Source organism: Trifolium pratense, linkage group LG7 (genome assembly GCF_020283565.1).
Source record: "Trifolium pratense cultivar HEN17-A07 linkage group LG7, ARS_RC_1.1, whole genome shotgun sequence".
In the NCBI taxonomy this organism is placed as follows: domain Eukaryota; kingdom Viridiplantae; phylum Streptophyta; class Magnoliopsida; order Fabales; family Fabaceae; genus Trifolium; species Trifolium pratense.
This window is the reverse complement of record NC_060065.1, coordinates 14,079,489-14,140,436: the sequence shown is the minus strand read 5'-3', so window position 1 is coordinate 14,140,436 and position 60,948 is coordinate 14,079,489. Positions and strand designations below refer to the sequence as shown.

Sequence of the window (60,948 nt, the reverse complement as noted above, 5' to 3'; positions counted from 1 at the left end):
TGCGTTTTTCAGAGGTTGGTGAGTCTTGTAGATAATCTTCAACTGATGGCTCTATATATAGGTTGATAGAATTAGATCCGTCGAAGATGACCGTTGAGAAGCTTGTTGGAACTTGCAATTTCTGAATAGCTTAATGAGGAGAACTAATGTCTTTACATTCATGACAAACAGACAACTGTTATGACAGTGACGTTGTACTTTCTTCCTTCCTCTTTGTCAACTTTGATGTGAACATTTGAGACTCTAAAGTGTGATCTTCCAAAGACAGACTTACTTAGAGTCTATTGTTCACAACCTCTGAAGCTTTTCAACTTCCGAAGCTTAGCAGCCTCTGAACGTCTTCAGAGTCTACCACTCAGAGTTGACTTTCAGCTTTTGTTTTTCACGTTCAAGTGGATGTAAACTATATCTTTCACTCCTGCACACTTGAACAAATATCAGTAACACCAATTGTTCTTTTATAATTTGTTATCATCAAAATCATTAGAGAGAGATTTAACAAAACCAATTTCGTTTTAACAATCTTGTTGTTGTCTGAATGCAGACTTTGCTCGACGTGACACTTAGATTTTCTAGTCTTAGGATCTTAGTTCCTATTGTGCGAGCAATTGATGGGACTATCGACCTCGTTTTCACGCCCTTTCACTTGATTGGTGGTGGAAGGGTTGGATTTGATGTTCTTCGAATTCACTTTTCCATCATATGCTTTTTATGATTATGACCGAGGAGCAGCCGTCGACGTCATCCTCGCAAATCGATCTACATGAGTAGGTTACTCAAAATGAGCAAACAAGTGACAATTACATATCTTAAGTTAAATACTACCAAAAAAGTACATAAGTAGTACTATCCAAAAAAACATCATTAATACTAACGATGTTTTTGGAGTATCAGGGTTAGTATCGGATATGCGTGGACACAATACCTTACCATTTTTAGAGTATCGGGACATCACGGATGAGCGAGACATCACAAGTGAGATAAATGTATATAGCCCCGACATTGGGCCAATACCCTTTATAATTTTTATTTTTTTTTTAAAAAAAACTATAAAATACTTATAATTAATTTTGGCTTAACTTGGTTTGATTAAAGCCCCTTAATTTTTAACTTGATTCGTCAATTTGATCGGTTGCACTCCACCTTTGCCCGTTAATTAAAGCCTGAGAGACCGTTGAATTGGTTGGATGCTGCGAGTGAAAGAACGGAAGTGAGTAATGACGAGGCGATCGTACAAGAAGGAGTTAGGATCCATAGCCTGCAAAGAATTGGGTGAACTCGGAGCCGGAAAACCCGGTTGGGTGGTCGATAACCCCAACCTTCTCTCCGCAATCGACACTCACTCTATCCTCCTTGCTAACCGTTCCACCATCCTCCTCCTCTCATGGTCCGACGATTCCCACCAATCTCCCCTCAGGATCCGACCTGAATTGTCCCCCATCGATGACGAGTTCATCTCCGCCGTTGAATGGTTGGTCTTTGACGACGTTCGAGTTATCGTCGCTGGTACCTCCTCTGGCTACTTGCTTATTTACTCCTTGCGCGCCGAATTGATTCATAAGCAGGTAATAAATCAAATATTATTTTCTTCCAAACATTCTGGGGCTGGATGCCTGCATTATGTTCCTGTTACTCCACATGATTATCACCATTAGGCAGAAAGAACATGCATGTTCTATAAGTTCAGATAATACCTATTTCTCGTTAAGAAAACCAGTTTCGAAATTAAACTTATATTCATCGAACACAGCATGTCTAGATATATAGAACCCTCCCTACTTAATTCATGCATTTCTACCCCTTGTGAGCAGTAATGTAACCCATGAAAATAGACTTTGTGGTGTGAAACCACAGAGAAACTCATTTTGTAAATCCCTTCTGCCGTAGTTTCGGTCAAAATGGTACAAGCAATTGGTAGAGACATGATATTTTTACATATTTGACTGATTGGCTTGCCTCATGACCTTCCTCCTCTACCTCTGAAATGTCCACCTCGTGTACGCCATCCACTATGATTGTTGTCTTTAGATTCACTTTTACAACCAAATTTGCAGAGGACTGTCCGATGCTCAAATTATTGAAGGAACTGAGCTCCTCCAACCTACTTTCAAATGTTAACAGACAGAATGGTCTGCAATTCTACACAAGTTGATTCTCCTTTTCAGATAATTGAACAACAGGATTATATTCAGTATCAAGTAAAGTAGAACATGAGTGGTAAGATTAAAAAATGAGAGGTTACTACCTACGAGATTTTAGTTATCAGCAATACTCTTCATTTTACTGAGGCATCCCCCCATCTTTATTTCACCTTGTATTTATAGCAGATGGTTCTTTTTATGTGGTCCAAAGGTCTTGATAACTCTTGCAGTGGATTAGTTGTGATACAACACCTATAGTCATGGAATTAATCAACCAACTAATGAGTAGTTGGTCATTGGCACTCCAGTTATCAAATTATTGATTAATCTACTTGTCTTATCGTAAAATAAAAACTCTTTGGGGAATACCTTTACACTAGTGATGAACCTTTTTAGTCTGTGATCTCAAATTGTACGAAGAATGAGACGGTCATAGAGGGGAAGTTGGTTCTGTCCAGCTTGACAGTAACTTGATTCAAGTCATTCAAGGCTGATGACGCAGAATCTTTTTTATTCTCCATGGTGTTAGCCTAACAGCTTTGTGATGCCAGGAAAGAAATATAGGTTTAAAGAATCAATCCAAAGGGGCTCAGTCATGCTTAATTTGATTGATTACAACAAATGTATATATACAAGATACATGTACTGGGGCTCCTATAGTCAAGGGATAATAAATCAAATATTTAAGCCTAACAGATTCTTGAATAGCAGGAAAATCAGCTATTTGATTTTTTAATCAAAGTCAAAGATATTATCTATGATATTTCTTATATCATGTAGAATACTATGCTTTAACGAATTAACGCCTTATATCAATTTGATTCCTCTTAGATGATTTATCCTGGTCGAGTTTTGAAGTTAAGAGTTCGTGGAACAAAGAAAGATTTGATTCAAGATAGTTCCTCAGAAGAGTTTTGTCTTATTATGCCAGGTGTGATTGCCCGTTTTGATGGATCTGTTGTTCAGGTAACTGTGTGATCAGTATTGAGGCAATCAGAGATAGACTGAAATATAAGGGCATGTTTAGTTTGACAAATATTTTGCTTTAATTTTTAATAATTAAAAAAGTATCCATTATTTTCAATGTTTCCTATTTTCTGCTCAAAATTTTTAAAACGGAAACAGAGTAAAACATCTGACAATTTTATGATTAGAAGTATGAACAAAAACAAAAAAAACGTTTTCTCCAACCGAATTCATAATAATCCCTGGCATGAAATTGTAAACATATTGATTACTATATTATTCAGTTAAATATGATCTGAAACTTACAGTCTGCAGGTTGGATACGGGTAGTTGATTGAGTCTAATAGTAGGCTTTGCAATGTCTGAATGCAGAATATGCTGCAGAAATGGTTTGAAGAATCGCATGTTCAAATTTGGAATCAAAAGCAAAAGGGCCAAGATTCAGAGGATTTTGAAAATTCTCAAGTAAAATTACCTTTCCAGTTGTGGAATATTGGTAAGTATGGTACATGTGCTGATGCAGCCGTTACTGGCATCATGCCTCCACCGCTTATGGAACAACAGGTACAATATTTTAAATAGTCATGTTATGTCTGCTATGTTAATCACATTTGTTTATATATCTTTTCATATATTGTTAAAAATAGAAAATAAAATAAGTGATTAGAGGAAAATATAACATTTTTTCTATACATGTAAGATTACTCATGTTACTAATAAAATATTCTTGTTACTAAGGAGATATTATTGGAGAATATATTTACTAAGATAAGAATATATTATTCAGAGAATATCTTTATATAATACTAATAAAATAGTCTTATTACTTACACACCCTACTAGTTACTTAAACACCTTGTCATATTGGGGTCGTAACATTGCCACCCTCTTGCAAAACAAACTTGTCCTCAAGTCTGAGGACAGTAACCATGAAGCTACTTATCAAGCCTTCCCTTTCCATTCAATTAAAAACTGACCAACAACAATGCTTCTGAAAACTCTCATTGTACAATTGTTGTTGAAGACCAAGTTCCTTCTTCCACGGTCCAACTGCTGAGAGTTTGACGAGTCAACTTCAAACATTTGACTCCTCCACACAGTTTCAACCCTAATGCATATAGGAGGCCGACCGTGCTTACTTTCTATTACATGATGCGGAACTAATTTGTCATCAATCACCACTTTTGCTAAGAAAACTAACTCTTTTGAAGCATCCAATATATCTAGTACCACATATTCCACAATGTTCAAAACTGAAATTGTTGGAAACTCCTCTATCCACCAAATCCAGCATTGAAACCCCATTTAGCTTCACTTTCAATCCCATAGTCGTTCTGTCGTCATAATGACTAGCTTCCTTATGTCCGACCAAGGAGGCATCAATGCATGTTGCGCAACATCAGATGAAGAAACCTTTTGAGAAGTAATACAAGCATCCTAGTAGGCCTCGGGCTCAAGGTAAATCCAGCAAATCGCAAGGGAAAAACATTAGAAACAGCCGAATGGAATTATCACTTTCGTAATACTCAAAAAACTCTTCTAGCGTATGTATCCAGACCACAAATCGAAGTAGAAAATAGCTACCCACATGATCATTAAAATATAGTGAAAGCAACAATTTGAAAGCCTCAAGTCTAAAGTATATGGATGACAACTACACCTATAGAGATTTGTGATGTGAATGAAAAGAGCTATGAGTGTATAGGTTTGTTTGTACCTTGGCCATATTCCAATTGGCAATTTTTTTTTTTGAAACGGCGGATGTTAGTTGTTAGTTTGTTAGATTAATATTTATTTCTCCTTTGCCTGAAGTTGAACACGAGACCTCCAACTCCTTTTAACTCCTTGCTCAAACCAATTTTCTCTAACTACTTCTAATTGTTTCATCATAACCTCTCAAACCCTAGAACATATAATTATAGAATACTAAGGAGATATTATTGAAAAATATCTTCACTGAGAAGATATTATTCAGACTCTCCAACCTTTTCAACAACATCATCAATCATCTTGAAAATTTTGTCTGCCTGTTGATCAATATCCTTACAAGCATCTTCTCTAATATCCTTCTTAAAGGCACCGTTGACCGTGGTTTGTTCAACTCTTATCAGCCCTCTTTTGAACAAATCCTTAGTTGGTAGCTCCCGTTGACTTTTTCTTTTTCCCTTTGCACCATCACCAACCTTAAGATCAGCATCATCACCACCACGATTGTCACCTTCAATGTCAAGGTCAACATGTATCTTTTTCAGCAACTTTACTTGTAAGCCATTAACAATATCCAACATTGTTTTCCTGAGATCCGGAGGACAGTTTGTACAAGGCTTAACATTTGACATTTCTATTAGTTCCAGCCAAATGATGCTTAATTCTGTAAGCACTTCATTTAAATGGAAGGTTACATAATTTACACTGCACATACGTATATCAATCGACGTAGCATATTCCCATGCTGGATCAGTCTTGTTTCCAGCTTCATTTTTAGCAACCCTAGCAGGGGCAACAGAAGGTGAAGCTCCATTAACAGTAGGGTTAGAAGGAGCTCCAACATTTGAAGTTGAAGCCATTACAGTCACAGAGTTTTGAAAAGAAAAAACAGAGAGTGAGAAAAGAAAATAGAGTCACAGAGTTGAAGACATTACTGTTTGAAAAGAAAAAAAAGTGAAGTGAACGAAAAGGAAAAAAAAAAAAAAAACTGAAGTTGAAGTCACAGTCACAGAGTTTGCTTTGAAGGTGCAAATACAGAGAGTGCGATGAAGGTGAAAGTGAAAAACGGTGCCAGAATAGCAGAACGACGGGGACAGCGCCAGAAAATGAACATTGCTTAGGGCTTTTACTTTTCGGTGAATGTGAGAGTGAAAAACGAAATGAGGGTTGAAAGTGAAAGCAAAACGCGCGTTTTGTGTTTTAGGGTTAAAAGGAATTGCGGGTAATGATATAACCCGACCCAATTCGCAAAGCCCAACCCGTTTGAAGAACAATTTGGCCCAGCACATTATTTTCCTACGATCCTGCAACAGGAACTCATTCCTGACCACGACGAAGCACAAAAACGATCCCTAACAGAGTCTAAGCACAAGTGGCCGGCTGGAGCACATAAAGTCGTGCGATCCTACGCTCCGGGGCGCGACCCTGACTACATTGATTCAGAGAATATCTATTATATATTACTGATAAAATATTCATATTACTCAAACACCTTACTATTTACTTAAACACCTCATATTGGGTCCTAATATACTATGAGTTTTGTCTGCGATAATAATTGTGGGCATTTGAACTTTAGATTTTGGAAGATTTCTGATATTATTTCTGGTATTTGAGTTCAGCTGCTTTTATTATTGGGCAGTCGAGTCAACGTTATTATTGTGCTGTGGCTGTTGGAGACGATGCTGTGATTTCAGCATACAGGTACTTGGAGCATTATTTGGCTTAACTTGTCCTTTCTCATTGATATATGCTCAAAAATCTTATTATTGTCACTGTGTTTATATTTGTTAGAATGTTATGGAATATCTTAGGTCAAATGCATTCAGGGATCCTTTAAGTTTCGCGTTTGTAACAGTTCGGTCCTTTAAGTTTTTTATGTAACAAATAAGTCCTTTAAGTTTCTAACTTGTTACACGGTTACACGTCCAGTTATCCTATGATGACAAAAATGCTAACGTGGCTGTTAATTCCGATGTTAAACATGATAAATTTGAGGCCCAAACTGGTGTGAACTATGAGGCCCAAACAGTTGAGGCCAAACTAGACGAGAGGATAGCTGGAAAAAGGGTAACAGTGCAACAAGTTAAAAACGTAAAGGACCTATTTGTTAGCTAAAATCTTTAAGGACCTATTTGTTACCTAAAAAACTTAAGGGTCTTGCTAACGAGTGCCCCCGGGGCACTCTTTAAGCATTCTATTTAAAGAAACTTTTTATTCAAAAAGTTAAACACTACAATTTCCAATGCGTTGACTTTACGCATTCCGATAAAAATTCTATAAAAAGTTTACTATTTATGGGCTTAAAGAGTGCCCCGGGGGCACTATTTAGCATTTGCCAAAACTTAAATGGACCTAATTGGTACAAACGCAAAACTTAAAAACCCCTGGATGCATTTGACCAATATCTTATAATATGTTTTATATTAATTTAGAGTATCTCTTAGGATCATAATTTATATTAGTTGTTCAAAAAAAAAAAAAATTTATATTAGTTATTACTATCATGATGATTTGTTCTTGATTTGTTCAAAAAAAAATAAAAAATACCAAACAACTTCAACTTTAACTTAAAATTTCTTATTTTCAACTTTAAGTTTAAAGTGACTTTTAAACCAAAAAAAAGTAGGGCCAAACGCACCCTTAGTATTGAATCTATGATAAGAGGAGTGCTAGGAACACTCTCTTTTTAACACCCACTCTAACACTCACTCTCTTATTGGTTGAAATCAATGTTGGTCACTCTCTTTGGAAATAGATCCTACATAAAGTGGTGAGACCCACATGAGTTTCACCTGATTAGGGAGTGAGTGTTAATAGAGTCCTGTAAAGAGAGTGTTGCTAGCACTCCTCTTCCCTATAAATAGGGATTAGTATCGAGTCTTTTGTATCATGCTACTATTCAGTCATTATCAAAAATATTCAGAACTCTTATTATTCACAACTTAAACAATATTGATTGAGTTTTGTTTGATCCTTTCGAAGACTTTCTGAGGACAAAGGCAGATCTTTAGTAGGAGCTATCTTGTCTAAAGTTGTACCTGCAACTTTTTCCACTATAGCTTCATTTTCTAAATTGATTTGGCGGAGTGAACCTAGTTCTCCAGTGAAATCCCCAAAGAAATCGGAGTACAAGCCTCAACCATTTGCTCGAGGTATGAGTAACACTCATCAGTGTTGGCTTTGCTATTATAAGTACTTAGACACCTACAGATAATTGTGCATATAATCAAGAATCAGAGATGTTCAGGCCAAGGAAAGTAAACAGAAGTTATAGTGTCATGCTAAGTAGGATCATTTTATACTATTTGAAAGGTGGTGGTATCTTGATATAACTTTATTATTAGAATAATAAAACTACTGCAGTACTTTGGTCGTGTACGTACATGGTTGCAAGTTCCATACCTGTATGCTACTTTTTCAGCCTTTTGTGTCAAAAAAAAAAAAAAAAACTACTGCAAATTCAGTCTTTGCAAAAGTCATGATGATAGACTGCATTTCACTAGCTTAAATTGAGTGGAATTTTTTTCATGTTTGTTAGAAAATATGATTTTTACGAGCAGCGCCTCCTTCAGCATATATCAATGCTTCAAGTGATTCTAAGTAGCTCATGTTGAGTGTCTTTGAAAAGGAAGAACATGAGTACTTACCTAAAAATCATCAGTTAATCTGTGCGATAAAAAGATATAGTAGGACCAATGGGCTTCTGCATTTCTGCTTGATGAAAACTATCAACTGATAAAATGAAGAGCTATGTGCATCATTTTTGCTGCATAATTTCTATATTTAAATCCAAATCATCTGACTTTTGTGTTCATGTTTCAATGCAGCTTCACCTCTGACCTGTATAAAGGATCATCCTAGGAAAGGTGAAAAGCTTACCTTATCACCAAGTGGTACATTGGCTGCTATAACAGATTCACTTGGTCGCATATTGCTGCTTGATACTCAAGCACTTGTGGTGGTGCGCTTGTGGAAGGTTTTCTTTTGAACTTTTAGGCCCTGAGTTCCAGATCTTCCCTCCCCCCAAAAATCTCAAAATCAGAAAACTATTGTATTCCCTTAACATGGAATTTAGTATTTTGCAGGGATATAGGGATGCCAGCTGTTTATTCATGGAGATGTTGGTGAATAAAGATATAGCATCATCAAGCTCCACGTATTATGAACCAATGAAGAGTGATTACTGCTTGTGTTTGGCTATTCATGCACCTAGAAAAGGAATTATTGAGGTATGGCTTTTATCTAACTTTATATTTCTACCTCAAAAGTCATCAAAAGCCTTCACTGCAATTTTGCAATTAAAAATATGCAACTATAGAATGATATGAAAGTTAGTTCTCATATTTACTGTTAGCATTAACCCATTTGAACATTCATGACTGACTTACTGTGCACAATAGAACAAGCCTTCTGGTAGTAGGGTCTTGCCTTGTAGTTGTAGTTTTTTAATTTGTTTTGTTGATTGATAATGTCTTTTCAGATATGGCAAATGAGAACTGGACCACGTCTTAGAACGATTGCATGTGCAAAAGGTAGCAAAATGTTGCAACCATCCTATAGGTTTGGTGCATCAATGTCCTCTCCTTATGTCCCTCTAGAAGTTTTCTTGTTAAACGGGGACTCGGGTCAGATATCAGTTTTAAATCGTACATTGGATTCTTGATAGGTTTTGATATATTTTTCTCTGCTAGACCAGAAACTATGTATTTCTTAGAAAAAAAGTTTGATCAATGATCTACACACGTTGCATAGAATGTTATAAAGCTTTCATTATGTTGGAAGGATGACATCAATTGTGTGGCTTTATTTGAACCTATAACCTTTAAACTAAAGGTCCCCCATGTTAAAAATTCAAACCTTATATCATCCTAAATTTTATGTGTAAACTATAATTGAGATGGTGATTCTATTTAATTTTGTCCTATAATATAAATTTGTTGGATCTCGAGACAAACTTCAAAAACAGACTCCTCATTTTGGATGAGGTAACTGGATATTTGTACCTCTCCACAAATTACATGTTTTTATCACCATAGAAATCTCGAAGTTACTTTCAATTCTGTTATGTTAAAATTGTGTTTCTCCAACAATCATACGTTTATGTCTGTGCGCGTTTCCGTATGAGTTTAATTGTTGTGCACTGTCGGTGTAATTTTTTTTTTACACATACATCCAATGAGGTGTTGCCACATCATTTAATGAATGTGACACATAATGTGTTTTTAATTACCATACATGATGTGTCAGTATATTATTGGACGCACGTGCAAAATAATTTTACACCGACGGTGCATATAAATTAAATTTTTTGCTGCGTATTGTTTTTATGTTCACAATCTTTTTAAATTTCCTTTTTACATTAAAATTGTTCCATATTATTGTTCCATATTATTGTAATATTATAGTTTTCTTTAGGTATTTTAATAATTCCGTAAAAAAAAAGGTATTTTAATAATTTACATGAATTGATAATTCATATTTCTTTTACTTTGTCGAGTATTTTAATTCATGGGTATTTTATTTTAATTTTGTTATAAATATTAGTGGATGTCCATATAGGTTATTGACTCGTGTTATTGATCCATTACATTTGCCTATAAATAGAACTTATTTGTCATGTAAAGTAAAGATAACAAACATCCTTAATTAAATTTTAATTTGATTCTAATCATTTTTTGATCTAACAAGTGCTTTTGAGTGATTTAATATAAAGAAAGATGCAATGAATTAATATCATTATGTTTCACTCATAGAAAAGAATTGGCAAAATTACACTGCATGTCATTTATCTTATTTTTTTATAACATTTTGGTCTTTTATCTTTTATTTGTAACATTTTGGTCTTTATCTTTTTTATTTGTAACACTTTAGTCCTTTTTTTTGTAACACTTTGGTCCTTATCTTATTTATTTATAAAAAATAAAGAACCTAAATGTTACAAATAAAAAATAATAAAAGACCATAGTGTTACAAAAAAAAATAAAGGACCAAAGTGTTACATAAAAAAGATAAAAGACTAAAGTATTACAAAAAAATAAGATAAAAGATCTGCGGTGTAATTTTGCCAAAAGAATTAAACAAATTTTATGGAAAACTGCTCAGTAGAATGGTCTCAGACCATAGCAGAATGGTCTCCCAAGCTTGCATGTTCAAAGGAAAATCATTTATTTAAGTCAATTCGGAAAAAGACAAGAATGAACTTTACATGAGACTTACTTAAAGGATCACAATTCACAACAGTATAAATAAGTCATTTAAGGCAAGGAATCAATTTTGAGAATGAAACTTACTCTATGAAGTGCCTTTAAGGAATATTAACTTCACATCTCATGGCAAAGATTTTATGTTCTCCAAGAACATTATTAAGATTTTAATCTAGACCAATAAGATTGCAACAACAAGTACATACAACCAGCTGATCGAGTACAATTTCTATGACAACGGTTGCTACATTCTCCCATGCAAGTGTCTTTGTTTTACTATTCATTCGTACTTACAAGGACTTGATGAACATTAATTACTCTATGCTTCTCTTAAGAGTTTTACCGCTGCAAGACAACTTGCAACAATTCATTAACCACGTTGGTTTCTTATGGTAAACCTTGTTACTTCAATTGGTATTAGAGATTTGCCTCTAAGGTTGACCATCTAACAAGTGCTTGAAGAAAAGATTCAGGAAGTAAATAATGTCTAAAGCTTGATAAAAGGAGGCTCGTCAAACAGGCCACCTCTTTTTGAAGGAGATGACTACTACTACTACTACTGAAAAGACAAAATGGAATTGTTTCTAAGAGTACAAGTTAACAACATGTTGGTTGTTGTTGAAGTTGGAGAATACACTCCACTAGTCAAAGACTCATTCACACCAAAACCTTACCTTGAGTGGACAACACAAGAATTTGATAGGGTACTTTTAAATACTAAAGCTAAACTATTTATTAAAAGTACTTTGTGCAGGGAAGAATATGACAGGATCATGAAATGCAAAACTGCTAAAGAAATGAGGAACAATCTTCAAACTCATCATGAAGGAACCAGTTGTGCAAAAGAACACAAGAATTGACATAAGAGTAAGAAAATTTGAACTATTCGAAATGAATGAAGATGAAACCGTAGATCAAATGTATGCAAGATTTATAGAAGCAAATGTCTGCCTAATAACCAGAACAGACAATGAAGAGGTAAATTTTGATGATCTCTTATATGATTCTCAAATTAATCAAAGAAAGAGATGAGACTGGGGAAAACAAAGCTAACCTTTCATTTCATGATCGCATTTCAAACTAACATATTCACCCTATTCGCTTAGCCCGATATTCCCGCAGCGGAGGGTATTCTCATTTACCACTCTATCGATTGTTATTATCTTAGTTAGCTATTTGTGGGGAAGCCTAGATTGTATATAGTTATTTTTTTATGGACTTCACTCGAGACCTCACTCGCCTAGTCGTTAGCGCAATAGTAGTCTCAAGTCTTTCCATTAGCCAGCCCTGCACGAAATATACCCAGCTCCGCCCCTGGATATAGACTAATTTGACCGTAAGTTGAAAATGTCATAGATTATCTTGATAAAAGTAAATGAAAATAGTGACTTAATTTTATAGTAAGTGAAATATTTTACAAAAGACATACCTAATTTGAAATATCGTAAGAGTCGAAAACTTATTTAAGAATCTATACTTATTTAATATATATCTTCTATCTTATGTTAATATCTTAATAACTTCTTCTCTTGAACAAATGATTCACATTTTTTAACACATTTTTATTTTTATAAAATAGGACATACAAGACAAGACGGACACGGAATGACCAGTAGTAAGTTATAGAGACAAGAATCAATTTAGTAATTTATGGTAAAATTGGATCAAGGTATAAAATCCTAAAAACCGTATGACTATGTCTCCAAAATCAATTTGGTGGTTTATTTCATAAGATACTATCAATCAACACAGCAGGGGTATAAAAGTAACCTCAAAGCTACCGAAAGCGACAACTCAACATCTATATACTTGACACAGGGTATACGTTTTTTTGCAACTGTAGATTGATTTTAGATATGCCACGTAGGATTGTGGTTGGTGGGCCAAGGTGGTTAAGTTTATAGGGTGTATAAGTAGAATTTCAAGGGTGTATGAATAGAATAAAATATATGGCGTGGATATTTTCTGTTTTTTTTTTTTTATTAAATTTTTTTTTGCTGGAAAAGGCTGCGTAGGCGTAGGTCTGCGGTAATAGGGTTGCCAGTGAGAATTTTGGATTGGGATCGAGTGCATTCATTTTCCTATGCATTCATGCATTCAACTTAATATCAACCACACATAATCAATATTCATAAATAATTCAAAATCCAAGCCACATGTTAAGTTGAATGCATGAAAATTGAATGTACTCCATCCAAATCCGAGAATTTTCGATGAATCTGGTCGTCTTCCGTGTATTTGTTCGTGGTTCGTCGAGTAGGTTCGTCTGGGTTGGGTTTATTTGGTGGAGGTGGAGTTGTTTACTCGTCGAGAAGGTTCATCTGGGCCGGTTAATTTGGGGGAGGTGGAATTGGATGCTCTTCTTTTCCCCCCAAAGATGATTTCGTTGTTTTGAATTTTGAATTCTAGGGTATTTTCCCTCCTAATTGGATTCGGTTGCCTATAAATTGGGGATTGAGGAGAGTTGTGTTGTATGTACTAAGTACTAAAGGGTATAGTTAAGATTGAGGATATGGTGTTTGGCGAAAACATGAAGTTGGATGGTAAGTTTGAAGATGTTGCTGGTTTATTACCTGGCAAAGAAATTGGTGCTATTAAGGTTAGGGTTCTTTGTTTGTGGAAAGTACCTGCTTTTATGAATCCAATGAAGTTCAATTCACTTGAGATGGTTTTGTGTGATGAGAAGGTATGAATGTGTTGTCTATTTAATTTTGTTGTATTTGATTTGTTGTTCTTGCGTGTTGTTTGTTGACAATGAGTTGTTGGTTTATCTATTGATAGGGGGGAAAAATACATGCTTTTGTTAGAAAGCAACTTATTAATATGTTTGATTCGAAGCTTGAAGAGGGCGGAGTGTATGAGATCTCCTCTCTGTCTATTTTTCCCGAGAGTGGTTTGTATCCAACTACTCTTCATCGATACAAGCTTGGTTTTCAAAGTAAGACAGTGGTCAAGCCTTCTCAGAGTTCTGATATATCGCAATATGGTTTTAGCTTCACAAACATTGCTGAAATTTGTTCATTTACTCATGATTATGAGTTTCTGGTTGGTAAGTGGTGGTGGAGGTAGAATTGCATCTTATTATTTCCCCCCTAAAAAGCTTAGAGTGATTTGAATTTCGAATTCTCTATAATTTTCCCTCCTAATTGAATTTCTTCTGCTCCACTTGTCTATAAATTGAGGATGGGGAAGATTTGCGATGCACAGATTGAGAGCAACAGGGTGTAGTTAGGGTTTGACGGGATGGTGTATAACGATAAGTTGAAGGTGGATGGTAAATTTGATGATGTTGCGGCTATATTGCCCGGTAAAGAAATTGGTCGTATTAAGGTATGATGCTTCGTCTGTGAAAAGTACCTGCTTTCCTTATTCCAATTGAATCCAACTTACTTGAGATGGTTTTGGGTGATGAGAAGGTAAGTGTATTTTGTTTACTGGATTTGATTTGTGTTGATGGTGTGTTTATTTATAGATTATGACTTATTGGTTGATTAATTTTTAGGGTGGAAAAAATTCATACCACTGTTAGGAAACAGCTTATTTATATGTTTGATTGGAAGCTTGAAGAGGGCCAGGTATATGAGATGTCGTGTTTCGCTGTTCTTCCTGAGAGTGGTTTATACCGTACGACCCTTCATCCATATAAACTTGCGTTTCAAAGTAAGGCAAAGGTCAGGCTGTCTAAAATTTGTTCTATATCCCAGTTTGGGTTAAGTTTAACTTATATTGCCGAAATTTGTTCTCACACTTATGATTATGAGTTTTTGGTTGGTAAGTAACTGTGTATGCGGTGGATATTGTATGTTGTATTCGAGTTTTGCAAAATTTAATTCATCAGTTGATTGATAGATGTGATTTAAAGATTTTGATTTTTGTTGTTGTTGTTGTTGTTGTTGAATTCAAATGATTTTATATTGAATTTGAATATTGAATGAGTAAATGAATTTAGGGTGTTGAGGCTTCAAAAGAGACACGAATACTGCTTGCTTGGTTAATTGTCCTCAGAGGTTGGATGGAACTACTATGACACCATTAAGGTGGGTTTTTATTGTTTTGTTTGAAGTTTTTTGCTTTGTATTTGATATAAATTTAGCTAATAAATTGAATTATAGATGTTATTAGTATTATGACTGCAATTCCTGCTGAACGAGAGTATGTTCGTGATGGCAAGGTAGTTAAATGGTCATTGTTAAGCTAACTGATGATAGGTATATGTAATGCTTATTTATGACTGAATCATTACTAATTTTATTTTCAGTCTTTGAGATATTAGTGTCTTCATTTTCATCACTATTTCTGTTGTAAACTGAATGAACTAAAAACCAATTCCAAACATGGCACAACAAGTGAGGAACAAGCAAGTGATTCTGAGGGACTATGTGTCTGGTTTTCCTAAAGAATCGGACATGATCATTATTGACAGTACCATAACTCTAAAGCTTCCAGAAAGTTCCAATGATGTTCTGCTAAAAAATCTCTACTTGGCTTGTGATCCATACATGAGGAATCTCATGAACAAAACACAAGGAATTCCTAATCCTCTTTCATATACCCCTCAATCTGTAAGTTAATAATTTTGTGAATAACCCTTTTGAGTATATAAATCAAAAACCCTTTTGAGTATATGTCAAATTTGATCCTTAAAGTAGCTTTTTTTATATGTAAATTTTGTCTTTGAATGGATCAATTTGTTAGTTAAGTTTACAACTTTGATATGATAAATTTCTTAGCAAATTAAAAATTTTGGATTTTTGTTTTTGTTTTAACCCTCCGTTGGTCTAACGAAGGGCCATGATAATTCAGAGTTCGGCCCAGGTAAGTAAAGTCTGGTCAATGACTATTTCATTAGAATTTTAACTCGGTTTTCTCGAACGATTCTTCCTTAATTGGAGTAGTAGAGATCAATTGCTTGATATTAGCAAGTGGTCATGTAATTTGTAAGATTGGAGTTTAAGTTTTATTCTTTAATCAAGATTGAAACTAATCAAAGAATAATGTACAACATTGAAACAAGTTTTTGTTTATGTAGCTTCTGATGATTTTTGAGTAAATGCAGGTAATAGCAGGTTTTGGGGTGTCTAAAGTCCTTGAATCAGGACACCGTGATTATAAGGAAGGTGATTTCGGGTTTCTGCCATTTTGTTGCACCTTTTGACATATGTTATGTTTTTCTTTGATAGCAGGTACGCGTTTTAAACAAGTGAAGATTGAGAAGGAGTGATTTTTGTATTTGTTTTCTAATAATGGTGTGATGCATATTGTGATGTGAATTTAGTTAGCTGTTGTGTGAACTCTCCATGTTGTAATCGTTGTATTTAAGTTCTAAGTGATGGGGATTTAAATAAAATTTTTTGTTGTTATCTACTGGAAGTGTTCTAAGTGTGTTGTGTTATGTATCATCGTCTGTTGAGTGTCCTAAGTGTCCTAAGTCTGTTGTTATCGTCTGTAGGAAAATATTGAAGTTGTGCAAGTTACCACAATTAGCCCCAATGCGCACGACTAACTGAAAAAAGGAAAAATACACAAGACACTCAGAACATAGTTATCAGTTTTCCTGGCAACTATTATTAGATCGAATCCCGACCAAGAATAATTTATGTAGGTGGAGGATTATGCAGCAACAGTTATCAGTTTGTGTTTTGTGTGAGCTGACGGCGGAAACGGGGCCTCATTTATTCCTTCACTGTAACTGTACTTCGAAGGTGTGGCATCAAGTAATGCAGTGGTTAGGGCTGGTAATAATTCTTCCACAAAATCTGTTTATGTCTTTTGGGTTGTTAATCGACAGTGGTTTATAGATGGTGCAGCAAAAGATCCTTGCTTACTTTATGAATGGAGATGGAGTCCTTTTGATTGCTTCTATCGGTGAGGAGGTGTAGATCTGGTGTGTGCTCTGTGTGGTGGGAGTTGTTAGGGGTGTTGCTGTGCTGGGTTGTCGCTTTTGGTCCTCTGCGTGAAGTTGTTTTGTGTTGGTTTTTGTGTGTCTCTAGGTTTTGTTCCTGGTTTGAGTGGATGTAGGAGTTTGTTTAGTTTGTTGCTTTTTTCTAGCCTTTCCTTTGTATCTTTTTCTCAGCAAACATCTCTTATGTTTGGTTGAGTTTATCAATAAATTTTGGCTGTTAAAAAAAATATATAATGTTTGAGGCCTTGAGGACCTAATTATTTATTTTAAAGGGTTGTTTTGAGATATTAGTAATGTTCATTGCCTTGGATTTAATTAATTTTTTAATTTTTAGTTTTGATGAATTCTTTAATTGTTTTGCAATATTTTATAAAATCAAATACTGTTTTAAAAATATTTTTTAGAAGTTCTTTTCGTTATCTATCATATAATGATGGATCTTGAACACTTATAATATATTTTGGTTACAATGTTATTTTTAGTTTATAAATCAGTTGCCATCTGTTCGTTGAATTGCATACTTTTGCAATGTATGCTTTAGTTTTCTATTAGAAAGGGGGTGTTGGTAAGAAAAAGTATTCATCTTAGTAGTTTGGGTTGGTTCCCTATCATTCTGGGTGGCAAAGCGAGCAACCCCGCCCTCTTTAGGCTCGGCCCGCTTAAACCCGCCTAAAAGCATGATGAGTCTAAAAATCACAGCCTGTCCCGTTTAATGGCGGAATCGGGAAAAAATGTGAACCACACCGTATGTGATGTTGATTCAAGTAATAGAATAAAAAAGTAAGTTACACTAAAAATCCGGTGAAGAAGAAGAACGAGTATGAAGTGACAAAAATGAGCAAGAACGAACAATGCAATAAGAGAGTAAAGTGGCAATAAATAATCCTAAGTTTGGCACCGATTGTATAAATGAATAGAAAAAAAAAACCTAAATTTACTTTAAATAAGTGTTATATTTTATTGGGTTGGACCATCTAATAGTATTCCTTATTGGAGTTGTTTGAAGAGGATGACATTGTTGAAAATGCATTTGATGGAAAACAAAGTAACAATCAGTCTTTTTTTAACAAAATAGTGTTTATATGATATCAGTTCCATCACCTATCTATCGAATTTATATCCCTTATGTGCAATGTAGTTGAGTAAGCACATTTGTTAGAAGTGGTTTGCTCTACTTTGACTAAGAATTCAAATTCAGTTTAGTGGAATGCCCTTCACAATAAATATTACTACTATGAGTACTAGAAACCTTATGTTTTCTGTTGCTTCAAAGAATAGAAATCATCAAATGTGTTTTAAAATTATAATGGGTCTTAATACAAAAAATAAAAAAATAAAAAATAATGGGCCGTGCGAAAGCACGGGTAAAAAACTAGTTGTTTAACGTTTGTAAACTCCCTCACCTCACCACCCATTCATTGCCGAGGTCGGAACATAACATACTCGCTTATTTATTCTCTTGTAGTATTTTTTGAAATCGTGAAAAGGTTAATAAACAAAAAATAATAATAACAATAATAATAATAATAATAATAATAATAATAATAAAATAGAAAACCCAGTGAATCATTCTTAAACAAACCCATAACATAACGAGTCTCTTTCTCTTGTTCAAGGGGCGACAACGACGCTCATAGAAGACAATAGGGCCGCCGGCTCAATATTTCTTTCCCATTCAGCTCAGTAAGAATTTTTTATTGGTTGTTTCTTTTATTTTACTAACTAATATCGTATCGTATCATATCTGCAGAGAGAAGAGAATCATACGTAATAATCTTTTGCAGCAGTTTTGGTGGTGCTCTTTCCAAGGCTGGAAACGAATAAAGTCGGTGTTTTGTTTTTATTACTAGCTAGTAGTATTCAACGCGTTTTCATCTCCTCTAGTTAATTACTTGTTCATAAACACGTTTTCTTTATTTTTCTTTGAATTTCTCTTGTTGCTAATAAGTAAACGGAGTAATTTCTTCTTCTTCTTCTTCTGTTTTTTTTTTTTAAGAAAAAAAACTTCCTTTTTTAATCTGATTTTGAATGTTTTTTCCCTTTTGTTTTGCAGGGTATTTCAAGTTGTTTTGTTGAGATATATAATCCGTTTCATTATGAGAACATAACCGTCTTCGTCCATTCCTGATTTCTTGGAGATAATTTATCAGGTATTTTTAATTTCCTTGATTGCTGCTATTTCAAGTTATGGTCAATACACAAAACATAAATATGATTTATTTGCCAGTTCTGTTTCATGTTTATATTTGGTTGCGTTTGATCTCCTATAAAATAAGGAACTGGACGAGACAACCTAGGACCGGACAAACTCGGGGGTTAAGGGAAGTTTTTGGGGACAACTTTTTGTTCTGTGCACCGGTTGTCTAAAATATCAAAATAACTTTTTGTGCACCAAGCATGTTGTACAAGAGAAAAATTATTCGATACCGTAAACTTTGTCCTGTGTTGTTCTATCATGTAATGTTTTATCAGGTACTTATAATTTTTCAGATCAAACACACCCTTTATATTCGATACCTTAAATTATACACATTAATTACAATATCAGTTTTTCGTGTGAAAAGTGTTAAACGATCTTATAATTATGTATGGATGCTTTTGGTAATTTTTGTTTATTATAGGAGTAATAACTAGTGAAGTAGTAGGTTGGTATTTTTGGAAGTAATAAGGAATTGGGTTAATGTTTTTTGAGGGCCCATGGTCTTGTGTTTTGCCTTCTTAAGGTAGCATGTCATTTGTTATGGTGGATTTTGAAAGCTCCACAGATTCACATATGTAATTTTGACTCTTGTTTATGTGTGATTTCGAACACTTTACACAGCCCTTTTCCTTACCTGAAATGTGTAGTTAAAACAGTTACGAGATCAAATCGATGGATAGAGATAGGTTGACTAATGATTTTAGTTTACCAAAATTTAAGTAGAAGGATGAACTTAAAATAGGGGCGTACTGTTTTAATCGAAATGTTCTAATTTTGTTAAGTAGGAGTTTTGATCTCCTTTTTCCTGCAGTCCTACCATTAACCCCACCTCGCGCTCTATCACTAACCATACAGTGGTTTAAAGGTATATTTATGTTAAAAAAGTGGTATGAAAAAATTGACACTCTTGTTGGTATAGTCATATCAGTGTCTTTTTATTGCTTTAATTAAGTGGTGGATGGAGATAGGCATCTCTTGTACTATCTTGTAGTGGATGCCTCATAGGGAATGATATATTATCTCATTGTTATGATGGTGAAGTTAAAAGTTTCATGTGGGTCTTGTGTGATGATCCCACTTTGAATTGAGTTCTGTTGCAGTCTGCAGAGACATATAGCTACTCTAGGCCAGATCATTTACATGTTGAATTGAATAAAGAGATCAGGGAATCCTAAGGATCTATTTTATACAATGTCGGATACATTGTCGGGTTTTTGGGTGTAAAAATAACATCTCTAAGTGATATTTATGCTGATCATGACTGTAATCATTCTTGGTTTACCAAAACAACACAAACTGATTAAGCTGACCACTTTAAAAATAATTTCTGATTACTTTAAATGGTGGGCCGATTTTCCTTTTTTAAGCGAAATAGGAAACTAAACAAATCTGATAAACTTATATAACCACAATAAAATATATAGAAATGGATCTTGTTTTTCTTGGCTTGTAATTGATGTTATAACTTTGACCTTAAAGCTTTGCTTTTCACTGTATAAAACTTGGTTTTGCATGTACATTGGTACACTTTTTAATTAACGCATCTTTTGATCTTGTCTTTCTGTCTTTATTCTTTGTAACTTTTTGTCTTCTAAACATGCTTGTTTAGAAATGACTTTTGAGGTCATTGTTATAGTCAAGCAACAAACTTCTGGTACATGAAGAGCATAAAGAAACTCCAACCTCTCTATTATAGACCTTGTTCTAAGCGTTAAAGCATATTGCTTTTTTTATCTTTTGCTAAGAAAACTCATTATGATCGTCATCTTTTGATGACTTTATTGCACTCGTTATTCTTTTTAAACACTTGTGAACAGTTTTTATTCTTTGTTATAATTATTTTGTAGATGGAATCCGTTAAGCCTTCAGCAGTGACACCTCACAAGAGTAAATTGGCTCGCACTTTATCGAAGGTTCTTCGTGTTAAATCAATGACTGGAATTGATGGACTGAAGAATGTTAAAGTTGATGTTAATCTCAACAATGAAGAAGAGCTTAAGAAAAAAATGGTCATAGAAGAAGAAGAGCTTAAGAAAAAAATGGTCATAGAAGCTTTGCTTTCAAAAGTGTTTGCTAGCATTTCAACTATAAAAGCTTCATATGCTCAGCTGCAATATGCTCAATCACCTTATGACCCTGATGGAATTCAAGATGCTGATAAATTTGTAGTCTCAGAGTTGAAGGTCTTATCTGAGTTAAAGCAATGTTGGTTCAGAAAACAATTTGATTTTGATCCTTCACCGGAGGGAGCAATAGTTGCATCTGAATCAAAGGAGCTGAAGAGTGTTATTAAAACCTATAGGATAATGGGGAAGAAGTTAGAATCGCAGGCGCGGGTTAAAGACTCTGAGATAATGTTTCTTAAAGAAAAGTTAGAGGAAGCAAATAAACAGAACAAGTCAATTGAAAAGAGATTAAATCAAAGTGGTTTGTTATCATCCCTTGATAATCTTCATATCTCAGGACTAAGTCCTACACATTTTATTTCTGTTCTTCGACACACAGTTAAATCGATTAGAAGCTTTGTGAAGTTGTTGGTGAATGAGATGAGATCCGCAGGTTGGGATATTGATGCATCAGTGAATGCTATTATTAAAGAAAATGTTGTTTATTGGAAAGAAGATCACAAGTGTTTTGCAATTGAGTCTTTTGTTTGTAGGGAAATGTTTGACTCTTTCAACTTCCCTAATTTCAATCTTCCTAATGAGTCTATTCCTCCTGATAGAAACAAAACACAGTTTTTCTTTGCGAGGTTCAACGAGTTAAAATCAGTGAAAGCAAAGGAGTTTCTTGCTTTCAAACCAAAATCACCTTTTGCAAAGTTTTGCAAGGTAAAATACTTGAGACTAGTTCACCCCAAAATGGAAGCATCTTTTTTTGGTGACATGAAACAAAGAACCAACATGGTGAATAGTGGAGAATTTCCTGATGACAACAAGTTGTTCACATTATTTTGTGAGATGGCTAAGAGGGTATGGTTGTTGCATTGTTTAGCATTTTCTTTTGAGCCTCAAGTTGAAATATTTCAAATAGGAAAAGGATGTAGATTCTCTGATGTGTACATGGAGAGTGTTGTAAATGTAAATGCAAATGATGATGATGATGATGAAGTAGCAGCAACACTAGCAGTGGAATCTGAGCCACAAGTTTGTTTCACAGTAGTTCCAGGTTTTAAGATAGGTAAAACTGTTTTACAGTGCCAAGTTTACCTCTCACAGTTATTACAACAACAAAGGTAGACAATGTTTTGAATGGGAAGGACATGATGCTCTGTGATGTGGGTGGGGACTGAGTCAGCTATTGTATGTATGGTTGTCCATTTTCAAAAGAAAAAGGCATGAATCTTTGCATTGGGAACCGTCCTTTTCTTCAGAATATTTTTTTTCTTCTTATTTTTATTTAGCAGTTTAATCAGAAGACATTACCCAAAGTTTTGTTGATATTAGGCCAGTGGCAGGAACTGTTTAGTTGTTATGGCATCTTTACCTGATATTGCATGTTATGTACATAATAATGTTAAAAGTAGTAGGTGGTGATTGTTGTCTCTTCGTTTCATTTTCTTTTTAATTTCTTTGTTCTATCCCTTCCTTCTTTTTTGAATTTTTATTAACGGATATCATCTTTCTGAAATTGTTTATTAACGGGTAACAACACAGTATTTATAGAAAAATAACAAGTTTTTTGTATTGATAAATGTTCGGCTCAGAAAAGAATTAGATGACTCCGACGGTGGGGCTCGAGACGGTTATGGCAAAACATGTTAACACTCCAACGCTCAAGGAGTAAAAGTGAAAAGTGATTGAATTTTGTATCTTGACGTCAACGCTTGTATATAGTTGAAGCAGTTGTCTTTTTCTAGAATATAGTAAAGACATTATCCTCCTTGTCAAAGCTTTGGAGCGGTTATTACTCATATTGCAACTGCTACGCATAAAGCAAATAACAAATTCCACCTGGGTTGGTGCATTGGTATTGGCTTGGGACCTGGGAGTGTGCTCCTCTTGAGGTCTGAGGTTCGATTCTCTCTGGCGCCAATTTGAGTGGGCTAATTTAGCTTCTTCAAAAAAAACAAGTTCCAACCAACTTTTCAATGGTCATCTCCAACGACTCTATTTGAGCTCAAGTCTTTCCAACGGATCTTTCTCTTGTATCTATATTAAAAATCCCAGCTTTGATTATGCTTAGGATTTCTCTCCAACGAATGTATCTTAGAAATCCTTAAGTTATAGAGTTTCAATGTATTATTGCCTACACCCCTGATTGTATATCAAGTGTAGAACCACATCTAACTATAATTCGTTAAGTTAGTGTTTGATAAGTCTCTTTCTGAAAACTTGAGCATTTGGAAGTCTCTTACTTAATATTTAAGCAAAGAAATTCTCTTACTTAGTGTTTAAGCAAAGGAAGTCTCTTGTCCGGAATTGAGCAATGAAGTCCTAAGTTTGTTACTTGGGCAAGGAAGTCCAAAACTAGGTGATTGGGCATTTGTAATCAGTTTGATTATAGTGGAAATTCCTTGGAAGTGCAAGGTGATTGGACTATTCTCGTTTGTGGGAGGAACCAGTATAATTTCCTTTGTGTTGTCTTCTCTCTGCTTTTATTTCCGTTGCATAACTATTTTCAACATACATTCATCAGACTCTGAACTACTTCAGAAGCTGATAAGTTGAGTTTTACGAAAAAGAAGAAAAAGCCAACACAATTCAACCCCATTCTTGCGTTTTTTCTAACCTTCAGGCGTGTGCTTGGAAATATCTTCGAAGCTTTTTGGCAGCCATCATTAATGCTAGGGCAATCTTTTCAAGTCCAGATAATGTCTTTGATACGAAGTATACTAGACTTTGGTTTGTCCCTACTTCTTTGACTGGTGCTGCACTGACTGCTTCCCCTAAGACGGCTAAGTAAATATATAGTGTTTCTCCTTCCATAGGTCTGGACAGTACCGAAGGGCCTTTTTGAGTTGATCGAAGGCTTTTTCACACCCCGTCGTTCATTCAAAGGACACTTCTTTCCTTAATAGTTTATAGAATGGAAGAGCGTGTTGGGCGGAACGTGAGATGAATCTGTTGAGTCTCGTAATCATCCCATTCAGCTTCATGATCCTTTCCTTCGACGACGATGTCTCCATATGGATTATGGCGTCGCATTTGTCTAGGTTTGCTTTGATACCTCACTCTATTAGGTAATATAACACCCTAACCCTTACGCGCATACACAAAACAGAGAGTTAGCAAAATACCCAATATAAGTGCAAGTGACTAGATTACTATCCACACTTAAATGAACAAAAGTAAGGCATAAGCATATATATCTCTACACAATTCTATCTAATAAGCATACTCATAACAATATGGCATAACGAATTAGATAACAAATATACACATAATTATCAAAGGAACACTTATGTTAATTCAATGACAATTACCAAGTATCAAGTATAATAAATACATAATCCCTAATGCACACTAATGTCGAATAGAGATGTAATGTCTCCTAATGCATATCTAATGCATGTGGTACCGATTCTTTTGGATAAACTTATATCCTCCTCTGCATCTCTCTTTTGCTTACCAAAGCGGTTATGCATTTGACCAATTACATTGGATTTCCAACCTTACCAAAGGCCAATCATACAACATGAGTGCATGGAATGTTCACATAGCAATTATATGATATTTACATCTACACATATACCAATATGTATGTACACTATCAATCATAATTACCATTCCAATTAATTATCAACTTCACAATCAACTAGCAAGTCATATTATGATTCAATCACAAACATCATTATCACACATAATGCATTTATTCCATCAATCAACTATCCAAATATCATTGAAAAGAATACTAACATATATTCATAACTATTCAATCATTTGAATACATAAAACTCATTTTAATTTCAAATCATGCTTCTAACACAAGCAATTATTAACAATCAAGCATTATCTAGGAAAACTAACTTCGGATTCGGAATCTACACGAAAAACTGTGAAAATTAAGTTCCGGGTGAATAAACCATCAAAAGTCAACATCCAGTCAACGGTCAACGCAGTCTGGTCAACAGTCAAAGGGTCAACAGTCAAACTGTCAAACAACCAGTTGCGTCGCTCATAGCGTCGACTAATATTCGACGCAAAGACCTGTATTTGCAGATCTTCATAAAAACGAGTTTTGAACCAAAAGTGCTTATTTTCATCAAAATCACTTATTTGAACTTAGGAAAAGCACATACATATAATACCCAACATATAAACAACTTAAACATAAGTTAAAAGCACAAAATCATCAAGATTAATTACTTATCTCCAAGTTATTAGATTTTATCATAAATCTTCAAAATCCACTATTTTTACAAAGCTTAAGCAATCAATCAAAAGCAATAACATCATATATGCATTAACAAGGAATATAAACACATTCCCAATTTCCAATTCCCACAACCCTAAGAGATGAAAGAGTTTGGGTATGGAGGAGAAAAGTTCTCCTCCCCTCTTTATAAATCATCTCTAAAAATGAATAAATTACCACTCTCATACCTTGTCAAAGTTGAAACCTTTAGTCCTTCTTCTTCAATTCCTCAAGTTCTTCCTCTTCTCTCAAGCTTTTCTCCAACTTCTCTCTAAAACATTATTTTTCTTCTACTTTCTCTTTCTACCTCCCTTTTCTCTATTTTTGGTTTTGTGACCAACTCTCATACTACTCTATTCTTTCTAACCTAATTTTTCTACACAATTACTATTTTCTCCTCTATTCTACTCATAACATGTTTATTTTAAATTCTATGCCCAATAACATCTAAAGTCTATTAATTCTCATAATTAACTAATTATCTCTCTTATAATTAATTTAACTCTCCGCATCTAGTTAATAATCTATTAATGACTAAAATACTCTTAATCACACAAAAACACAATTAATCACATAATGACTACAACAAAATAATAATAAATATTATTAATTCTAAAAACGGTCGTTACAACTCTACCCTCCTTAAAAGAATTTTCGCCCTCGAAAATTACCTGGAAATAATTCTGGATAGGATTCTCTTGTCTTGCTTTCAAGTTCCCAAGTCGCATATTCACCAGCGGGTCCTCCCCAAACTACTTTCACTGATGCAATCTCTTTATTCCTTAACTTCTTCACTTCTCTTCCCTCAATTCTCAAAGGCATAGTCTCAACGGTCAAATTCTCTTTCACTTGAATATCATCTGATTCAATCACATGTGATGGATCCGATATATACTTCCTTAGTTGAGATACATGAAATACATCATGCAAGTTAGACAATGATGGAGGTAAAGCTATCCGATATGCCACTTTTCCGATTCTCTTCAAAATTTGATAAGGTCCAATAAATCTAGATGTTAACTTCTTTGACTTCAAAGCACGTCCTATACCCGTGGTCGATGTAACTCTCAAAAATACATGATCACCTTCTTGAAATTCAATATCTTTTCTTCTCTTATCCGCATAACTTTTCTGACGACTCTGAGATGCTCTCATCTTCTCTTGAATCATCTTAATCTTTTCGGTTGTTTGTTGAATAATCTCGGGTCCAAGTACCACATTCTCACCCGATTCAAACCAACATAAAGGCGTCCTACACCTCCTTCCATACAAAGCTTCAAAAGGTGCCATTCCTATGCTTGAATGAAAACTATTGTTATAAGTGAATTCAATCAATGGCAAACACGTCTCCCAACTAACTCCTTGTTCCAAAACACAAGATCTCAACAAATCCTCTAGAGATTGAATTGTTCTTTCCGATTGTCCATCCGTTTGTGGGTGATAAGCAGAACTCATACGCAACTTGGTTCCCAACGCCTCTTGCAAGCTCTCCCAAAATCTAGAAGTAAACCTTGGATCTCTATCTGACACAATGCTAGAAGGAATCCCATGTAATCTTACAATTTGTTCCACATAAATCTCGGCTAACTTAGGTACCAACATTCCGGTCTTGATAGCTATAAAATGAGCAGACTTTGTCAATCTATCCACAACTACCCAAATTATATCATTACCCTTCGTAGTCCTAGGCAAACCACTTACAAAATCCATAGCAATACTATCCCATTTCCATTCCGGAATAAACAAAGGTTGTAACAAACCAGACGGTTTTTGGTGTTCTACTTTAGACTTTTGACAAACCAAACAAGCATACACAAACTCTGCGATTTCTTTCTTCATTCCCGGCCACCAAAACATTTTCTTAAGATCTTGATACATTTTCGTGACTCCAGGATGAATACTCAAATTACTCCTATGTCCTTCCTCAAGTATCATCCTTTTCAACTCCAGTACATTAGGTACACACACTCTTCCTTTACATCTCATAACTCCACTCTCGTCGATCTTGAAATCTATTTCTTTTCCTTTTTTTGATGAGTGTCTTGTATTCTAACAACTTTGCATCCGTCTTTTGCTTCTCTTTAATCTCTTCAAGAAAAAGATTAGTTAACTTTAGCATACCTAATCTCACACTTCGAGTCGTAGTTTCACAAACCAAACTGAGATCTCTAAATTCTTCAATCAACGCCAATTCTTTTGCCATAAGAGACGACATATGTAGAGACTTCCTACTCAAAGCATCGGCTACAACATTAGCTTTCCCTGGATGATAACTCAATCCAAAATCATAATCTTTCAAGAATTCTAACCATCTTCTTTGTCTCATATTCAACTCTTTTTGATCAAACAAATACTTTAAACTCTTATGATCACTAAAAACCTCGAATCTAGATCCATACAAATAGTGCCTCCAAATCTTCAAGACAAACACAACAGCACCCAATTCTAAATCATGTGTCGGATAATTCTTCTCATGCACTTTCAACTGCCTTGATGCATAAGCAACCACTTGACCATTTTGCATAAGCACACCACCTAATCCCATTTTAGAAGCATCACAGTACACAACAAAAGATTCCTTAGGATTCGGCAAAATCAACACAGGTGCAGAAGTCAACCTCTTCTTCAACTCTTGGAAACTCTTTTCACACTGATCATCCCATACAAACGCTTGACCTTTTCTAGTCAATTGAGTCAAAGGCAATGCTAACTTAGAAAATCCTTCAATGAACCTCCGATAATATCCGGCTAAACCAAGAAAACTTCTAATCTCAGTAACAGACTCGGGTGTTCCCCACTCTGACACTGCTTCAACCTTAGCAGGATCCACTGCTATTCCCCCACTCGATATCACATGACCCAAAAAACTAACCTCATTCAACCAAAATTCACACTTAGATAATTTCGCGTACAACTTCTTCTCTCGTAGCGTCTTCAATACAATCCTCAAGTGCTCAACATGCTCTTCTTCCGATTTTGAATAAATCAAAATATCATCAATGAACACTACTACGAACCGATCCAAGTATGAATGAAATATTCGATTCATATACTCCATGAATACACCAGGTGCATTAGTCACTCCAAACGGCATAACTGAATACTCATAATGACCATATCTTGTTCTGAACGCAGTCTTCGGTATATCCTCCGCTTTAACTCTGATCTGATGGTATCCAGACCTCAAATCAATCTTACTAAATACACAAGCACCCACCAACTGATCCATCAAGTCATCAATCCTCGGAAGTGGATACTTATTCTTAATGGTTACCTTGTTCAACTGACGGTAATCAATACACAAACGCATACTTCCATCTTTCTTCTTCACCAAAAGCACAGGTGCTCCCCAAGGTGATACACTAGGCCTGATAAACTTCTTTTCCAATAACTCTTCTAACTGCTCCTTCAACTTTTCAAGTTCTGCAGCTGACATCCGATAAGGTGCCATAGATATTGGACTAGTACCAGGTACTACATCAATAGCAAACTCCACTTCTCTTTCGGGTGGTAAATCTGAAACATCATCAGGAAATACATCTGGGAATTCACACACAACAGGTAACGCACCAACTTCGGACTCCTCTTCCAACATCAACGAAGCAAACATGACAAACATGTTCTCATGCTCTTTCAAGGATCTCTCCACTTCTCTACTACTCATGAGTTTCGAACTCAAATTCTCTTCCGATTTTGGAAACAATACAGTCTTCTTACAACAGTTAATGTGAACACGATTAAACTCTAACCAGATCATACCAAAGATAACATCTATTTTACTTAAGGGAATACAAACAAGATCCATGCCAAAATGTCTACCAAAAACAGTCACAGGACAATCAACACAAATAAGCTTAGTAGTTACGGAACCATTAGCAGGCGTATCTATAACCATACTTCCAGACAGGTTCTCTACTCTGAGATTCAATTTCTTAACACAATCCAAAGATATAAAAGAATGCGTAGCACCAGTATCAATAATAGCAGATAAAGGAGTATTATTGATAAAGCAAATACCTCGGATTAAGTTGTCCGCTTCCACATCTCCACCATCCAAAGCAAAGACTTTTCCTCCAGCCACTCTTGGCTTCTTGCAAACATGACTCTTGTGACCCTCTTCCTTGCAATTGAAACAAACAACTGGCTTCTTGCACTCTTCCGTCTTATGATCAATCTTTCCACACTTAAGACACTTATCATCCTTTCTTGGGCATTCAAAGAAACGATGTCCCGGTAAACCACACTTGAAACAATTCCCATTACCTTTTCCTTTTCCACTACTACCACCTTCATCACTCTTCTTTCCTTTCTTATCATAAGGTTTCCCTTTTACATAGTCCTTTCCTTTCTTGTCATTAACCGCCTTTAAGTAGTTAGCCTTGGCTTTCCCATCCTTATCACAAATACGACTCTTGTTCACCAAAGTAGGAAAGTCACGAATCTCATTAAAACCAATCAACTGCTTGATGTCGGGCCTTAGTCCATTTTCAAACTTCACACACTTGTCTTCTTCCGCTTCCACGGTATTATAATGAGGAGCGAAACGACAAAGTTCTTCAAACTTGGCAGCATACTCCGAAACAGACATGTTTCCTTGCTTAAGTTCCATAAATTCCACAACCTTTCGGTTTCTCTCATCAGCTGGAAAATACTTAATCAAAAATTCCCTCTTGAACCTATCCCAAGTGATCACAGCTCCACCTGCTCCCAATCTTTGGCTTGCATTCTTCCACCAATAGTCAGCTTCCTCATGTAAGACATAGCTTCCCAAAGTAACCTTGTGTACATCTTGACACCTCATTGCATTAAAGATTCTCTCAACACCTTCTATCCATTTCAAAGCTCCTTCGGGATCATAGCCTCCATCAAAGATCGGTGGCTTATTGTTCATAAACCTCTGAAGTCTGAGTTCATCCTCCCCACCTCTTCGATGTTCTTGGGCTTCCCTCTCAGCGGTCCTACTAGTGGCATCCTGCGCCATGGCTTTAGCCATCAACTTCATAGCATCGGCAAGTGCCTTTCGACCCATAACCTGTATCATCACCACCCAACAACGGTTAAGAAAGCTAAAAGCATAAACAGTGTTTCCCTAACACGTGTTACACACAGGGTAATCTAAACCTATTTGATCCAATGGATCGACCTTGCTCTGATACCAACTATATAACACCCTAACCCTTACGCGCATACACAAAACAGAGAGTTAGCAAAATACCCAATATAAGTGCAAGTGACTAGATTACTATCCACACTTGAATGAACAAAAGTAAGGCATAAGCATATATATCTCTACACAATTCTATCTAATAAGCATACTCATAACAATATGGCATAACGAATTAGATAACAAATATACACATAATTATCAAAGGAACACTTATGTTAATTCAATGACAATTACCAAGTATCAAGTATAATAAATACATAATCCCTAATGCACACTAATGTCGAATAGAGATGTAATGTCTCCTAATGCATATCTAATGCATGTGGTACCGATTCTTTTGGATAAACTTATATCCTCCTCTGCATCTCTCTTTTGCTTACCAAAGCGGTTATGCATTTGACCAATTACATTGGATTTCCAACCTTACCAAAGGCCAATCATACAACATGAGTGCATGGAATGTTCACATAGCAATTATATGATATTTACATCTACACATATACCAATATGTATGTACACTATCAATCATAATTACCATTCCAATTAATTATCAACTTCACAATCAACTAGCAAGTCATATTATGATTCAATCACAAACATCATTATCACACATAATGCATTTATTCCATCAATCAACTATCCAAATATCATTGAAAAGAATACTAACATATATTCATAACTATTCAATCATTTGAATACATAAAACTCATTTTAATTTCAAATCATGCTTCTAACACAAGCAATTATTAACAATCAAGCATTATCTAGGAAAACTAACTTCGGATTCGGAATCTACACGAAAAACTGTGAAAATTAAGTTCCGGGTGAATAAACCATCAAAAGTCAACATCCAGTCAACGGTCAACGCAGTCTGGTCAACAGTCAAAGGGTCAACAGTCAAACTGTCAAACAACCAGTTGCGTCGCTCATAGCGTCGACTAATATTCGACGCAAAGACCTGTATTTGCAGATCTTCATAAAAACGAGTTTTGAACCAAAAGTGCTTATTTTCATCAAAATCACTTATTTGAACTTAGGAAAAGCACATACATATAATACCCAACATATAAACAACTTAAACATAAGTTAAAAGCACAAAATCATCAAGATTAATTACTTATCTCCAAGTTATTAGATTTTATCATAAATCTTCAAAATCCACTATTTTTACAAAGCTTAAGCAATCAATCAAAAGCAATAACATCATATATGCATTAACAAGGAATATAAACACATTCCCAATTTCCAATTCCCACAACCCTAAGAGATGAAAGAGTTTGGGTATGGAGGAGAAAAGTTCTCCTCCCCTCTTTATAAATCATCTCTAAAAATGAATAAATTACCACTCTCATACCTTGTCAAAGTTGAAACCTTTAGTCCTTCTTCTTCAATTCCTCAAGTTCTTCCTCTTCTCTCAAGCTTTTCTCCAACTTCTCTCTAAAACATTATTTTTCTTCTACTTTCTCTTTCTACCTCCCTTTTCTCTATTTTTGGTTTTGTGACCAACTCTCATACTACTCTATTCTTTCTAACCTAATTTTTCTACACAATTACTATTTTCTCCTCTATTCTACTCATAACATGTTTATTTTAAATTCTATGCCCAATAACATCTAAAGTCTATTAATTCTCATAATTAACTAATTATCTCTCTTATAATTAATTTAACTCTCCGCATCTAGTTAATAATCTATTAATGACTAAAATACTCTTAATCACACAAAAACACAATTAATCACATAATGACTACAACAAAATAATAATAATAAATATTATTAATTCTAAAAACGGTCGTTACAGGTAAAACCCTAGGAATTTTCCCGCTTTGATCCCGAATGTGCATTTTTCCGGGTTGAGTCTTATGATGTATTTTCGTACTTTGTTGAACACAGCATTGAGGTGGGTCTCGTGCTTAGCTTCTACGACGGATTTGACGATAATGTCGTCTATGTATACTTCTAGCATGTCCCCTATTTCCTCTTTGAAAATTTTGTTCATCATCCTTTGTATACCTTGTTTGAGTCTGATGTTGTGCTGGATGTCTCAACATCCTTGGCCCAACCTGGTCAACATGATGAAATCATTCAAGAAAACCCTCACATAGAGGTTGAGTAGTCAACCTATGATAATGAAACTCTCAAAGTAAGATGGTAACTGATGAGTGTGAGGAGGAGGTTTCTGATGATGATGGTGTGAACTCTCAGTCTGGTGATGATGGGAAGATTGTATCAGATAATGAAAATCAGAATCTATCCGGTGAAAAAGATGAGTCTGCTAATAAAGAAGTGGTGGATTTGGATGGACGGTTGAATATGATGAAATGCCATTAGCAAGAAGATTGGGACCACGCATAGCCAAGAGGTTGAGGAACTTGAAAGGGAAGGTTGTGATGTTTGATAGCAAGCCTCCCAAGGCATCCAAGAAAAGTATTGTTGCTGGTCCAACAAGGGGCTAGAGCAAAGTTAAGGCTCTTGTTACCCAGAAAAAGTCCTTCAAAAGAAGGAAGCACCCACTAGTGACTCAGAGTATGATGTCGATCCAGATGTTCAAGAAATCATGCCCTATGCATAGAAGAAAACTGCTGGTAAGAAGATTCCCTCAAATGTCTCTGAGGCTCCTATGGACAATGTGTCTTTCCATTCTATACAAAGTGTGCAGAAGTGAAAATTTGTGTACCAAAGAAGACTAGCATTGGAACGAGAGCTTGGTAAGGATGCTCTTGAATGCAAGGAGGTTGTGGACCTTATTGAAGATGCTGGTTTATTGAAGACTATTTGGGGCTTGGGAGATTGTTATGAGAAGTTGGTCAAGGAATTTGTGGTGAACATTCCTAGTGACTATGACAATAAACTAAGCAAGGAGTTCAAGAAATTGTTTGTCAAATGCAAGTGTGTATAATTTTTTCTTGCTGTGATCAACAAATTTCTGGGCAGAAGTGAAGAAACTTAGGTTGCGATTGAAGTAATTGACAATGAGATCTACAAAGAGATCACTGCCAAGATAGTTAAGTAGTGGCCAATGAAGGGTAAGTTGTCTGCTAGGAAGCTAAGTGTCAAGTATGCTGTGTTGCATATAATTGGTGCTGCAAATTGGGTTCATATAAATCACACTTCAACCATTTCTACAGGTTTAGGTAGATTTATTTGAACTAAGATTAAATTTGATTTTGGGTCATATGTGTTTGAGCAAACCATGAAGCATGCCAACTCTCTTGCTGTGAAGATGCCCATTGCATTTCCCACTTTGATTTGTGGTGTAATTCTTAGTCAGCACCCTGATATTTTGGTCAGCTCTGATGTTGCATGTAAGAGGAAATCTCTTCTCTCTCTCTCTCTCTCTCTCTCTCTCTCTCTCTCCCTCTCGCTCTCTCTCTCTCTCTCTCTCTCTCTCTATATATATATATATATATATATATATATATATATATATGCACTATAAGTTGTTTGCATAAACACATGTCCCATACATTGTTGTGACATCTTGTAAGGAAGCTGGCAACTCAACCTCAAGGAAAAAAAAATCATTGCTAAGCTAAAGGATACCTGCAAAGCTTTAAGATAAACCATCAAGTCTTGTACTGTGAAGAAAACCAGATTTGAGAGCCTGATCAAAGCCTTGTCTGAGGAGGATGCTGATGGAAACTTGGACGGTGATGAGGAAGAGGGAAATGAAGTTGAAGTGAATGCTACTATAGGTGGTGATAATATGAGGATACAGAAGGCAGTGTTCACATCTAATGTGCCTATTTTTTCTTCTCTTATTTGCTTCTGTATCTCCTTTCATTTGTGGGTCTTGCCCTGGATATTTGTGCAATTAGTGTGCCTATTGGTCTATAATAGCATAGTACTCCTGACAATATTTTGCTGCTTATGTTTTCTGTTTTTTATGCTCCTAATGAATGCATGAAGACTATAATTTTGTCTAAGTTATGACTAAAAAGGGGGAGTAGTAGTAGTGTATGAGTGATTTGTATATGCTTATTGAGTAGTAGTTCAGGGGGAGAAATATTTTTTTTATCTGCTATTAAGGGGGAGTGGTAGAATTAACTAGCCTAATGATAACATGTTGAAATATTGCTATTTTATGTGCTTGATGTATGGATGCATGTGGGTGTGTTGTGTTTGTGATATATTGATGTCATATATGATGTATAGATATCCTAACTGTGAGAATTTATTTTTCTCTGAAGTTCTCTATGAGAGTTTATTTCTCCCTGAATTGTTCTATTGTGAGAATTTATTTCTCTCTGATGAAGTGTTATGTGAGGTTGAGAGTGTCCAATTCCGCTCTTGCATGCCTCTGTTGATTTTTGGTGAAGTTTTGTTTTTACTTGTGTGAAGTTTCTACTTTCTTTCAAGATGTGTGTTTATGTTAAAATGAAAGAAGATATGTTTTGTATCTCTCCTGCTCTTATTAGTTAGTCAAAGATTGTTTTAGCCAAAATTTGCCAAAATGGGAGATTGTTGGGTTTTTGTATTGGGCATATTTTGTTAAAACAATGTTCTAGCAAGATGTTGGATGGACAAATGACTTACAAAACTAAATAACAATCTTTCTCCTCTCAGCCACCAGAGGCATCTTACAACCCTAATTCTTCTTTTTTCTTGGTTCATCAATTGGAGAGAGGTGATTTATGATCAATTTTGATCCGGAATCACCCCTCTTGATTTTTTTTTAATTTTTTTTTCAATTCAATAAGTGATTTACACATAATGTTAGGTTTCATTTGAGGTTTCCTTTGTGATTTCTTCGTTTGTCCCGCCTTAGTGTGGAGTTGTTTGTTATCCCGTCTTTGTACGGTGTTTGTTTTGTTTAAATTTGCAGATTTGTTTCAATCCAAATTCAGAGCAGAATCAATGATTTTAGAGTTGTCAACGTTGCAGATCCGGAGGCATGACTATTCCAGACACCTGGAGTTTATTATATCAATTGTAAGCTTTGTCATATTTGTAGACATTGAGCAGTTTTATGTTATTAACTCGGATGCTGTAAGCTTGTTCGCAGATTCATCCTTTTTAGTTTTTAGCGAATTTGAATATGTAATGATTTCGATTGATGTATTCTGCCGATTTGAAAGAATGAATATCGTTTTTTGTCAAAAAATAAAATCAAGACGTTGGACCAGATCTCTTGACATGATGTGAGTACGACATCGTAGAGTTCTTTATTTCGCGTTCTTGGAAGATTTGTCTAAAGCGTGAAGTCGCTGAAGATTTGATTGAAGAATATATTCACGTAGCTTATGCTTCAAGAAGCATGTGTTTCTAGAACCTACAGAAGTCGATTTATGCCTTGCGTGTTTCTTAAGAATGTCAAAACATTTAAGGAAACAATATATTTGGTTTTAGAATATTGTGCTGAATATTCCATGGATCAACTGTTTTGTTTAGCCCGATTGTTCATCAAGCCAATGCATTTCTCAGGCTATATAAAGGAAGACTCAAAACCTTAATTATTCGATGAAGCCGTCATTGAGAAAATAGCCCTTAGGGTTTTAGTCTGTCCATTGTTGTTTGAGCCACTCTTGTATACTCATGCTAGAGCTGGACTGATAGTTGAGTTATAATTGTGAACTGCTCTCAAGCTTTTAAGCAAGGTTTTGTTTATTGGAGTGTGTTTCCTCTTGTTTATTATCTTTGGAATCACAGGTTGTGTGATTGAGGGGAAGTGAGTGAGGTCTCATATCTAGGAGCTCTTAGATAGAAATATCACGGGTAGTGATTATGTGCGAAGGCGGTAAACCAGAGGTTGTTTACATAGGACTTAAAACTAATAATATTATAGTGATTTTTCTTCCTGACTTGGATGCCCCTTGAGTAGGCGACGTTGCACCGAACTGGATTAACAAATACCTTATGTTATTTACTTCCTGCAGTTTACTTTGAAGTTGTTTATTTTTTTGTGTTGTTACAATCTCTTGACCTTGCTCTCGACATTCTGGTTTCCTGACATCGTATATGCCATCTGTTCACTACTTGCCAAAATTTCAAAGAATATTTAGAAAATATATTTGGAGAATTGTTTATAGGTGAGAACTGAGAAGGTTGATTATCAAGTGATCAATTAACTTTCTCAATATTAGCGGATATGAGACGCAATTGAAAATGTGAACCAAAAATTCAAATAAATCACTTGAAATAAATTATTATTATTATTATTATTATTATTATTATTATTATTGTTATTATTATTTTGTTAGGTAGCCTAGTTACTAGAAATTCCACCTTAAAATAGATAAATGAAATGTTCAGAGTTCAAAAGTAGATAAGTGAGATGACTGAAGTCTGAATCCGTTCTAAGACATTATTGATTTAAACTTGGCAAAATTACACTACAGGCCATTTATCTTATTTTTTTGTAACAATTTGGTCCTTTATCTTTTTTTTGTAACAATTTGATCCTTTATTTTTTTTTGTAACACTTTGGTCCGTATCTTATTTATTTATAAAAAATAAAGGACCAAACTGTTACAAGAAAAGGGACCAAAGTGTTACAAATAAAAAAAATAAAGGACTAAAGTGTTACAAATAAAAGATCAAGGACCAAAGTGTTACAAAAAAAGATAAAGGATCAAAGTGTTACAAAAAAAATAAGATAAATGACTTGTAGTAGTGTAATTTTGCCTTTAAACTTTATTGCAATATAACAAGGCTTAATTAGTAAAATGATCCCTTAAAGATATTTTTGGTTTCAGATTGGTTCCTTAAAGAAAAAAAAGGTCCAAATAGGTCCCTTAAAAAAAAAATCCGAATAGGTCCCTTAAAGACATCTCCGTTAAGCCATATAACAAAATACTCCAGGATACACAAAAAACTCAAGAAATTGTTGGGTTTGAAAACAATTGACGCGTAAAAAAAAAAAAAAACAAGAAAGAGGTCAAAATTGGTTAGTCCTTGCCACATCAAATTAAAAACCACATGGCACATTAGTATTGGTTGGTCGACGTAAATATTTCCTCCATCCTTTCTCCTATTTGAATCCGAAGCTCAATTTGTTAGATCCAGTTCTTACCGCAGCAGCGCAACCAAATCTCTCAGAAAATCTCAATCCCTGTTATCAGTATTTTCCATTTTTATTCTCAATCTGTCGATCGCAGATCTTTCACAAATCGGTAAATCTCTTTCTCTTCGATTCCTTCATTTCACATGATTCTCAGATAATCGTTTTGTCAATCTATCAGATTATTTCGATCTCCATTTTGTCTTCTGTTATTCGTTTTATACCTTTTTGCATGATTGCATGTGCATTAACGCTGTAAAATTCAGGTCTACTTTGTCTCTTTGATCAACATGATTGTTTATCTGTGGCGTGTGTTTAGGGTTTTTAATTCATGTGCATGATAGGATTTATGTTCTTTTTTTTGTTTGTTTGTGGATCTAGCTTGATAGAGGTGGATTTTGTTTCGCATGATTTTTATCTTCGGTTTCTTGATAAATGTGATTGTTCTAAACCACAGATAAGGGTTTTTAATTATGTGTATATATATATATATATATATATATATATATATATATATATATATATATATATATATATATATATATATATATATGTATAATTGAATAATTGAATGTTGTTCATATTAAATTATGAGCATAGCGCCATTTGTTATAAAAAAAAATCCATGGGAATGCAATGAGTTCCTTGTAGAGATGACAATCTTTGAATTTAGGAATTTTTTAGTACCTGAAGATTTTGCTTGCTAATGGCGGTGATTTAGACATTGTCATTGTTTTCCTCTGTTTGATTGAATGTTTGAACTCAAAATAATTCATGAAGCCTGCATGTTTCAAGTTTATATTATGCAAATCTTGTTTAGTTTGGTTATTTCTCATGCAACACTATGGGAATTAGTCCAAGCATCATTTGTTTTCTCTTCGTTTAACAAAGAAAATGGAAAGAACTAAGTGACAAATTACAATTTCATATCTATGTTTTTCATTTCCTGTTTTCTATTCCTTATGAATTGTCATTTCAATGCTGAGTTGTTCTTTTATTATATTAGTTTTTCATGATCTCACCTGTGTATCTATTTGCATTGTTAATTTCTGATGCAGGTTAAATTAGTGTAATCTGATAAGATGGGAGGTGGATTTAGAGTGCTTCACTTAGTTAGACCTTTTCTATCATTCCTTCCTGAAGTTCAGACTGCTGACAGGAAAGTGCCATTTAGAGAGAAGGTCATCTATACTGTGATCTCTCTGTTCATTTTTTTGGTTTGTAGTCAGCTCCCTCTGTATGGAATACACTCAACAACAGGTGCAGATCCATTCTATTGGATGCGTGTCATCCTAGCTTCAAACCGAGGAACTGTTATGGAGCTTGGAATCACCCCCATCGTGACTTCTGGACTGGTAATGCAACTTTTGGCTGGGTCAAAGATCATTGAAGTGGACAACAATGTACGGGAGGATCGTGCTCTCTTGTAAGTATTCTATTTGTTGCCTATGTTATTTTCTCTCTTAATACTTATGGTATTTTCCACGTTTTTTATGGCACAATTTTTTGGTGGCTCTGAATTTTTTATAAATGCTTCTAATGGTTTGTGAAATTCATTTATCATGTAGTCAGCGTTATGCCTTATAGTAGTCAATTCCTCACCAATTTTGCATATTTCCTTTTGTGTTTTGTACTGCATATGGTGGAAAATTTTGCTTGATCTCATCCACATTGACTAATGAGATAAATTTCTCGATGCTTCCAGAAATGGTGCACAAAAGCTACTTGGCATCTTGATAGCTGTTGGAGAGGCTGTTGCCTATGTTCTTTCCGGGATGTATGGTAGTGTGGGCCAACTTGGAGTGGGAAATGCCATCCTTATCATCCTCCAGCTCTTTTTTGCGGGTATCATTGTCATCTGTTTAGATGAGCTCCTTCAAAAAGGTTATGGTTTGGGATCTGGAATTTCTCTATTCATTGCCACTAACATCTGGTAAATTTTGTGGTCCCTTTTTTCCTTCAGTATATTAATTTTTTATTTTGTTTTTATGGATTGTGCTATTGCAACTAGTAAAAAAAATGTCCTTTTATAATAAATAAACTGAGGAGGAATTCTCTCATTTTTATACAGTGAAAACATTATATGGAAAGCTTTTAGTCCTACAACCATTAATAGTGGTCGGGGAGCTGAGTTTGAGGGTGCTGTTATCGCTCTATTCCATTTGTTGATAACTAGAACGGACAAGGTCCGTGCCCTTCGGGAGGCATTTTACCGGCAGAATCTTCCCAATGTCACAAATCTACTGGCTACTGTCTTGATCTTCCTAATTGTGATATACTTCCAAGGTTTCCGTGTGGTTTTGCCTGTACGGTCAAAGAATGCTCGTGGACAACAGGGTTCATATCCAATCAAACTGTTCTACACCTCCAACATGCCCATTATTCTTCAGTCTGCCCTTGTTTCCAATCTCTACTTCATTTCCCAGGTAATGGAGTTTTATTATGGTATGTTGCAAATTTGAGTAAATATTGTTGTACTGTTTTAACAATATGATTTTACTGCATTCTCACAGCTGCTACACAGAAAGTACAGTGGAAACTTCATTGTGAATCTGTTGGGCAAATGGAAGGAATCTGAATATGGAGGTGGTCACTCTATTCCCGTTGGCGGCATTGCTTACTACATTACTGCACCGTCCAGGTAATAGAGGTTTTTCCATTCATATGGTTTTATAATTATAAACTTATTAAATTAAATTCACTGCCTAGTTTGTTATAAAACTTCAATTAGTTATATACTAATGTTAGTTATTGTCTTAACTCTAATCCGTCATTTTGAACTATTATATCTTACAGCTTAGCTGATATGGCAGCCAATCCTTTCCATGCATTGTTCTACCTTGTGTTTATGTTGTCCGCCTGTGCATTGTTCTCTAAAACTTGGATTGAAGTCTCTGGTTCATCTGCTAGAGATGTTGCCAAGCAGTTGAAGGTATGTATTTGACATGCTTTTATTTGTGTAAAATTAAGTTTTGGTCTATACTTATACTAGTACTTTGGTATATAATCATAACACTATAACAAGCCTTGTTTTCTCAGCACATGTTCATAAGAAAATGTTCATTTGCAAGATAAGCAGCATGACTGATTTATGAATTTTTGAGGAGCTGAAAGTCTTTTTCCCCAATTGTTTTATTTAGACTTTGCCTCTACTTACAACACTTCTGATTTATAAGCAATGCCGTGTCTGAAATTTTTATCATGATAGCAACTCTACTAGTATTTTTGATTATGTAAATTGGTCTTTGTAGTGAAGTCTGCTAATGAACTTGATTGGTTTTGTTGCTTTCTAAAATTTCTGCTGTGATAACAATCATTTTTCAACTTGCAGGAACAACAAATGGTAATGCCAGGCCATCGGGAATCAAACTTGCAGAAAGAGCTGAACCGATACATTCCCACTGCTGCAGCATTCGGAGGAATGTGTATTGGTGCCTTGACAGTATTGGCAGATTTCATGGGGGCAATTGGTTCTGGGACCGGAATATTACTTGCAGTAACAATCATCTATCAGTACTTTGAGACATTTGAGAAGGAGAGAGCCAGCGAACTTGGTTTCTTTGGTTTCTAAGCTCCGCTCAGTCATCACTGTTGGTGACGCATCCAGGTTATCCTGCACCCACAGTTTTGGGGTATTGAGGAAAGGTTGTAGGTCCTTTTAACACACTAAAGGAAGAACGTAGATTAGCTCGTTAATCACTTTTTTCTCAAGTGAGGAAGTACCAAGTAGTATATCATTGTAAACGTTTTTGCATTTTCTCTGAAAATATTTGTGTTAATTTAATATTTCAAAGTTAGACACCAGTAAACGAGTACTTTTAGAAGTTAATTGGTTTTGTTATTTACTTATTTATTGCGTTCCTATTTCTTTCAAGAGGCGTGTTATTTTTGTGGGCTCGGATAGATGAGCCTTAGTCTTGTGTGGTGGCAAATGCCAAATCATTTTTGACAATTTCTTTTGGCACTGTATCGGTTTTCTTACGGGTCCTACAATGGATTTGTATCATCTCCTTCACTCTCCTCTCCATCTCTCTCAATCCTCTCTATCTCTCTTTTAATCTCACTCTCTCTCATTATTATTTTAAAATTTTTTATTGAAGAGAGAGATTGAAATTAAGAGACAAATAGAGAGGATTGAGAGAGATGGAGAGGAGAGCGAAGGAGAGGATCCAATCACCTCATACTCCTGTCTTGACATCCGGACAACATCCGTTACATGAGTGGCAGGTGAGTAAAAATTTCCAAACGTTTTGACGATTTAAGATCCCAAGACGTTTAATAATAGTACATTGCAACTCATCATGGATATTATAACATTTGAAATAAATATTTTTACATTGCGATTCATTACATTCAATGATGAATATTTTTTATTCTGTTTCATTCATGCAATGCAACCACTCAACCTTGCAAGCATTGAAGCCATTTCTTTTATTCTTTCCTTGGGGAAGTTGTCACAACAAACTTGCAGTTTCATGAAACTTCCAATGGAGATATGCATATTTTGCACAACTCCTCCAAAGACTCTAAAGGGAGGTGAAAGATGCAATTTTGTGAAGAAGAGCAATGTGGTTAGTGAAGAATGTGAGAGAGAAAAAAAAAATGAAAATTTTGGAACTAAGTTCCAAAATCGTTCAATTTCAGATTCTACAATTCAAAACACCCTTAGGGGTAATTTGGTCAGAGTGGGGGATATCATACTCTCCGCCCCCATGGATATCCATTTACATCCCTACGTACAGCGAGTTTACTAGTTAAATCGAATGTAAACTCGTTTTTTTTATAAAATGGTGAGAAAAAAAAACAAGTTTAAAAATGGAATGTAAACTCTTTTTTTTGTAAAATGGTGGAAAAAAAAACAAGTTTAACCGAGTTAACTCGGTCTAAAAACACTAAAATCATGTAAACTCCCGGAAAAATTGAACAATTTGAATTGTAGAATGGATATCCATGGGGGCTGATAGTATGATATCCGTGTCCGCCTCGTTGGACAAATATAATATTTGTATCCGCTCCATATCCGTGCTAGTATCCACCAAGCAGGTAATCCACGAGTTTTTAGATATCCGCAAATATTAACAGATATATGTGGATGACAATTTTTTTTTTTTTTTTTCTAATTACCTAAAATTTCTTTAAAGATGTAAAAAAAAATATTAACATATAATAATATTCATATATTTCACTTTCAATTTAACAACAAAGTCACCACATTCATTCGTTCAAAAAAAAAAAAGTCACCACGTTCATTTTCATTCTTTTTACCAAAAAATACTAATATACATACATTTCTAACTAAAATAAAGTTCATCACAAAGTTATGTGGAATCAAAGTTATGTGGAATATAATAATCTCTTTTATATTTAATAACTAAAGATATTTAGGTAATTTTCTTATTTATTAACAGATACGGATATCTTCGGGCACAGATACCATTAAATCTACATTTGTATCCATTAAGTAACATATAGTCGAAATACCCATTTATTTCATCCGCGGATATCCATTAATTTATCCGCTCCGTGTCCGTGGCGGATTTTATCCGCGGGTACGGATATTTTTGCCATGTACTCGTTAAAACTCAATTTTAACAACAATGAGTACAAATACGCAGAAGAAATCATTTTATTAAGAGCATATATAGTGATAATCAACTATAGCATAAATGATTGGGAAATGGATAAAAAAATCGTGAAGAGATGCAGGACGTCCAGGTTGGAGAAAAGGAAAATATAAATATATCTTTCTAATAATGGTTTGTAAGTTGTATGGCAAGGACGCAAAAAAAAGGGAGTTCAGAAGCTAATATAATAAAAACTTCGATTATACAAAGGCATCAAATTGAGCAAATGATTTATTTACTATTATAATGTAATGAATCAGCTGACATGTATGTAAATACTGGGAAACCAATTGGAATCCGGAGTCCAAACTATAACATTCCATCAATAGGTCATATCTAGTATTCAGAATTTGCCTCAATTTGCTCTTCAAGTTGGCATATACAATTTCTCTGTCAGTCAAAGTCATGCATGTTTTAATCACATCAAAGATCATACCTGAAACAAAGCCTTAGCAACTGAACCACATACTTGATTCCCACCAGCCATGAAACTGTCGTCATCTGAACCTATTGACTGCGGGCTTGACCACTTTTTCCCTGTCATTGGTGTCTCACATACAGTGTCATAAGATGCCCTTGATCGGTCTTTCCTTTTTGGAATCTTCCAAAGGTGATCTGTCTTGGATTTCATACCCTTCTGTTTTGGATTCCAAACTCGCAAAGCAGGCATCCGACTTTTTATGTATGAAAATCTATGTGCCCTCTCTCTCCTCTCCACAGCTTCAGTTAGCTTTTTATCATGACCCCCATCTACATTCCTTTGGAATTTTCCTTTGACAATCTTCTGCAAATGAAAAACCTCATTTTCTGCCGAAAAAGGTCCATTACAGACATCATTTTCACCCATCTCATCTCCATATGCTTTTAGATTCAAGGATTTGCTGCTGTCCTCACTGTTAAATAAACAATCCGGGGCTTCATCCTCATTTGCAAACAGGAGCAGGTCCATTTTGTTGTAGATTTTATGAACAATGTCTTCTAGGGTGTGAGAATACCTGAAATTTGGCAGATTTAACAAACATAAGCATGCATGCTTTCTTTACTTTATGCAGTTATCAACTAAAGTTCACTGTTTCCATGTAAGAAGAGAAACAAACAAAAAGAAACTCATCAAAACTCTAGTACATAGCAAAAAACAAGAAGCAAGCACTAAAAATGTCATATGTTGGCATAATTGCAGCAAAATGAAAATAAACTGAGTTATTGTCTGCTCACCAAACAGAAACTAAGAATTCCCGAAATCTCCACAGTTCATATGCTAAAGCAAAATATAAGTTTTCAGAGGAATTATCAGTGAACATATAAAACATCTCAATTGAGTTATATAAGTGTTTACCTGCTTTGTATGATCTTTGCCACATAATTTTCAAGGTTCCAATCACCAAAAAACCCCCCTTCCATGTGGCACTGAATGTTCTCTAAGAGTAGGCATATTTGTTTGACAAACTTCTGTTTACTGGAATCTTCGATTCCGCGTCCAACCTCTGATTGTAAAATTTCCATTCGAAATAAAATCTGCAGTTCATATCTAATTCTCACTTAAGGAAAAACATGAAACAAAATTTCACAAATCTTTCAATTGATTAGAACTAGGAAACAAAATATGCATCACAAACCGAAATTAAAGAAAAATCAATAAAAGGATACTCTCTAACCACATGTTCTGTGATTATTGTATTTGTTCCTGCATCAGATTTCTGAGAGGATGAATTTCTGCTTTTATGCTTCACAGCTTTCTCCTTGGGCTCTTTCAACAGTAGTTTTATTAGTTCAGAGCAAACCACACCACCACAACCACTATTATCATTCATAGGAGAATGAATCCGAGGTATTCTTTCGCTATCAACCTTCCGACATAGCCAATATATAGATGAATTCACAAGTCGCTCAGCCAAAGCTCCGAGCTCTATGAAATCAGATTCAATTCCCTGTTGGATCCTGTTGGAAAGATTACTAAAAAATGCTTCAGATGTTTCTGACCTACAACCAGGCACAACATCATCCTGTACCGTGGCAGCCTCGGCGTTAATTCCAGCTGAGTCAGCCACTGGTGGGGTTGGCTGTTCACCATTTTGAGGTAACTCATTCAATTTATTGTCGGTCCCTTCTGCAATTATCTGATTTGGCTTAGAATTTTCTGATAAATTTAGGTCGCAGCAGCTAGATTTCTTCACCTGTTTCATCCAGCATTTCAAAAACTTCAACTTCTTTGACTTGTTACATTCCATTGCATAATAAACCTCATGCAGATCCATCTCAATTTGATTATATATCAAATCACAAAAAGAGCTCCACGTGAGGTTTCGAAGTGTATTTAAATCCATCATCTTCTTTTTCTGCTTACCCTTAATTCCCACAGCACCCTTGAACTGAGAATCCAACAGATCCCGGCTCTTGTCAAATTTGTGATCTGATTCGCCAATACTTGTCCTAGTAGAAGAATCTACATTTGTTGCACCAAAATCAGTAGCCAATGGTGAATCCTCCAAGACAGATAAAAGAGCTGACGAAACAGTAAAAGGCCTAAGAATACCAACACAAGAACCACCGCCTTTGCTATTGTCAACCGACACCAAAGCCCAGCAATCTTCTTTATAAAGATAACTCAACAAGATCTCCCAGACGGGAACAGATTTTCGCCGTCCCTGGCAGCCAAATTCAGTGGCGAGCAATTCAAGAACTCTATCAGCAAAAAACTCATATGAATCTCCTCCCTTCTTAGATTCCCCTAAAACCTCACGCACCAGAACCGAATCAGAGAGACAACCCTTCAAGTTACGAAACACATCACATTTCCGCACAACTGTAACTTTCAATTTTACCATCCCATCTGAACACACATTCCACAACTTCTCTTTCCTTCCACATTTCACATCATCCCCTCTACCGAAAACGCTAAAATCCAAAACTTCAAGATCACAACAGTTGTATTCAATGGGACTCCCATTAACATCCAGGATACTAAGAGTCAACTGAACCTTAACTTCCTTAGAACAACAATGAACAGAAAACAAGGAAACCCCAATTTTGGGATATATCAAACCAAAAGGAACAAGAGCAGAACCAAGCAAAATTGAATCCAAAAAACAAAAACCCCAACCCAATTTCCTAGTCCCAATCTCAAACAAGCTACGTATCTCTCCAACCTCATCATCATCATCATCATCATTATTGCTATTATTAACACCAATCCAACTACAACGAACACCCTTAGAGCCAAACCGGCGACTCACATTACTAAAAAACCCTAAAAACCTGTCGCAGAAAGAACTCTGAATTCGCAACGTATCCTCGTTTGATTCAAAAAAATGGGCGAGGGATTTGAATGAATTAAACAAAGGAGTTAAAAAGAGAATTAAATTAGACGGAACTAGAAGCGAAGTGTGGGAGTCAAATTCAGAACGAGGGTCCTCCTCCCAAGGATAATCGTGGAGAAGCTGAGTTACGGAATCGAGAAAGTGAGAGGCTTTGGGGTTATGTGGGAGAGAGAAATGAGGGAAAGAAGAGAGAATTTGAGAAAGGAGAATGAAAGTAGAAGAAGGGTGATCGAATGAGAAAGAGTGTTTGGGGAGGAAAGGGTGGAGTTTGGAGAAGGAGATGTGAGGTGGGAGAGAAGAGAAGAAGAATTTGAAAGCGAAAAGAGAGGAAGAAAGTGGAGGGAAAGATAATAGGGTTTTGGCAATGGAGAGAATTTTTTTGATATAAGAATTGTTGTTGTTGTTGAGAAGAATGAGTGGGTCGAGATCTATGAGGAGGACGATACGGTGAGTGTGAGAGTAACATGTCATTGGATCTGAGTTTGAAGAAGAAGAACCCATTGTTGTGTTGTTGTTGCCGGAACGAGAACGAAACTGAGTTTCAATACTAGCGAAGGTGGTGGTGGTGATGGTGATGGAGGTTACATGACAAAACGGTGCCGTTTTATTGCTAACTTTTTTGGATGATGATGATGGGAGAAAGAAAGTCTACTACTACTCTCCACTAAACTCCCGCCAAAATTAATTCTCCATTTTTTATTTTTTTTATGCAATTTCTCCATAAATCTTCATCTTTAACTTTATGTATTTATTTTCTTTACAAAAATTATATATAAAAAATTACAAATTTTTTAATTTGAAAATAACGATGGGATTGATTTTAAAAGAAAATGCTAAACTTAACATTTAAAATAGAAATTTTATCTCAAAATACATGTATTCAATGCATCGTCGAAAGTATCAAAAATTGTCTTTTCAATATTAATTTTATTTTTTATTTCCTTTTATGGTATGTTTAACAAGTGTCCGATGACACTGTTTAGCATGACCCTATTTTAAAATAGTATAGTTATGTTTTTATGTGACATTGATTAATAATTTTAAAATTGTCTAGTTATGATTTATGGAATAAAACAAAAAAAAAATGTTCAAAAAGTTAATAGATTGGTTGGCAATTTGCCTTCCATTATCCGTGCATATATATATATATATATCTGCAGTATTTACTCCAATGTTTATGTCTTTTATAGTTGGTATTAGAAAAGCAAATCAGTTCTTCAGAAATTATCGATATGAAGATGTTGTTTGTTGGGATAAAAAATCACTAAATGTTTCATACACCTAACCCATTTTCAGATGCTTAAACATATTACTTGCTATGTATTGCAATTTTATTCGTTTTTCTGATAAACCAGGGAGATAGGAATCATGCTCCAATAAATTAATTGTCTTTTATGCATTTTTTATTCTTATTACTAACCTGGACGTAGTAAATTGATTGTTTTTAATGTCATTGGAAAGGATGATATTAAGTATCATGAATATACACGTATGTATTTTCAGTTTCAGATGCAACAATCTATCGCACTCTTTGGGGGGATTTTGCTGAAAAAAGGAAGCTTTTTTTGCCAAACATAATTCAACAAATCCAATTATCATGATATTCCAACAGTGTATTATTATATTGTTTAATTGATTTTGACTTTTTTTAAGAGAAATGCTACTTATCGCGAACAGGAGCATCACGAATGTGTGTAGCGAATGACGTGACATCTTTTAGTCTACTGATTTGCATCATTTTCATTAATTTATTTTGCTCTTGTTTATCTCTTCTCTCACATCCTCGTCTTCCAAAATTTCTTATTCTAAAATTTTTAGATCATCTCCGATGGTAGTACCTATTAGATACTTATATAAGTACTTATTATGTAGGCTTAATTAGTAAAATGGTCCCTTAAAGACATTTTTGGTTTCATATTGGTCCCTTAAAGAAAAAAAGGTCTGAATTGGTCCCTTAAAGACTTCTCCGTTAAACATTTTGGTCATTTCCGTCCATTTTTACCATAAACCGTTAAATTGTGTACAGGTGGCACTATTGCTGTATGGTGAGTCAATATACTTAGTGGTGCACCATAAACCTTAATAATATTTTAGTTTTATCCATTTGATATTTTTGACAAAACTAAAACCATTAGATCTTATTGGTCTATTATATCTAATAGTGAACCACCAACATATGATATTTTTTCCTTTTATTCATCTTCTTCCTCAAACCCAGATCTTGCATCTTTCTTTTTCTTTTCTTTTTCCATCGATTAAAGGAAAAAAAGGTACTGTCAGTTTCATCTTCGTGTTTGCGTTTTTGTGTTTTGTTTTGTGGGATTTGTGGATCTGTGTTTGCGAATCTGGGATCTGTGGTGGTGGTGGTGTTGAAGAATATGAAATTGGGTGTTGATTTTGAGATTGAGTGTTGAAGAATATGAAATTGGGTGTTGATTTTGAGATTGAGTGTTGAAAAATATGAAATTGGGTGTTGATTTTGAGATTGGGTGTTGAAGAATATGAAATTGGGTGTTGATTTTGAGATTGGGTGTTAAAGTTATGAAGAACATGAAGAAGGAATGGAGGAAGAAGATGAAGGAATGATGAAGGATGAAGAACACGATGGTTCACTGTTATATCCGGTGGACATTCAAAATCTAATGGTTTATTTTTCTTCAAAAATATCTGATGGTTAAGATTAAAAAATGTATTGAGGTATATGGTGGACCACCTACAGTGTTGGTACACCTAATATATTTGGTGTTAATAAATTAACGGTAAGGACCAATGTGACAAATGGTAATATTAATAAGGGACTAATCTGGACCATATTTTCTTTAAGGGACCATTATGAAACTTAAAATGTCTTTAAGGGACCAAAAGAATAATTAAGCCTATTTATGTACTACCATTGGAGCAAAACTCATTAAGTATCTAATAGATACTTAAGTATCTAATAGATACTGCTTCTCAAATAGGTACCCTCTCTCTCCTCATTATAATATATTTTTGTGAGACTTACTTATAAAGATGTAGTATTATTGATGAGATATAGAGTTATTAGTGGGACCGATTTAGAACTTTTTAAGAGGTGTTGGGTTGGAGGGATTGAGTACTTATTAAGTACTATTATTAAAAAATAATAAATAAGTGATATGTACACGTGAGACTTAGTTAAGTACTCAAATTTGGGGATCTCCATTGTGGATGCTCTTAACTAGTCGTTTTCATCTCTTCTCCATAATTTCTCTCTTAATCTCTTGTAACCAATTGAGGTCTTTTTCTATTACCTCTCAAGGCTGACCTCTTTTCTCAACTTGGTTTTTCTTTTTCTTGTTTGAAAGAACTGTTAAGATGGGGTTTTGGAAAGTGAAGATTTTGATAACAAACTACTCTTAGAAAGTCTTTGTTTTGAGGTGTATTGGTGGAGATGAACTGGTTGGCGAAATCGAATTTGTTAAGTGGTCAAAAAATTGGTGGTTGAAGGTTCCTATTTCCTTCTCTTTTGTTCAATGTTTGCTGGGATGTTCAATAAATTAAGCTCAAAACTTGCAGGAGTGTAGTTGATGGTGTTCTGTTGAAACTTTCGGAGCATTGAAATCATTTTTGGTTCATGATGTTGGTAGCAGAGGGTTTGATGCATTTTTCTTGTAAATGGAGTCATAATGATTTGCATAAATTTGATTTTGTTTACCTGTTAACAATGATCTATTTCACGAGGCTGTATTTCTTGACAAAACAATGGTGGGTATTTGCATAGTTTGATGTAGTTACTAGTAGTATATATATAGGAGTACAGTAAAAAAGAAAAAAGAAAATATTCCCTTCGTAAAAATTTGCGAGAAGTTCATTCGTGTTATATAGCAATGCTCTTTTTTTAATGGTAAAATTTATTTAGCTACAATGGGTATATCCAAATTCTTATGGTATGGAATAAAACTGATACTCAATGGTAATTTAGATGCCCGGTTAAAAAAAAAGAGGTGATTTAGATGTTGTCCATGATTATATGAATAACTATTGTTATCTTTATAGATGTTGTCCATGTCTTAATATTCAAAAGACTATATTTACAAGGGTGTCAACTTTATTTGAAGATTGATACGTATATATTCTACATAAATGTTATTCTCGATCGGTGGTGGTGATGGCGGCGTGATGTCGTGATGTTGTGATGGTGTGGATGTGTGAAGCACGATGGTGGTGAGGGTGGTCTGCTGCCGTGGTGGATGATGGCATGGTGGTGGTCATGTGTTGTCTTCGATGAAAGAGTGAAGATTGTAGATAAGAGGAGAATTGTCTTTCTATGAGTGACAAAGAGAAAAAGAAAAGAAATATAAAATAAAAAAGGGAAATGAAGTATTAATGATCTAGTAGTTATATTTTTGTGTAGCTTTGTTGTCTAAATAACTGCATATTCTATTATTAATAGTACCGTTTTTACTACTATTATTTTGAAGGTTACTATATAAAGAGAAAGGGTTATGTTAACTTGTGCCCTAAGGGCACATGTTAAGCTACCTAAAAATAAAAATAGAGCATTTAATGATAGAAAACATTTAATGTTTAGAAAATTAAATACACCACAAGTTCAATAAATTTTTTCCACATTTATCTTCTTAACATGTGCCCTTAAGGGCACAAGTTAACATTCTCCAAAGAGAAATGATACTTCAACAATCAAATTTTGAACAACTTTGAAGACAACTTTCTCTCTCATACTATCATTGTATTTTTACCCTCTTTCCTCCTTTTTTTTTAGGCAAATTTGGGGCACTGTTTAAGAAACAAAAAAGTAACTGGGTCCCACACGTTTTACCTTGGTTGAAGAGACAAAGTACATCTGCTGATAATTAAATTAAATAAAAAAACCTGGTTGAAGAGACAGAGTACATCTGTTGATAATTAAATTAAATAAAAAAACCTAAAAATATAAAACGCTTTGTCTATTAGCTTTCCACCTCCTTCTTCTAGCCTTCTAGGTACTATTTCTCTCACCACTTTCTTTGCATACCATCCACCCTCATCTTCTTCTTCTCCGATTCTTCATTCAACAATTGATACAAGTTGAGTTTCCGGCGACTTCGATGATTGGTTTGTTTTTTTTTCCCAGATAAGCTCTTCGGCCGGCAACCATGCTCATCGGTCGAAATTTTCGCTGCCATCTTGCCGGTGAAGCTGGTTTTGCTTTAACCTATGTCTAGCTTGATCTCTTCGTTGACGAATCTCACCGACCTAACATTCCTTTTCGCCGGCGACTATTCACCAATGATTTCCCCGACGTTCAATATCATCTTTCACCAGAAAAGGAAAGGAACGATTTTTGTTCAATGGCTCAACATATCTCATAGTATGTTGTGTTTACTGTTTGCAAAAAAAAAGGTTAAATAAGTGGGACCCATTTAATTTATTGTTCCTTAAACAGTGCCCCTGGGGCACTGTTTAGCAGCACCCTTTTTTTTTATTATATTTGTCCCAAAAGATGAAGGAAAAAATATGTTGTCCCAATATTTGTTGTTCAAATAACACTACTCCCATGTAAAATAGCTAATAAGACACGTGCATCGCACAGGTGTATGTTCTAGTACAGTTAGAATTATATGTTGTCTCTCTGAAACCTAGCCACCACCCTTAACCTTTATCCCCCTCTTTTCCAGTCGTCGGCTGCCTTCCCTTAATTACCCCTCATCTTTTGTCGCCACCGATTCTCTAACCCTTTCGTTGTCACCCTCTTTTTCGCACGAACCTTCAACCCTTCTACACAATGTAGATCCAGGACGGTGGTGGTGTGACGAGCTCTTCCACACCACAGTTTAGGGTTGCACTGGCTTGTCGTTGGTGACACCCTTTAACCCTTTTTAGGTCTTCGTTCTTGGAGACATCTTGCCCCGTGGTAAAAAATGTTAACTTCCGTTGGAACTCTGTTATGTTGTGGTCACGATTGCACAAACAGAACACCACCACTGTTGGGGTCACATTTTCAGGCACCAACACACCCCTTACGAGGTTGTCTATAAACCCTTACGAGTTGGTTACCGTCAGATGTGGTAATTTAATAATTTTTAAATTATTAATTTTTTAAAAAAAATATTCAAGAATTTATCGATTGCCTGGAGTCGCCATGAACTTATTGAGGGCCTAGGGCCGCCAATAAGTTATCAATCTGCCAACAAATTTTATTGAGCGTCCATGACCGCCAATAAGTTGTCGTCTACATCTAGTAAGGGTCCTTGACCGCCAATAAATGTTACCGACATGATTTTTATTGGTGGACCAAGGCCGCCAAGAAGTTGTTAATAATTAGCGATTTTTTGTGACCTATTGGAGACTTTTGGTTGCCCATAAATGCTTTTTTTTTTTTTTTTTTTTTATTGTAGTGGTTCCAAAATCCATTCCAAATCCACTAATTAACGAAAACTTCTTATACAAAGTCATGGGTAATTAACATGATAGTTTCAGGACACCACATGTAGCTAGTACACTCTTTACACGCTCGGGGATTGTTAGACCCATCTCAACAACTCTCATCGTCTCAAATGCTAGTTGTTACTAGCTGTCACAGACGGTTATAATTGTCTCCTACAAGCTTTTGCGCAAGATACACAATTCATTGAATTCAATCACTTCCACTCCTCTTTAATCACATACTGACTCGAGCGTTAAGAGTGCTGACGTGTTTTATAAGTACCTCCCACATATTGTGATCCACTGCATAAGAAGCATACATCCACCATAGTCGTTTCGAGCCTCGCCGTCAGAGTCATCTAGTTCTCTTTTGAGTAGAACGGTGCCCAGTGAAAAATGGTCACTGTAACATATTTGAGAGTATGGTTACATTGTAATGAGAGTCTCATACAGTTTAAGGAAAAATTGTTTTATCTTAAGAACGTCACATCTTGATTAATACTTTGCTTGCATAATTTTAAACAATATCGCTAAATATTTTAAAGAGACGATATAGTACACGCTTCAATTAAGGTGATAATAACTTTTTGGCAAAATTACACTACAGATCCTTTATCTTAGTTTTTTGTAACACTTTGGTCCTTTATCTTTTTTTGTAACAATTTGGTCCTTTATCTTTTTTTTTTGTAACATTTTGGTACTTATCTTATTTATTTATAAAAAATAAAGACCAAAGTGTTACAAATAAAAAAAGATAAAGGATGAAACTGTTATAAAAAAAGGACTAAAATATTACAAATAAAAAAAGTAAAGGACTAAAGTGTTATAAATAAAAAATAAAGGACTAAAGTGTTACAAAAAAAAGATAAAAACTAAAGTGTTACAAAAAAATAAGATAAAAAACCTGTGGTGTAATTTTTCCTAACTTTTACTCTCCAAAGTCCAATTATAGAGAGAACTTTATGACATTGAATTGCACGTGGTTGCTCAAAGTTATTAACGAGAAATAGATAAATTACCTTCATGCGGCAAAAAGTAATATATTTTATTAGGGTCGGATCAAATGACATCGCCTATCTTGGCATCAAATATTATATCTCTCAATAACGTTTTAACCGATATAAATTTTATAAAATTCACAATTAGATTGAAAGTTTATATCATATAGATCATTTGCATAAGATTTCAGACAAATCTAAAATCATTTGATATACTATTGCGACACATAAAAATTAACCAACCTTAGTGAAATTTCTAAACACTAAACTAACAATAAAAAATAGGCTTAATTAGTTAAATAGTCCCTTAAAGATATTTTAGATTTCACATTGGTCCCTAAAAAAAAATAAAGTCAGTTTTGGTCCTTTAAAGATATCTATGTTTGCCACTTTAGTCCTCTCCGTTAATTTGTTTTAATCTGAACCGATTGATCTTTTTGTTAAAAATGTAACGGTAGGATTTGCATGTTTACTCAATATAATGGTGAATAATCATCCAGCAAATATTTCTCTTGTTCTTCGTATTCTTCTCTCTCTTGTTCTTCATCTTCATCACCAACTTCATCAAACAAACCCAACAAAAGAAAAGCCAGATCCCCAAATTGAAAATCGAAATCCGTAAATCACAACCAAGGAATATGAGCACAAAGGAGCAAGAAACAACACAAATGAAACCCAGAAACCCATAACTAAACTTCATCAACACAAACCCAAAACTTCAAAAACTTATAAATCCCAAATTCAGTTTCAACTGAATCTCAAATCAAACAACAGAAAAAATCCAGTCCTTCTCCATATTCAATTTCGCAACCTTAATAACACTACAAGTCTCAATCCTTAAAAACAACAAAGCAGAACAACAAGCTTAATTTCTCAATTTGCTCATTCCAATTCAGTTTGTGTTGGTGTTTTCAGAAGCCATGAGAGAGTGAATTTAGGTTTGAAGATTAGAAACATTCGACCGAAGAAGAAACTTTTGGAAAAATTATGGTAACATTTTGGAGAAAAAAATTTGTGTTTGTTGTTTGTGTTTATGAAGTTTACGAAGAAGAGGGAAGGAAGGAGACGAAGAAAAGAAAATAAAACTAGGTGATGATTGTACATTATTAGATACAATAGATCTTTAAGATCCTATGGTTGTTCTTTTGATAAAAAAATCAAATGGTTAATATTCAAAAAGTATTGAAGTCTACTGTGGAGCACCTAAACAGACATTTTTTTTCCTTTAAAGACCTATGTAAAACATAAAATATTTTAAGGGACCATTTAACCGATTAAACGTAAAAAATAACTATGGCACAACAAACACACTCTCACTACATAGTTACCACGGTTTTCCGAAACAACTATGGCACGACGGAAATCAGGTCATGGCGGAGGCACTAACATCGACAGGTTGAGCACACTACCGGACTCAGTGTTGTGCCATATACAGTCATTTCTCCCAACGATAACTTCCGTTGCGACTATGAGTCTTGTGTCTCGCAGATGGCGCCACCTCTGGAAGTATCTACAGGTCTTCCATTTCGACGACTCCGACTTTGGCGACTGGAAAAACAAGTTTCCATTATTCGTGAACGCTGTGCTCGCCCTCCGCAAATCCCGTGGCATTCGAAAATTCCATCTCAATCTCTACAACTATGGTTGTCTGGGTTATGATCACTGTATCGATATGTGGCTCCATGCCACCGTTGGGCCACACCTTCAAGAACTTTCTCTCACGACGAGTGAGGACCCATGTGTAACCCTCCCTCCTTCTCTTCTCATGAATTGCGCCAACCTCGTTTCCCTCAGGTAACTTAATTTTAGGGTGTGTTTGTTTAAAGTTATCTTTGTTGATTTTGGAAATAAGATGATAGAAAAATGCCTGGAAAAAGTTGCCAACGAAGAGGTGGGAAAAAGTTTTTCTTTTTGGGAATAAATTTATGTATTATTTGGCCGCTGGAAATTCCACCCTTTGATTTGAAACTTTGAAACTATGAGTGAGCGAATGCTCACAATCTGAAGCTTGAAATCTGAAGAAGTTGAATTTCAAGCTATTAGTTAATTTAGTTTATTTTCAGGGTTGATTCTGTGACAAGCTTAAAGCTTAGTAAACTTTAGCTTGAGGGGTAGTATTAGAAATAAAATATTTTCGTTAGAGTTAGTATGATTTTCGTTTTTTGTTTAACAAACTCTCGATGATTATCTGTTAATGCATCGTGAGTTTGAGGGGAAGTGTTAGATAATAGTATTATTAGGCTTATACGTGTTAGTAGTCTAGTAGTCCATTAGGAATTATTATAAATTCTCTCGTGATCCTTATTATGTCAAGTAATGCCATTCTGATTTATTGAAACCCTAACCGTTACTTTGTGTTTCTCTCTGACTTTAACACGAACCTCGCCCCCTACATATATAATGCAATGTCTCTGCCAACTGAGCTAAGCTCACCGACATCTATTATCCTTCTTATTATAAAGATTTCTGAGAATGTTTAAATGTTAACCAAGTATTATTCTCAGGAAAAGTTATTCTCAAGAATAAATTCAGTAAACCTGAAAGAAACACTAGTCAGCTACTTGGTATTTTTGGAGTTCTTTTTTTTCCGGAATTCTAAAATTAGTTGAATTCTGTTTTCAATTAGTTTTTTAATCCAACAAAATTTATATATTATTATATCTGAAGCTCACTTCCATGATTTCATTTTTTTTATCTTTCTGATACCATGTAAACAAATATAGGGCCCGTTTGGATTAGCTTATTTTTTAGCTTACGCAAACAACTTTTGCAATTTTTATGTATTATTATAAGTTTGTCAAGGTAGTCTCTGATAAAATAGCTTATAAAAATACAATTTTCATTAGTGTGAACTTATAAAATAGTATAAAACCTAATTTATATTGCATAAGCTGTTTGCATAAGCTAAAAAATAAGCTAATCCAAAGAGGACTATAGAGTGTATATATATAACGTGTCTGTGTTTTGAAAACACTCCAGTCTGGTTGGTGAAATCTATATGGTTGATAAACATTCGACAATTCATTTTCCATCACTGAAGAAGTTGGTTCTCACTTCAAATGTTGTGGATTCAGAAATTCCCTTTCTCTCTGGCTGCCCCAAGCTGGAAATTCTGGATACTTACTTTAATGATGGAAAACTTATGGCCAAAGTTTTCTCTCAACCTTCCTCCAGCTCCAAGAGTTTGAAATCCACCAATTACAACTTCACTTGGACTTGCCTTGAGATACATGACCATTTCTTGACCTTTGGCATCATTAGCTACTTTCAAAGTATGGTGGAAGCATTTCTTCATGTCTTTCCCCCATGTGAAAGTGAATTTATCGATCCTATTCTCAAATTACTCCGAGATGATTTGATTGAAATATATCTACTTTCGCGTCATTCGACATCGAAGGTGAAGTTTAATTATTAATTTTTTTTATGGTTTATATGCTTTTTGTTGGAAAATATTTAGTTTCCTAGTTTGTTATTTCTAGGAGATTCTAAGCTTATCTATTATTTCCTTTTATGTTTGTACTCTTCCTATTTAAACCAGCCTTGAGCTGAGGAATAACAAGTAACAGTATTCACTTATTATTTTCTACATGGTATCGAGAGCTCCCGATTTTGGGGGTCTCGCTTCCGCAAAACCCTAGCCGCCGTCGTGTTTACAATCTGACCACAACAACTGATTTTGTGTGCGGCACTGTTCATACGAACTGTTCATTCGCTGGTACTGTTCACGACGGCACTGTTCACACGCACTGTTCATGTGGTTACTGTTCACGAGTACTGTTCACTGGTGTTAATTTTTCTTTGCTGCTTCCGGTACTACTTGGCTAAGATTATTAATTATGACGTTTTTTTATTCTCGATGACGATCATCCACTTTCAAATACCGTCGTGAATGCAAATATTGTCATCGTTTGGGACATACTATTTTTCAATGTTGGAAATTACATGGTCTTCCGCGACCTTCAAATCAGAAGAACAAAGGTGGAGGTGAGGGTCATACATTCCAAGCCAGTAATTCTGATCAAGAGCATCAGTCTCCTTCAATTCAGCTTTCATTCACGATGGAACAACTAGACAGACTGTACAAAATTCTTGAATCTAACACTCTTTCTGGCTTTGTTGCCCCCAAAGGTACTTCTGCCCTTTTTAGTGTCAGTCCCAGTCGTGCTTGGATAGTAGATTCGGGTGCAAGTGATCACATGACAAGTGATTCTACTCTGTTTTCTTCTTATAGTCCATGTGCAGGTAACCATAAAATAAAAATTGCGGATGGATCCTTTTCAGCTATTGCGGGTAAAGGTTCGGTTGTGTTGTCTCCAAGTCTAACCCTTAAAGATGTTCTTCATGTCCCAAATCTATCTTGTAGTCTCATGTCTGTCAGTAAATTAGCCCAAGATAGAAATTGTCAAACTAATTTTTTCCGTACTCATTGTGTTTTTCAGGATTTGAACTCGGGGAAGATGATTGGTAGTGCTAAGGAGAGTGGAGAACTCTACTACTTCGACATTGAACCTGAATCACAACTACCTTCCAAACCAATAAGTTCATGCTTTGAATCTTTTTTAGTTCTGAATAATAATAATGATGATGTTATGTTATGGCATTCACGATTAGGTCATCCTAGTTTTCCTTATTTAAAACACTTATTTCCTGAGTTATTTCGTAATAAGGATTTATCTTTGTTTAAATGTGAAGCATGTGAATTTGCAAAACATCATCGTTCTCATTTTCCATTACAGCCCTACAAACCATCAAAACCTTTTTCTGTTATTCACAGTGATGTTTGGGGCCCTAACCGAACGAGTACACTTTCTCATAAAAAATGGTTTATCACATCTATAGATGATCACTCAAGAGTTTGTTGGGTGTACTTGTTAAAGGGGAAATCTGACATTTGTCAGGCGGTAAAAAATTTTGTTAAAATGGTGCAAAATCAATTTCAAACAAATATTCAAGTATTTAGAAGTGATAACGGCAAAGAATATTTTAACTCAATGTTGAGTGATTTTTTTCGTGAAAATGGAATTGTGCATCAAAGTTCATGTCCTAACACTCCCCAACAAAATGGAGTTGCAGAAAGAAAAAATAGGCACTTGTTGGAGGTGGCTAGAGCTTTACTTTTCGCAAGTAAAGTACCAAATTATTTGTGGGGTGAAGCAGTTTTAACTGCTGCATACTTAATTAACAGAGTGCCCTCCAAAATTCTTAATTTTAAAACTCCAATTGATATTTTCAAAGAATGTTTTCCTAATGATCGTGTTTCAAACGATTTGACCTTAAAAATCTTTGGTTGCACTGCATTTGTTCATGAACATAAGAATATTAGCAAACTTGAACCGCGTGCTATAAAATGTGTTTTTGTTGGGTATTCTCCAACCCAGAAGGGATATAAATGTTTTGATCCAAAAAAATCAGAAAATGTTTGTCACCATGGATGTTACATTCTTTGAAAACAAACCTTTTTTTTGACACGCATCTTCAGGGGGAAATTTAAATGAAGATTCGTCTCAAACTGAGGACATGAGTTTTTTTAACTCGTTTCAAACTGAGGACATGAGTTTTTTTAATAATTTATCTTTGCCGGTATCACAAAGTTCTAAGACTTATACTTCTGCACCAACGAAAAATGACCATGATTCTTTATCTAATCCTACTCCTGTTATGAGTAGTGAGCTTGGTGAATCCGAGCCTACATTTTCTCATGAAGAAAACAATGAGAATCTTGAAAACAATGATAATGATGATCTAATTGAAATGCCACAAAATAATGAGTCATATAAAGATAATAGGTTTGAAGCAGGAAACAAGACTTGGAAAGGAAATGTTTCTGTGAGAAAGAATCACAAAGAAAGTGATGAGTCCACATCTCAACACTGTCATGAATCTGAACCGGGGGATGATCAACTTCCTAAAAAAAGAAAAGGTAAGTCTATCTCTGTTCCTGAGAGTCGTATTTTGTATCCCGATATCGATGATCCTGTGGCTGTTAGAAAACCTGTTAAATCTTGCACTAAATACCCATTGTCCAATTTTATATCATATTCAAATTTGTCTTCGTCTTTTTCTGCCTTTACCTCAAAATTGTCTAGTGTAGAGATTCCAAAAAATGTACAGGTTGCTCTAGAAGTTCCAAAGTGGAGGGAAGCTATACTTGAGGAGATGAAAACTCTTGAAAAGAACAAAACCTGGAGTGTTATGACACTACCGGATGACAAGAAGACGGTTGGATGCAAATGGGTGTTTACTGTGAAGTATAATTCAGATGGGTCAATCGAAAGGTACAAGGCTCGATTGGTGGCTAAGGGTTTTACTCAAACTTATGGTATAGACTACTCAGAGACTTTTGCTCCTGTTGCAAAATTGAACACTGTCAGAATTCTCTTGTCTCTTGCTGCTAACTTAGATTGGCCCCTACATCAGTTGGATGTTAAGAATGCTTTTCTCAATGGTGATTTAGAAGAAGAAGTATATATGGACATTCCTCCTGGCTTTGAAGACAAGTTTGGATCAAATGTATGCAAACTAAATAAGTCTTTGTATGGATTAAAGCAGTCTCCTAGAGCTTGGTTTGAAAAGTTCACTTATTCCATGAAGAAACAAGGGTACATTCAAGGACAAGCTGACCACACCTTGTTCACAAAGTTCTCCCAAGATGGAAAAATTGCTGTCCTAATTGTTTATGTTGATGATATCGTCCTTACTGGAGATGATATAGTTGAAATGGCAAGAGTCAAAGAGAAATTAGCATTAGACTTTGAAATCAAGGACTTGGGATCCATGAGATATTTTCTTGGTATGGAGGTTGATCGATCAAAAGATGGTATTGTAGTTTCCCAGCAAAAATACATTCTAGATTTATTGAAAGAAACAGGAATGAGTGGATGTCGACCAGCAGATACTCCCATGGATCCTAATGCAAAACTTTGGGAAGAAGGTAGTGTTCCTGTTGATACTGGAAGGTACCAGAGATTGGTTGGGAA

The 60,948-nt window shown here is 35.1% G+C and overlaps 5 protein-coding genes, 1 long non-coding RNA gene and 1 pseudogene across 11 annotated transcripts in view; 6 read left to right on the top strand and 1 right to left on the bottom strand.

The window, feature by feature from the left end:
* Positions 1-1,019: 1,019 nt before the first annotated feature.
* LOC123895661 (rab3 GTPase-activating protein non-catalytic subunit) lies at positions 1,020-9,633 on the top strand. The gene is made up of 8 exons (XM_045946127.1): positions 1,020-1,565; positions 2,973-3,107; positions 3,480-3,671; positions 6,457-6,518; positions 7,800-7,969; positions 8,645-8,793; positions 8,903-9,046; positions 9,298-9,633. The coding sequence occupies exons 1-8, from the start codon at positions 1,218-1,220 to the stop codon at positions 9,478-9,480; spliced, it is 1,383 nt and encodes a 460-aa protein (XP_045802083.1). The 5' UTR covers positions 1,020-1,217; the 3' UTR covers positions 9,481-9,633.
* A 3,589-nt stretch (positions 9,634-13,222) lies between these two features.
* LOC123895669 lies at positions 13,223-17,209 on the top strand. The gene is made up of 3 exons (XR_006804486.1): positions 13,223-13,706; positions 13,802-14,436; positions 14,523-17,209. It is a non-coding gene; the product is annotated as an uncharacterized LOC123895669 (long non-coding RNA).
* Positions 17,210-18,298: 1,089 nt separating this feature from the next.
* Positions 18,299-22,677, top strand: LOC123895660 (protein GRAVITROPIC IN THE LIGHT 1). 6 transcript variants are annotated; one of them, XM_045946126.1, is made up of 4 exons: positions 18,299-18,348; positions 18,673-18,805; positions 18,976-19,072; positions 20,970-22,677. In XM_045946126.1, the coding sequence occupies exon 4, from the start codon at positions 20,970-20,972 to the stop codon at positions 22,359-22,361; it is 1,392 nt and encodes a 463-aa protein (XP_045802082.1). In that variant the 5' UTR covers positions 18,299-18,348; positions 18,673-18,805; positions 18,976-19,072; the 3' UTR covers positions 22,362-22,677. The 6 variants fall into 6 exon arrangements, with proteins under 6 accessions (XP_045802082.1, XP_045802079.1, XP_045802078.1 ...); XM_045946123.1 differs by lacking the exon at positions 18,299-18,348 and adding an exon at positions 18,451-18,605 and having other exon boundaries at positions 18,673-18,747; XM_045946122.1 differs by lacking the exon at positions 18,299-18,348 and adding an exon at positions 18,451-18,605.
* Positions 22,678-32,793: 10,116 nt separating this feature from the next.
* Positions 32,794-35,543, top strand: LOC123895911 (annotated as a pseudogene).
* Positions 35,544-37,546: 2,003 nt separating this feature from the next.
* Positions 37,547-41,494, top strand: LOC123895659 (protein transport protein Sec61 subunit alpha-like). The gene is made up of 7 exons (XM_045946120.1): positions 37,547-37,757; positions 38,704-39,071; positions 39,351-39,578; positions 39,717-40,071; positions 40,159-40,286; positions 40,442-40,577; positions 40,977-41,494. The coding sequence occupies exons 2-7, from the start codon at positions 38,728-38,730 to the stop codon at positions 41,214-41,216; spliced, it is 1,431 nt and encodes a 476-aa protein (XP_045802076.1). The 5' UTR covers positions 37,547-37,757; positions 38,704-38,727; the 3' UTR covers positions 41,217-41,494.
* A 1,946-nt stretch (positions 41,495-43,440) lies between these two features.
* Positions 43,441-47,297, bottom strand: LOC123895653. The gene is made up of 3 exons (XM_045946114.1): positions 44,917-47,297; positions 44,606-44,797; positions 43,441-44,264 (listed from the first exon to the last, which is right to left on the bottom strand). The coding sequence occupies exons 1-3, from the start codon at positions 47,085-47,087 to the stop codon at positions 43,700-43,702; spliced, it is 2,928 nt and encodes a 975-aa protein (XP_045802070.1). The 5' UTR covers positions 47,088-47,297; the 3' UTR covers positions 43,441-43,699.
* Positions 47,298-55,319: 8,022 nt separating this feature from the next.
* LOC123895910 (putative FBD-associated F-box protein At5g50270) overlaps positions 55,320-60,948 on the top strand; it is a 7,068-nt gene continuing 1,439 nt past the window's right edge. The window contains exons 1-2 of the mRNA XM_045946376.1: positions 55,320-55,765; positions 56,951-57,368. Of these exons, the coding sequence (XP_045802332.1) occupies positions 55,320-55,765; positions 56,951-57,368 (864 nt within the window). The remainder of the gene's footprint in view (positions 55,766-56,950; positions 57,369-60,948) is intronic.

What these genes read in the sequence shown, in the direction of transcription:
- LOC123895661 (XM_045946127.1), top strand. Translation starts at nt 1,218, where the DNA reads ATGACGAGGCGATCGTACAAGAAGGAGTTAGGATCCATAGCCTGCAAA. An exon ending in CCGAATTGATTCATAAGCAG is followed by an intron (nt 1,566 to 2,972) that starts GTAATAAATCAA and finishes GATTCCTCTTAG; the next exon opens with ATGATTTATCCTGGTCGAGT. An exon ending in TTGATGGATCTGTTGTTCAG is followed by an intron (nt 3,108 to 3,479) that starts GTAACTGTGTGA and finishes GTCTGAATGCAG; the next exon opens with AATATGCTGCAGAAATGGTT.
- LOC123895660 (XM_045946126.1), top strand. Translation starts at nt 20,970, where the DNA reads ATGGAATCCGTTAAGCCTTCAGCAGTGACACCTCACAAGAGTAAATTG.
- LOC123895659 (XM_045946120.1), top strand. Translation starts at nt 38,728, where the DNA reads ATGGGAGGTGGATTTAGAGTGCTTCACTTAGTTAGACCTTTTCTATCA. An exon ending in CGGGAGGATCGTGCTCTCTT is followed by an intron (nt 39,072 to 39,350) that starts GTAAGTATTCTA and finishes CGATGCTTCCAG; the next exon opens with AAATGGTGCACAAAAGCTAC. An exon ending in ATGTTGCCAAGCAGTTGAAG is followed by an intron (nt 40,578 to 40,976) that starts GTATGTATTTGA and finishes TTCAACTTGCAG; the next exon opens with GAACAACAAATGGTAATGCC.
- LOC123895653 (XM_045946114.1), bottom strand. Translation starts at nt 47,087, where the DNA reads ATGGGTTCTTCTTCTTCAAACTCAGATCCAATGACATGTTACTCTCAC. An exon ending in ACAGAACATGTGGTTAGAGA is followed by an intron (nt 44,798 to 44,916) that starts GTATCCTTTTAT and finishes AGTGAGAATTAG; the next exon opens with ATATGAACTGCAGATTTTAT. An exon ending in GCAAAGATCATACAAAGCAG is followed by an intron (nt 44,265 to 44,605) that starts GTAAACACTTAT and finishes GCCAAATTTCAG; the next exon opens with GTATTCTCACACCCTAGAAG.